Genomic DNA, 72,089 nt, shown 5'->3' on the forward strand with positions numbered 1-72,089 from the left:
ACAAACAGGCGAATCATCCATAACTACATTTGGAAGCTCAGATCCCTGCGATAGTTGGAATCATGTGAGGGAACTAGAACCCAAAGGGTCATCCCATGAGACTGTTCCATGGGAGATTCCAGGTGGATAAACAGAAGTCCTTCTTCATGAAGTGCTTGGTCTTTTCCATAATTGGAAAGGGTAGCTGTGTACACCAGCTACAGGGGGAAGTCTTGCAGCCAACCTACTTGAGGGAACCTGTGGAGAGCTGGATGCCCCCTGCGTGAACTGAGAGCTGGATTGGATGGACCATTGGTCTGATTCAGTGTTACTGTTCTTATGCTCTTACGAACTATGAATGCCTTTGGCTGTAATCCTATACCAAGTTACCCAGAAGTAAGCCTCCTTAATTTCGTTTGGGCTTAAGACATATATAGGACCACACTGTTAGGAAAAGAAAATGAGGAGGAGCATAGGCAGAAAAGCAATTCATAACCATTACTTGCTCAAGATGGCTGGGCCGAGGTGACATTCCTGCAATTCTCTTGCATCTGGTTTGCTCGCTCTGCTTGCTGTGTTTCTCACCCTTTAGCAATTGGATGAACACTGTTACGTTTGCTTCCCTTCCTGAGGTTCAGTTGACGGTTTCAGACATAGCCTCACACCCTATGGGAGGCATCTGATTGAATTGCCACTTAATCATTCATGGAATTCTCATTTATTCATTGTTCCATTACAGATAAAATCATCCTAAGAGGGAACAACCTAAAAACATGGATAGAGCAAAATCCAACTAACTCGGTCTGTGTAATATTGCTTCCTCTGGGGATGCCGTTAAAAGTCAAAGTTAGTTGGTTCATCAGTAGACTCTCTTGAGTTCGGAATTTCTATCTACTCAGAGAACTTCAGCAGCAATCCGACAAAGGGTACTGCTCTTGTTCTCCAAACCGAGGTCAATTCCAAGTTTGTGATGCCTGTATGGTCAGCATCTGGACTCTACCATGTGTTTGCATGTTCCAAAGTTGGTTGGTTTAACCCTTTACTTCCCAAAGTAAATGTAATGTTCTATGCATCTCACTCACTATACTTCTGCTTAAAGAGTTACCCTATTTTGCAGCACTCTCGACTGTTTCCAAATGAACCAGTGGAAAATTTTGGATTGGAAATTCTTTTACCAGCCAGTCACAGTGGAAGGGACAGCCACATTTTGAAAGGGTACCTGAAGAAGTGCATTTCAAAGAGATACCTCTTAGGACAGGGGTCTCAAACTCAACTGACCTGGGGGCCTCTGGAAGTAGAGTCTGGGTGAGGCTGGGCCGCATCAAGGATTCCACCACCATGGTGGTGGTGGGCCGCTCATCCCGCGGCCGGCCCGGGCGCTGCCAGCACTTTGAAGGCCGCAGGGCCCCTCCCCCTTGCCCCACCCGTCCCGGCAATCGGCCCGCGGGGAGCGAGTTTGAGACCCTCGTCTTAAGAGATATAGCTTATTATCTACACCTTGTTTTTATTTAGTTGTGGCTTGATTTCTCATCCAGCTAGTCAACTGGGTTCCTCTTTCTTTCTCTGTCTCTCTCTCTCCCATATTGGACATGGGCCCAGAGTATAGTCTGAAGGCACCTAAGGCATCCTCCATGTTAAAGCCAAGCAGGTCTGGGGCTGGGCTGAGCTTGGGTAGAAAAGGGCCATCCAAACGATCCAGGGGCTGAAGAGCTACCCTATGAGAAAAGACACACTTTTGGTGCTAGTTTGCTCAAAAACAGATGCTTCCAGAGGGACTTGACAGGGGTTTATTAAACTGTGCACGGTGCATGGAAAGTGGCTAGGGAGTAGGGTCTCCCCTTCCAGCTAATACTGCTAGAACCCAGGGCCAAGCAATGATCTAAATGTTGGGGAATTCAGGGGATTTTGGAGGGAACATTTCTTTACACAGCACATAGTTCAACTTGGAAAGTCACTGCCACAAGATAGTGAATTTGATAGTTATTGCTGCCAGGATGAACAGCTTTAAGAAGAGGCTTAGACATTTGCAAAGCATAAGATTATGAACAGCTGCCAGTCATCACTGCTACGTATTACCCCCAGTATCAGGGGAGCTGTGGAAGCAGAAAGCAGATTTGTTTGCTCTATACCTCAGGCTGTTGAACACTGGCAGTCCTCAGCTTGCCTTCTACCCCTCTCACATCACTGTTACTAGGTGAGAGAGGAGGGTGAGCCAAAGTTGGCTGTTGTCTTAGCAGAGCTCAGCCTTCTTTCTCTTCTACTGAAGAAAAGCCCTTGTGAGGGGATGAGGAATGGGGGACTATTTCAATAAAAATAGCTTCTGTTTCAGAAATGTCAGTGCTAACATCAACCCAGGGGTCCATCACTGTGTGGGAGCCATTCAAACTAAATATTGGTCAGGTAAAAATGAAAAACAAGAGCTGCATTCATTGACAATTTCACTACCTGAGAAATAATCTTCTCATGTAAGCAATTATATCTGATAGCTTTTATTTTATTTTTCTTCTCTTCAAGGAGAGAAGAATGTGGAAAGTTTCTCTTCACCAATTAACATGGGTGTATATTTCCAGTAATACTAAACTATGAGTGTATATTTCCAGTACTACTAAGTATGTTATTTATAATGGGATTCTATTTTAGACTTAGTTTTCTGGTGCAGGTTCAGACCAACTAACTGCATATATCCTCAAAATCCTCTCTTTTCGCTTGTAAAAGCATGAAAAACACCCCCTTTCCTCCAATTACTCTATGCTAATCTCTCCCTCAGCCTCCCTCAGTGACCTCTTGTTTTCCAATTAGTTGCATTCTTCAACAACAATTTCCTGGGCATCAATCTATTTCCACCCTTTCAACATTTTATGTCCCTCAGTAAAATATCCCCACAGGGCTCCATTCAGTAGGAACTCACAAGTGCAGTGTAAGGTCAGTTTTCATGTAACTTACAAGGAAGGAAGGAAGGTAAAAAAGCAGTTCTCTATGGGGACGTGACTCACCTAGCAAGATGACATGGAAACAGCTTTCTGAAGGGATTAAGAGATGAGCAGCAACCAATCTTCCTGATATTTAGCCAAGGAAGTTGAGAAAGATGGGCAATAAAGAAGAGTGTGTGAGAAAATGAAGGAATATTGCAGGAGGTCAGTCCCTGCAATATTTGGTACCACTGCTTCTAGCACGGTCCATAACAGTACCTGCTCCACCTCTGGTCCTATTCTGTGCCTGGACTAGATCTTGCACTCCTTGTCAGGGCCACACTGCTTGTGGAGAGAACTGCCCATCCGAAGATATATGAACAGTGGAAGATGGAGGCTCCAATGCCAGTTGGGCTGTGCATTCAGAGCCTATTTGGGGATGGGTTCAACACTATGGACAGCCCCTGTAAAGTTCAGAGTAGAATCCAGAGGGATATACAGCCCAGATGATGTCAGAACCATCAATATTCATTGTGTATGGAATTTCAACAGCATCTTGGTGGGAATACCTAGCAGATGTCTGACCTTACAAGGCATTAACCCTGTGTCTAAACCTCATGGAAGCAGTAGTCTGCATGGGCAAATAGACACCCTTGTCCTTTCCTCCTCCCTGAAGTCCTCTCTTATACTGCAGGGCCCCACCCCCACCCCCAGACCAGATTTGTGAGATGTAAGGGGGCAGCAGGGAAAGGGGAATTCTGTTCCGCCAGCAATGGATGGTGAAATGACACCTTTTGGTCCTGCTCATTATATGTTGATTCAGATTTTTTTGAAGTATTCCACTGAGTACAGCTGAATAATTTTTGGAATTTGTGGTGACAAGATCTGGCAAGAACACCAACAGGGGATGAAATTTTTATGGAGGTCCATCAATGGTGAGTAGACAAGGCTATGGACCAAACTAAAAATTATTTGAAGCACACTTTTTGTGCTGTCCCTATCACCTTTGGCATTGGTGATCAATGGTGATCGCATGGGCAGTTTGTCAGAGGCACATGGGAATAAAGCAAAAGGGTCAAATGAGCATAGACATGTTCAGCCTTGAGAAGAGAAGACTGAGGAGGGACCTGGTATCCCTCTATAAGTACCTCAAAGGCTGTCACAAAGAGGAAGGTCAAGATCTCTTCTTGCTGATGCCGGAGTGTAGGACACTGAATAATCAACTCAAGCTGCAACAGCCCAGATTCAGGCCTGATATGAGGAAAAGCTTCCTCACTGTCAGAGCAATAGGACAGTGGAATCAGCTGCCTGGAGGGGTGGGGGGCTCTCCCACACCAGAGACATTCAGAAAGGAACTGGACAGCCCTCTGAGTGGGATGATGTGACTTGTTGTCCTGCAACAGCAGAGGTTAGACTTGATGGCCTTCACGGCCCCTTCCAACTCTACTATTCCATGATTCTGTGGTCCAGAAGACCAGAATGAACTCAGCAGAGGTGCAGGGAAGGAGGGAGTTTCAAGGAGGTAGGGGCAGAATAGGGAGGTGGAGCTTTTGATGGGGGGAAGGGAAGGGAAAGGAAGGGTTAAGGGAGGAACAGTGGGGAGGTTACAACTCTCCCACCCCCACACCTCTCCCCACCTCTCTTTTTCCTGTTAAAGTTTGCTCTTGAGACTTGACTCAAAAATTTCTTACAATGACTGAAGACTTGACTTGGACTTGAAGTAAAGACTTAAGACTTGAGTCTCCAGTAAATACTTGAGACTGAGAGAACTGGGCATGTTCAGCCTTGAGAAGAGAAGACTGACTGGGACAGGATATCACTCTGTAAGTACCTGAAAGGCTGTCACAAAGAGGAAGGTGAAGATCTCTTCTTGCTGATGCCAGAGTGTAGGACATGGAATAATCAGTTCAAGTTGCAACAATCCAGATTCAGGCTGGACATCAGGAAAAGCTTCCTCACTGTCAGAACAATATGACACTGGAATCAGCTGCCTGGAGAGGTGGTGGGCTCTCCCACACTGGGGACATTCAGAAAGAAACTGGACAGCCCTCTGAGTGGGGTGGTGTGACTCGGTGTCCTGCAACAGCAGGGGGTTGGACTTGATGGCCTTCATGGCCCCTTCCAACTCTACTATTCTATGGGATTACAGCAACACAATACAAAATGAAGAACCTTCCCGACAGGGAGGCATCAGTATGTCCAAGGTGTGTCCCCAGAGGAAGAGCTTTCAGGCCAGGCCCATCGGCATTTCTAAGCTGCATGTGGGGAGCACAACTTGCAGCTTGGATTCCTGATCAGGTCAGAAATCCCATCTTAAATCAAAAGCTGTTCTTACTGTGTCAGGCTTTTCGCAGCCATCTTATGTCAGAACGTTTTGATCATTTTGTCCTGAGATTAGTCCAACTGTTTTAATTGAACAATATTCCAGCTAAGGAGTGATTGAATAGCCCCAGGCCAGCCAAGCTGGGATGGCTAAGCAAGTTCAGTGGCTCACCTGCCTTCCACACCTGGCAGTGTGTGACATCAGTAGCAGAGCATTAAAATATCTCCTCCTTCCTTCTCCTTTCCAAAGACTTCAGTTTTCTAAATGAATGGGACATTTTTTGTTTTTGTTTTTCTCTCTTTCTTGTTACTGCCTTTGCAATACCTTGGGTGCTAGAAACACATTTATACAAATATAAAACACACAGATCTATTTGAAATGTGTTATGGCAGTAGAAGTGAGGTGCTAGAAATGTGTGTCGCATGATGCACTGTTAAAGCATCGGTTATTCTGCCCCTTGTGATGTTCCAGTTGTTTTATCAGTTTGGGATACTTTTAATAGAAATGGTTAGGGGGGTGGGGAAACCACTGGTCCCCACATGGCAAGCAATCAGACCCAAACGCCTGACAAAGCAGCACCTGGTCCAACCAGAACCTTGTGTAGATGGATGCATTGAGTTCTCCAGCCCAGGGGTGGCAAGAAAAATGCAGCTTTCTAAACTAATTCTCAAAGGCGGAAATGTCCCTCCCAGGGTTAAGTCAAAGGCTTTAAGCTGCAGTTGTGAGCAAGTTCCCCCCTCCCTCCTTTTTTAATCCAACAGCCTCAGACAGGGCTTCAGAAGTGCAGGGCTTTTATTAAAGCGTAACAGGTTACAAAACAGTATCGCTCGACGTAGCATGCCCTTTGAAGTGTGGGCCAAGCGCCCGACCATACAAGGCATGGGATTGATGCTGAAACTTGTCCTTCTTCCTTTCAGCAAAGCTCCCAACTCCACCAGGCCTCTGTTGCCTGAGGGCTGGATGTCAGGAAAGACTGGCGCTCCCTAACTGGTCTACTCGTGTGGCAGCATCTCCTAAGAGTGTCAGAGACCTTCCCCGTCATCTCCCCATCCCCTCATGTTCATAAATGCCTCCCTCTCACCCTCTCTCTGTGAAGCTTCACTAGCTAACCTGGACCTCACCAGGCTGCCTGTCCAGCTCTGCCTTTCCAGCTTCCTCAAAATGGGGTAAATGCATCTGAGTCAACTGTAATTAATGTGCAAGAATTAGGCCCCCTTTATACAGCTACGGTATGCTGGGATCGGGGCAGGGGGCAAAATACTTGCTGGCCTTGCTCTGTTTTGCTTTTGCGCTTTTCCACCTGAGGAATACCGCCCCCAAAGCTTCTCCAAATGGACTTGAGCACCATGTGCTGTGCATGCATGCTCAGATGAGATTCCCAGGTGTGTACGAGAGCTGGAGGGCTTAGGTGGGAAAGGTGGCTCAGACTCGGAGGGGGGGGCGGACAGCTGACCGAGCCGTGGCTCAGAGTTCCCACTCCGATGTTGGAGTGGTCGAGACTAGCGAGGCCCCGGCTGCCCAAACCCTCCCGGTGAGCCTGCCTGAGCCAGCTCTGGATCAAAGCACTTCAAGGACAGCCACTGACCCCCCCACCCCCCCATTGTGGGAACAGGCTGGGGAGGGGTTCTTGGGAGGAGAACGTGACACCCCAGGAGACGTGGATGCAAGGGCTCATCAACGCACCCGCCAGCTGGACCAATTAGGGGCTCAAGGGGAAGAACGTCAGCCTGCCCGCTTCCATAGTGCGCCCCCCTCCAGAGACCAGCCCCGGAGGGTTCACAAGCAAGGGTTTGGGTAAAGGGGGGCAGAGCGAGGGGTCAGCATTCCACCTGGTGTGCATGTTTCGAGGCTTGTGAATACATCGTTTCTGTATAGAATAAAGACTCTTCCAATAATTGCTGAAGTGCCTGTCTCGTTTGGCAGGGGATGCCTAGCTCACAACACCATGGTTGAAAGAGTTCCTGCTCCCCCTTTCTTACAGCAAAAGCACTCCTTACAATGAATTTCTTTTGACTTTTCCAGCTGGTGTGAGAGAATAAGTTGCTCCTAGTCTATTGAGGAATAGTTCCTTCTGCCCACTCTCCCTGTGGTTCCATCATCCATCAAGCCCTTCCAACAGCTGAAAGAAACACCTGAGGATGTGTGGACCGCAGGTCTCCCAGCTGCCATCTAACTGGACCCTCCAACCATGATCTGGGGTGTGCCTCTGATTTCCATCTCCCACTGGTGGGTACAAGAAGGGCCTTTTTGGTGGTGTCCCTTCCCCTAATTATGGAATAACCTCCTCTCTAAGGCCCACATGGCCCACCTCTAATATCTCTCCATCACCAGGCTAGGGCTATCCCCTATGACAAGGCATTTAACCACTCTCATATTATTCGGGGGCATTACTTCAACTGCAATTTAATTTGTGCAATGCATTTTAGCTTTTAAGGTTTGGTTTTAAATTTGGCTTTTGACGTTTGTATTGCAATATGTGTAATATTTTATTGTAATTTGTATTTTATATTGTATTTCATTGTGTTCTATGTACTGTTGTAAAACACTTGGAGAATTTCAGCTATTGGGTAGTATCGACACATCTAATACTAGTATTAATAATATGGGATGAGGGCAGGTAACAGATCCACAGAGAGAATGGATGAGAAGAGACCCAGCTCTCTCCCTCCCTCCCTCCCTCCCTCCCTCCCTCAGTTGGAGATTTAGAACGGTTCTTTCTTTGCTTGTTTGATATCACCTGCTTGCCACCTGCTGTGGTGACTGGAAGATTAGAAGATTGTTCTCCTCTGTAGCCAGGGTGGGATCTGGTCCTATAGACTCCTTGGGAGGGACTCTTTATTTATAAGATTTGTATCCCGCCCCATTAACCACAAGGGGCCCTTATGACTACAATAAGTATGTAAGACTAGGGCTCACTGGCCGAGGAAGAGCACAAATTACTCAGAGGACCTTCTCAGTCTGCTCGCTCTTCCTTGACCCACCTTTCAGGACATTTCCATGGGGAAATGCCACATGGAAGGTCCTTTGGGCTATAGCTTTGTGGCCCTCTAGAAAGGGTTGCTACCAGGGTCCCATCACAGCCTGTTACTGCAAGTTTTGAGGAAGGCCCCGAAGACTCCTTTTCCCCAGTCTTTCCCTGATTGTGCAATCTATGTGTTTAGCTGCGGCTGTGTTTGCAAGCGCAGCCTCAGCTAGGCTTTATGTTTAATTCCTGCTATTTGTGCTTTTGCTGCTTTTGTCATTGCAAATTGGGTGTGTTCATTGTGGGAGGTGCCATTTGATAAACTATTCTGGGAAGGCTGTTACCCTGAAAGGAGGGTTAAACTCTTTTAAATAAATAATAATGCTTTGCCTGAAGATGTTCCCAGGTACATTCCTTGGCCCTGGAGCAGGTATTGAGGATTTGAGAAGACGGATCGTTGACCCAACATGAATAGAAGTAAGAGCAAAAACACTTTCAACTGTATGCCAGAATGTGATGAAACTTGATTTTTGGGGATAGCTCAGAAGTGTACAAGAGGCTGATTTTTGAAAAGTATTCAGCACAATTCACAGAGTCCTGCACAATCAGGAAAAAAAGAGCTCAGCATGTTTGTTTTTTGTTTAATGAATGTGGGAAAAGCAAAAAGTGACAGATTTGTCTTTCTAGACCCAGGACATGGCATTTTTAGCTATGAAAAGTCTGCATTTGAATGCCTCTGTATTCCAGTATGTAATGCTTAATTTAAATTAGCATATCATCATTTACTTTTCCCCTTACACTGTCCTCATTTTTAAAAGCTATTGGACAGACAATAAACTTGTGGTTTTTACTGTAAATTGCTGTACCTATTGAATTCGACTTGTGTGTAGATGGTTGAGCTCTCCCTTCCTTCCTTCCTTTGCAAAGTTTTAATAATTGAGAAAATTGAGATTTTTTTTTCCTTCTCAAAGATTGAATGTGGGTGAAAACAAAATTAATACATTTGCCTCTACGCACACAGATTCGAGGAGTGGTCTCTTTTTGCTGCCTTCCAAATTCCAGCAACTGAGGAAATAGCTGGTTCACCATGGAAGGGATCTACAACTTCATCTCCACTTAAGAGCAACGTACTATAGATGATGTGAGTATCCTTTGTGTAAGGAACAGAAAGTCTCCTTCCAGTGCCAGGTAATGCTCATAAACAGGATTGTGTGGGTCTCATAAGGAGGTGAAAATCCATTGTTTTCTCTTGACTCAGCTCCACAGATTTTATTCCATCTGTTCTGACCTGAGAACCAAAACAGAATGAGTTGGAGGGGTACTGTTTGCCTTTTGCAAAAATTCTCAAAATATTTGAGCAAATTTGTAGCCAAGAACTGTGCTTCATCAACTCTGAACTGACGCCAACTTGATCTGCCGTGAGTCAGGTTCACATGCAGACTTCTGGTGTGAAAATGAACCGTGATTTGCATTTCGTAAGTGAAACAAAACAAAGCAAAATGAAATGGGCACATTTGTACACATTATGTAAATGGCGTGAATATGCACAAACTGGCTGAAGCTTGCACAGATGTGAAATGAGACCATAGTAATAATAAGGAAGAAAATTCATGGGGGGCATAATGAAATTAATTAGAAATTAGAGTCAGTGTGGTGCAGTGGTGAAGAGCACGGGACTGGGACTCAGATGATCTGGGTTCTAGTCCCCACTCAGTCATGGAGCCAACTGGGTGACTTTGGGCCAGTCACAGACTCTCAGCCCACCCTACCGCACAGGGTTGTTGTTGTGAGGATAAGATGGAGGAGGAGATGTAAGCTGCCCTGAGCCCTTTGTAGGAAAAAGGCAGGATATAAATTGAAAATCGAATGAAATGTGTGCATATGCAGTGTGAAAATAATGGCTTGGTACTTCTCATGTGAAATGTTATACCACAAACAAGGCAGGGAACAACAAAATAGCATTAATCTAATGAATCACCCCAGAACTGCATCCTCTGCAAACCTAATTTCATTTTCTTGACTCCCAGTCTGTGCAAGGAGTTTCGGCAATTTCATGCAAGCTGTCTCCACCCAGCTTGCTTTGAGCCTTCAGAGTAGGAAGGTGTTGAACATCTATTAGACTCAAACAGAAAAAGTTTTCTAGTAGTGTACATTTCTATGCATAAATGACTCAGCTTGCTTTTTCTAGTCTATCATTTTTATCTTCCTTTTCTTCTAGGATCTGCATTGTCTTATAAATCCAGTGCACTTTCTGCATCTTCTGCTCCTGTTTCACAACTTTAGAGTTCACATGTCACAACAGGCAACGCTGTGTGCTCAGCACAGTTTGTACTTTTTTACTAGACAGATGATCTAGGATTAGGTTTCTAGGATCAGTTTCTAAGCTAGCATGACTGTCGTCCTCTGGGCCCAAACCCCCATCGTGGGCATCTATCCCATCAGCTTCCAGGCCTGCAATTCAATCTCAAGACCACCACTCCCTGCCCACATCACGGGTGTCTTCTACAGTGTTCTTCACAGCTCCCTGGTTTCCTCCTCCTCCTCCTCCTCCTCCTCCTCGACATTCCTCAGTCAAAGCTGCCTGTTCATGAATGGATCTGCCTATGGAAAGCACTCTTTTCTGCCAGTCTTCTTCTACATCAAAGCATTTTACCCACATCTCTTCCCATCACACCCAACTTCTCTCACTCCAAATCTAGCAAGCCTTGACTTGGTTCAGGTGCATATAGGTGCTTCCACCCATGGATATATATCTACAGAGAGCATGTCTTTGGACAAGCTCTGGCCTCCATCTCTTCCACATGGTCATAGCCAGTGTCTTGTCTTCCCTTCTCCACTTCACCACTGTGCAAAATGCCATCTCCCAGCTCCCTTTCCAATTTACTTACTTACTTACTTACTTATTTAACGCTTTTGTATACCGTCCAACTACCACAGTCTTAGGGTGGTCTTACAATAAAAACTGAATAAAATGCAGCATAAGGTAAAGGCAAAGGTAAAGGTTTCCCCTTGACGTTACATCCAGCCATGCCTGACTCCAGGGGGCGGTGCTCATCTCCGTTTCCTGGCCGAGGGAGCCAGCGTTTGTCCGCAGACAGTCTCCGTGGTCATGTGGCCGGCATGACTAAACACCGAGGTGCAGGAACGCTGTTACCTGCCCACCGAAGGGGTACCTTTTCATCCACTTGCATTTGCATGCTTTCGAACTGTCAGGTTGGCAGGAGCTGGGATGGAGCAACGGGAACTCACCCCATTGTGCAGATTCAAACCGGCGACCTTTCGATCAACCAGCCCAGCAGCACAGCAGTTTAAACCACTGCGCCACCTGCAGTCCCTAAATAAAGCATAGCATACAATAAATAAAACCCATATTAAAACCTAATCAGATTTTAAAATAATGGGTGAATAAAAAGGTTTTTGTCCAGCATCAAAAGGAATACAGAGTCGGTGCCAGGCAAACTTCTCTGGAGAGAGCATTCCATAGCCAGGGCACCACTGCTGAGAAGGCCCTTCTCTGGGTAGCCCCCCTCCTAATCTCCTTCAAGGAGGCCCCCAGAGAAGGACCTCCACGCCAGATCTTAAGGGGTGGGCAGGCACACAGGGAAGGAGATGCCCCTTCAGATATCAGGCACAGAAGCTGGCCTTGCTTGCAGCCCACCCGGCAGCCCCTTCTCCATGCCCTGCTCCAACACCCTTTGCCTGCCTTCACCCTGTGCATTCCATCTCCCTCCCTCCCTCTTTCCCTCCTTCCCTCATGCTTTGGAACTTACCCACACCCACACAGGGTACCTCTGATCCCATCTGCTTGAAAACCAGCTGTCCCCATTCCTTTCTCCGAGCTCCATTTTGGGCACAAACATGTCCTGGCTGAACATCCTCCCTCTTGCAAGTCTGCCCTTTCTCACTGATATGGGAATTTGCCTTCTTTTCCAGGCCACTCCCCAGTTTCCATTTCTTCTCCAGTGACTGCAGCTCAACCTCCTCCACTGCCACCAGCCTACACTCCAGCTTTCTGGCCTTGCTCCACTCATGTCCTCCCCCATCTAGGGATGTGTGTGGACTCTGCTTTGAGGGTGGGAATCCCTTGGGTTCCTGGGCTCAGCTCCCTGCACTCCACCCTGATTTCTCATGGTCAGGAGTCTGCCTTCCTGGCAAGCATGCCATGCATTTGTGGAGCCCTCCCCAGGAATCATGCTCCACAAGGCTGCTGCACAAGGAGCAACCCTCTTCTGCACCCGGGCCTTGCAGCCACAGGTACAGCTGCTCATGAGTGGTGTTTGCAGGCAGAGATGAGTGCATGGCCTTCAATTGTTCCCAGCATCAGGCTCTTCTGCAGGGAGTCCTTCCTTCTCATTAGGTGGCCAAAGCATTTGAGTTTCATCTTCAGTAGCTGGCCTTCTAAAGAGCAAGAAGAAAAGGATGGCAGAGAATGAGGTGGCTGGATGGAGTCACTGGGGCAGCTGGTGTGAGCTTGAGTGGACTCCAGGGGATGGTGGAGGACAGGGAGGCCTGGAGGAATGTTGTCCATGGAGTCGTGATGGGTCAGATGCGACTTCGCAACTGACAAGAAAAACAAATGAGTGCATGGCATGGCCAGTTCCAGAGTTGCTGTTCCATTTAGCAACTCTGTTCCGGGATGCTTCTCTGCTGCTAGGAAACAACAAGAGCAGATGAACATCTGAAGGAAAGTTGAAGAACCTGGGGACCGGCCATGGGAGGGGAGAGCAGCCTGTAGGAGCGAAGTGGACAGTGATGCATCTGTTGCTAGGTGGGGTGGGGCTGCAGAGGCTGGATGGCTGGAACAGCTCCTCAGCTGGCCAATCTTCCCGAGGGTTTGCCTTGCCAAATGGGCTGCGGATGAGTTCTTTGGGCGCCACCACATCCTAAGAAGAGGTACTCCTTTTCCACTTTCTCCACAGTATTTCTGGCATTTCAAGCACTGGCCAGTTCCCCATTCCAACAAGTTTCTGTTTCTTCTTGACAATGCCCCACAGAACCTTCCTTATCCTAAGAGATAGATCCGAAGCAGCTTGGGTGATTTCTCAAGCAGTACTATTTAAGTTGCAAGACTGTTTGGAGCCAAATCCCAATCCTTGCCATGGCGAAGGCAATTTAGGGGAATGCTATTAGGATCTCATTTCAAGTGTCTAATTAGAAAGGAGGAAGAAGAAATTAAAATACTCCAGGGCTAATGGGGAGCTAGCAAGTTATGCTGATGCAGCCTCTGTAATTCATATCCTCCTCTGATGCTTATAAAAAGTGAACTTGCAATGCTTGTTAATTTTTTTTTTGTAAATGCACTATAAAATTATATCTCCTCCAATATTTTATGCCTTTTATTTATGTTTTATGACAACAAATAAATGCTTGTGAAAGTGTTACAGGAAACCAGATTTTATGGATCTAGCAAAGGTACCCCCTGCTGACTGAAACACCTGCTAAGAAACGTGTTCAAAAGGACTGTGATATAGAAATGCCCGATTAGAAGATTAGGCAGAACCGCTGTTTCAGGAGATCAGCAAGTCTTCACTTGATCCAGATCCACACTGCTTCACATGGGCCAAAATTCCTCAGCTCCTAATTTCTTCCCCAAATCTTTTGGCATTCTGAATTAACAGGTGGTGCTTACAAAGTGAAACATGATGAACACTCCTTTGTTTTACCCCCCCCCCCCCCGCTAAAGTTCATGTGAAGTACCTGCTTCCACTCCTGTGGTTCTTTCATTAGGAATATTTATTTTTTCAGTTTGTGAATCATGTAAATTTGCCCCATTTGCAGCCCCAAATGTGGCAAAGAACATTTGCTGAAAAATGCCCACGCAGCCCCAGACTTCTGGGCATGCTAAAAGAGGTTGTTTTGATTCACTGAAGCTGTTGAAAATGTAAGCAGACACACAATACACATTTTCATGTGTTTGTTCATGCCAAGTATTATTGAGCTGGATAAATTGGAGGGCAACTAAAATGATCAAGGGGTTGGAGTCCTATGAGGAACTGCTACAATAGTTGTGATAGTTTAGCTTAGGAAAAAAGTGAGCAAAGGGAAACATATTAGAGTTGTTTAGAATTATGCATGGAGAGGGGAAAGTGCCCTCTTCACCCTCTTCCACCCTCTTCCATAAAATTAGAACCCAGAGTCACCCTGGGTTGGTAAGATATTTAGAGCAGATAAAATACTTCTGCACATATTACATAGTTATATTATGGAATTCAGGCTGCCACAAGAAGTACTGATGACCGTCAGTTTGGATAGCTTGAAAACATACGCTTTCCTCATTTGAATATCCTTCCAAATATGCCACAAAGAAATACACAAATGAGCTGAACTGAACTTCAAAGTGAAGTTCAGAGACATTTGGTGAACTGAAATATCCCTGCATTCTTTTATCTCTAACCTTTCTGCCTGTTCTCATTTCTTCATTAGTGATGCATTGGAAAAATGTGCCTTAAACCATAGACTTGAGCTCCCAGACTTCAGTGACTTCCCAGTTTTCTGGTTCAGCAGACAGGTAGATCTAGTCTGCATGATACTTTAAGGATGTCCTCTCCTCAGCAAGAGGGTGAAGATAGGAAATATCCATTTGCTAAAGCCTGGAGGGAGAGGGACTACATCTCTATTTACAAGAATATTGTTTCTGTTCAGAAAAAAAATACTTGAAATCTTAAGAGTGAACACAGTAACTTTTTTCCAAGGAAAGCTAGCAGATTCTTGAGTTTGTGATTGTGCCCATGAACTTTGTAATTTTTTGGGGTAGGGGGAATGCAATTTGTATGATAAAAATACAAATGTCAAGAAACACATCTTAACATCTTAATCAACAAGTGGAAAATATTGCCAAACTGTGCAGTGTTCCTGTTTAAAGAGCCACTCACTCAGCAGTGATAAAGCATCGAGGTAAAAAAAGAAGAATCTTGATGAGCTCAGATCTTGTTCATTCACTCATTCCTAGTCTCTGTCAAAAAAATGCCTCCTTCTTTGTGATCTGTCCATGGTTCTGAAAGTGTTGTCTCCAGATAGCCAGATCTTTTCTATGTGCATGCATAGCCATGTTTAATGTTTCATATCTAAGCTAATTTACAACATACTGCACAGTTATTGTAATGGACCATCAGGTCATCTCCAACTTATGCCATCTCTATGAATGGAAGCAGCCCAAAAGCTCCTATCCAGGACATTTTATTTATTTATTTATTTATTTTCCGATTTATATCCTGCCTTTTTCTTACAAAGGGCTCAAGGCAGCTTACATCTCCTCCTCCATCTTATCCTCACAACAACAACCCTGTGAGGTAGGTTGGGCTGGGAGTCTGTGACTGGCCCAGAGTCCCCCAGTTGGCTCCATGGCTGAGCGGGGACTAGAACCCAGATCCTCTGAGTCCCAGTCCCGTGCTCTTCACCACTGCACCACACTGGCTCCACACATCTCTGCTTAGCCATTCTAAATTCAAGACTGTGCCTTCCCTTATGGGGTCAATCCATCTCTTACTTGGTCTTCCCTCTCTCCTTCTGCCATCCACTTCCCCTAGCATGATTGTCTTCTCCAGGGAGTCTTCCCTTCTCGTGATGTGAAAGTAGAACACATCAGTTTTGCTTCTAGGGAAAGCTCTGGCTTGATTGGATCTAGGACCCCCCTTTGTGTCCAGGGTATTTACAAAGCTCTCCTCCAGAACCTCCAGCGCCCCTACCTGGAGTACGACTGCCTGGCGACAGTGACACACGCGCTGGTGACTTCCCGCCTAGACTTCTGTAACGCGCTTTACGTGGGGCTTCCCCTGAAGACAGTCCGAACACTTCAATTGGTGCAAAATAGAGCTGCCAGGTTGCTGACGGGGACGGGGCGTTATGCTCACATGACTCCAGTCCTCCGTCAGCTCCACTGGCTTCCCATTGAAGCCCGGGCCCAATTCAAGGTGTTGATTATGACCTACAAAGCCCTAAACGGCTTGGGTCCTGGCTACCTGAACGAGCGCTTACGTCCGTATATGCCCGACCGCCCTTTGAGATCTGCGGGAGAGTCCCTTCTCCGGGAACCCTCCATGAAAGAAATTAGGAGAGTAAGTACCCGGAGGAGGGCTTTCTCTGCGGTGGCGCCCAACCTATGGAATTCACTCCCCAAAGAGGTCCGCCTGGCACCGTCGTTACTGGTTTTTCGGCGCCAGGTAAAGACCTTTTTATTTAAACATCATTTCAATTGTTAAAACATATGATCTGGCCAGGGCAACTTCTTCTTCCTTCTCTTTCTCCTCCTATAATTTTATTTTATACTGATAATTTTAATTTTGTATTTGTAAATCAATGTATTTTTTGTATTGTTATATTTAATGGTAATTTATTATGTACTATTGTATTTCAATGTATTTTATCATGTTGTAAGCCGCCCCGAGGTTTCGGCAAGGGGCGGCATAGAAATACTATAATAATAATAATAATAATAATAATAATAATAATAATAATAATAATAATAACCATGTTTCAAACACATCAGTTGCCTTCCGGGCAGCCTTCTTCACAGCCCAGCTTTCACACCCATATATAGTGATGGGGAATACAGTGGTCTAAATGATCTTAGCCTTGGTGCCCAGTGTAATGTCTTCTCACTTGAATACTGGACAGTATTGCAATTATTTTCAGCATGCACATCCAATGGTTGGATCTTCCGACTTCCTGCCCATGTGCATGATCTTCCTTCCCAAGGATTTCCCATCAGGCAACAACTTTTAGCTCCCTTGCTCTGCTCCCTGAAACTCAAGCTTAAATTGAACTGAGACCATCATGAGACCTTGCTGGGAAGCATTTCCTCCTTAGCTTTGAAATGAAATATTAAAGGACCCTTGGAGATGTTTTATAAGTGATTGGCTTCCTCCATTTTACTGATAAGGAACTAAGAGGAAGTTGAAGCATGTTGATGACCTAAGTTTGAACAGCATCCTTTCTTTCTGGATGGTTGGTATGAGGGCTGTAAAAGAGCTTGAACTAAAATAGATAAATAAATAAATCCCTTTTGAAAAAATAAGACAAACCCAACCACTCTTTCCTCTGATCTTCTGAAAGAAATATTAGCCACATTCCACTAAATATCCATTTGATTGACAGGATAGGAAAGGGCAGCCCTTTTAAGTGCAAATGTGATCACAAAAGCACTTCAGAAAGAATACATTATGGGTCAAAAGAAGGCGGCCTGTCTCTTTGCCTGTGTTTTGTGTTGTACTTATGAAGTCTGAGAATATTTAATACCTGCTTTTCCTGCACACAGTCCAAGCTGGCTGAAGAATGTGTGAGAAGATTTGATGGCTTGTGTTCACTGCTAAAGCATGAGTCTTCCCTACACTCTTCTTGAAAATCGATTCACAAGGCTTTCTCAGTGGAGAGAAGAAAAGAAAAAAAAAAATCAGATGAATTGCTGTCAGAACAAAAGCTGTCTGTACAAAATGTTCTTACTGATTAGGGCTGGATTAATATGTCCATGCTCACTGTAAGCTGATGACTGTGGAATTGGGAAGCCTATAAGGATATAAATAGAGCGAGTGATTGGGGCAGTTCCCAGAAAACAGAGGTGGTGTCTGGTGGAAGCAGACAGCTGAAGCAAATGAGCGATATCTCTCAGGGTAAGGCAGAGAAATTCGGCATATCCTGTTCACAGGTATACCCCAGAAACGTGGTCCGAACAGGAACCTCTTGGCAACCTGCACACGTCCATTTGCTTCATTAAAAACTGACTGGAATGACATTGTTCAGTCGTTCATTTGTATTTCCAATGATTTCTATTGATTGCTTAGGCTGCCTGTAACTCCCTTGCTTTTCATCCAGATAGAGTGAAATCTTCTTGTCCTCCTGTAGTATTTCAGACAGTAGAGACATCGGTTGTGTGGGCCTTTTATAAGCAAGTGAAGGCAGAAGAATTTTTATCCATTTCCTTGTTATGTATTTGAATCCCAATTCAGTGATTCTTATAATGACAGCTGAACAAATGAAACTTATTGATTAATCTTCCTGTATTCTTTGAAATGTATGTACACACTGCTATTTCCACTGTTCCAGTATCTTCTCAAATTGTGGACATGTGCAAATATTGGATTCTAGGCATAAAAGTATAATAAAAAGGGATCCATTCATTGGCATTTTAATATCAAGGCCTAGCACTTCAATATTGCCCATATTAAGACATCAGCATGCTAAAGCAGGGGTAGGCAACCCCAGAACTATGGACCAAAACTACCCTCTGCCATTCTCCCTGCCATCTGGGAGGAATAGGATGCCACCCACATTTTCCCTTTTGGAAAAGGGCACTGATTTGGCATAGCTACTAGAGGCACCAGGAGAACAATGCATGTCAGAGCTGCAGTCCTGCTATGGTGGATCAGGCCCAATGCTAGGGCAAACCAAGGTGCAATCCCTTGGCAAGTCAGTAGGCTTGGCCCACATTCCCAGCCCTTCCCTCCCAGTTTTGCTTCACACTCTGATTCCTACTCCTCTGAAGTCCAGTCAGTAGACCCTAAGATGGGATGTCCCAAGCCGTGTTTCTCACTCCCAACACAGTCCAGCGAGAGAGCAGTCCCAGGCAGGGGAAATCAGTAAACAGACAACGGCGGAAGACAGCTTTGGCAGACACAAGAGGGAGTTTCAAGGAAGAATCCTGAGGAGCAGTCAAAGTCCAAACAAAGGTAATCATCCAGATACAAAACGTAATCCAAGAAGCAGGGTCAAGCCGAAATCCGTGGGTCAGTTGCATGAAGGCTCAAGCAAAGAGCAAGATCGAAGGGGCAAGACAGCAAGTCATTAAAAGTGGTGAAAGACTTTTCTTTGGAAATAGTGGCATGGAAGGATTTCATAGGCTCAGTTCCCATTGCCCAACCCAAATCCTGGTTTCAGCCCCTCAGGCAAAAATCCTACTCATGAGGAGCACCTTGCTTATGACAAGGTCTTTACTCTTCTTTACTCTCTTTCAGCAAGTGGGCACTCCTTTGTCCAACTTGGGTCTGTGCTTGTGCCTCCTGGTGCACTTAGGCTTGGCAGTTATGAGACTTATTCCTCGGACACGTGGGTGCGACTTCTCCTTCCAGGTCATGTGTGTGGGTTCCTCAGGGTCCAGCAGTGTTGAAGGACCCTGTGAAGCTCCCCTACACATGCTGGAATGGCCTATGGAGACTCCAGCATCCCGGTTTCCAGGTGTTCTGCAGGTTCTCAGGCTCTTCATCTGAACAATCATTCACACCTGGATCAGGTACAGTGGATGCTGAGGCATCTGGAGGAATTCAGCCCCCCTCCTGCCCCCAAATCCTAATGTTCTAATGGTTGCCTCTGAACGGATTGTAAGTGACCACCTCATTCTATCTGTTTACTTTAACAGTGGAATATTTTGTGTTTGGCATATCTATTCATATCATGTTTATGTATTATTACTACTTCCTGGTTCTTTCATTTCTCTTTTTTGTTGAAGTAGACAAGCTCGGAGAGAGGAAAGTCTTGCAGCACCTTAAACAGAAATGCACAAACACTTGACTGTTGCTAAAAGCACTACGATAATAATAGTGTCACATTATCTTTTTTGAAAGAAGCCACTTGGAAGACAACATCAACCTTAAAGAAGCTCCTTGTTTCTTTCAGGTTCCATTTTCAATAAGAGCTTGATGTATAGAAAAGAGAGGAAAAAAGATGCATTTATCTTATCTCCTGGGAGAGAAATAAATAGGAAGAAAGATGAAGAGAAATATTATCTCTGTCTTGGTTGTAATGACATCGCCAAAGCCTACCAAAATGTGGTTGGCAAGCTGAGAGAGAGTAAAATCATTTCTGCAGTAATTTTCCAACTGTGTTCATGGATAAACGATCAGGTCTCCCATTCCTAAGTGAGATAGGGTATGACCAATTAAGTTTCAAAGGAGGACATTTCAGTGAAAATGTCAGATGCGGAGTGCAGGTTTTTCTCACAGTTCCCTTAGGGTGTAATCCAATTAGGAGGCCCATAAGTCACTGGAATTTTTCATAGTGGAAAACTGATCACTGGAATTTGATCACTCTTTTTCAAAATTTGGAGTCATCAGAATTTTGAAGAGCAATTGATGGATGTTTTGCATAATGGCTGGAAAGTGTGAGATTAGGCATGGGGTAGAAAACATATCTAGATGAGAATAGTGGATAACAAAGGGCAGGAAAACAGATTTTAAAGACTAACATCTTTTGTTGGACAGTGAAACGGAATGTCCTAAGAGCAGTGACCTAACAGAAATAGTAGTTTGCTTGTCAGGATCCAAATTCTGCTGACCAATCTTGGATGAAACCCCCTGCTATTCTGAGGAAAATGCAGAGGAATGATGGAGGCATTTTCGCATCTTAATCCGACTTGGTGCTGTTTTGAACTAGCTGGTCCTCTTTGCTCATCCGGAAAGATGGGCAGGAATAAAGAGGCTTGGGAATTCCAGACAGAAGGGAAGTACATCTTCACATCGCACATAGTTAAGCTATGGAATTTGCTTCCAAGGATGCAGGGAAGGCCAGCAATTTGGGTGGCTTCAAAAAGAAATGGGGCAAATCCTTGTAGAGAAAGCTATCAAGGGTGACTGGTCCTGATGGTGATAGACAACCCCCAGCATCAGAAGCAAAATGCTCCAGTATCCACCAGTGACTGTGGAACATAGGCAGGAAGGTGCTGTTGCACTCATGTCTTCCTTGCGGGGTTCCTATGGACACCTGGTTGGCTGCTAAGTGGAAAAAGTTCTGGTCCTAATGGACCCTTGGTCCCAATTAACATGGCTCTTCTATTGCTTGTATGGTCTATCCCTGCCCATTTGCATCTCCAGTTCCCCTCTTATGCACTCATCTGGGATCACAACAGAGACAATCTGACAAATTTGTGATCACAGCCAAATCCACGGCTCCTTAAACAATTTCTAGGGTTCAGGGAAATGCCTTTGATCTTGTAGGGCCCTTTCTCAGTTTTATGCTAGAAAATATAACTTGGGTCAAACTCCTTGAATGTAGTCCTCAAGCAAAGATCCATGCATCAAACATTTGGGTGCCTTATATTTCCACTTTCAAGGAAGTGTATTTGGATCAGCATAAACATAACTACATAGGGTCAACCAATATTGTAGAGATATTCCCATTCATCCGTGTCCAACCTTCCTTGTTCTGCCAGATCTCATCTGGAGAAGGTTTCCAAAAGACATACCAGGAAAAAAATGTCTTGCATCATTTCAGAGGATTAATATAGTTCTGTTTCAGTTCATAAAAATTCAACCCTTTCGATGCCTAGAATTCAGCATATAATAGCCTGGCAAAAAAGGGTTATTTTCAAGTATGCATATGATTTACTTCCCATAAGATTGACTCAGTTAGATGATGACCTCTAACAGCACCAAGGAGTGTCATTCATTCTTTTGAATGAATTGTAGCCTTTCATTATCCCAGTGTAAAATATGTTCAGTAGCAGAAGGGCTGATACAAATCAGCCATTGTTTCAAATAATGCTCCTATGAAACCCCATTCATGAGCTGATGGCTTTAGGGATGGCCAAGTTATTTTAGACAGCAACCAAAATTTTTGGCAAAAGAATCCTTGATCAATCCTACTATTAAAATTTGACAAACAAAAGCTATACGATAGAGATTAGAGGAAAGTGAACAAGCACCCACTGCTGATGAAAGGCAGGATTTCCACTGCTCAGGAAACATCCATCTCAAATGATATTTACATAAATGCAAATAGATGAGAGTGCTGCTGAATTTTGCATTACGTTAAAATCTGAGGTAGAATTCTGCCCAGAGGATCTGGGCTCTGACAACAGCCTGATAATTTTCCACTTGACTCACAGTTTTAGACTGGGGACAAGTCACAGTACTGGAAAGTTTCATTTCATTCTTTCAACTGCCTATTTTTTGGGATAAGCACCAACCACAAAATTCAATTTATCTGGTTTATTTTTATCGTATCTTTTTTCTCTCCTGCAAGGAAATTTAGGTGGGTTATGTAGTCATCTTCCTCTCTATTTCATCCTCACAACAACCCTGTGAGATCTTTGCAGTCCTACTCTGAAGACCTAACCACTAGTCACCCCAGTGGAATTCTGAGACTGTCAGATTTGACTTTGGTGCCATATTCAGATCTCCATTTGCTTCATAATGGTCTGCCCCATTGGAAATTCAGAAACATCTATGCATATTTTTATATATTTATTAATTTACAATTTTTGCATGCTTAAGTTTGAACAAAAAAATCAGTCTTGCTAGACTGTTTTCAGCCAATGAAGCTTAAGAAATAGATTCAGGGTGTCTGTGAAAAGTGCATTGATAAGTTAATATGGAATTACCAGTGACCTGAGAGCCAGTGTGATGTTGTGGTGGACTGTGATTCGAACACATGAGTTCAGGTCCCACTCAGCCATGAAATTCACTGGGTGACTTTGGGCCAATCACAGACTCTCAGCCCAACCTTCCTTGCAGGGCTGTTCTTGTGAGGATAAAATGGAGAGGACAACCTTCTAAGGCTGCCTTGGGTCTCTTGCAAGTGGAAGAAAGCCAGGGCATTAGTGAAATGCAATTATACAAACTGTGTTTTATTCCTTGGCAGATGTGATTGACATAAATGGCCATAACTGGTTTTCTGAGGGCAGTGTGCTTGACAAGTTTCCGATGAGCCCATGCAGAACTTTACCTCTAAAATTTGCAATTTGTGTCCCTCTGTGTGTGTGTTTAAACACCACCCTTGTTTGCTTAGCCAGAAGTGTGGCTTCTAGATCGAGAGAGGTATTACTACCACTCTATATGACTCCGGTGCACCTGAAACTGGAGTATTGTGCTCAGTTTTGGGCCCTTCATTACAGAAAGGATATAGCCAGGTTGGAGTCAGTGCAGCGTAGGGCCACAAGGTTGGTGGCCGGTTTGCAGGGGATGCCGTATGAGGCGAGACTGAGGGAACTGGGTCTCTTCAGCCTGGAGGAGACTCAGAGAAGATCTGTTGGTGACGTACAGGTATGTGAGGGATGTCACATGGAGACGGGTAGAGACCTGTTCTCCCCTGCAGAGGAAGGCAGGATGCACTCCAGTGGAGCAAAACTCAGGAATCCAAGGTTCAAGTTGGATGCCAGGAAGCACTTCCTGGCAGTTAGGACCCCAAGTATGTGGAATGGGCTTCCATGTGAGGTCCTTGAGACCCCATCGGTGAGGGTGTTCAAGGAGAGGCTGGACATGCACATGGTGGGCATGTCATGAGCGGAGCCAGCTGAAGCCAGGGGTCAGACTAGATGGCCCGAGAGACCCCTTCTGACTCACTCTGTTTCTATGCCTTTTGTGAACAGTATTTACTATCCTAAATTTGACTGTGTCCTTGAATGACTAGATTAATTTTGTGCAAAGTACAGATCTGAGCTAAGTGTGTTACCCCAACATGAATTAAATTTGGTTCAACATGCAAATTTAGCCTATTTTGAGAGATGAAGGAAGGGGGTGAGCAATTCTAGCAAGCAGGCAGAATCAGTGAGGGGGAGAGAGAGGCTGAAAAGCAGCCGTGAGTGGGGAGCAAGAGATCAGTATACTTGCTATCTCCAAGAAGTGACTCTCTTCCAAATTTAGACCTGCAGAAATGACCAAAGTTCTTTTGCCTCATATGTGTCTTGGCCTATTCTATGCAGGGACCATGGTTTCCTACCCTTTAAGCAAATGTCCATGTCTCAAGTTTTGCCACTGAAATACTAAAACATCCCCCTTACAGAGTTTTCACCTTGATTCTTAGTGGGTGGGTTTGCACAAGCTGCCAAGGCATGTGGTTTCTTGCGCGGGATGGTCTTTGCTGTCATTCAAGCCCTGTCATGGTATTTCAGTGTGGTACTTTTTATCTTGGACTTTAATGAGTTAGAATTTTGAAGTTTCTGATACAGAGATTCCTCTGTGGACTGGCTTTTACCAAGTCAAAAAGACCTGCAAACTGGTAGACGTATTTTTTAAGCTTGATTGATTTTGTTGCAAGTTTACTCATTAAAAAATACATAAACTAGAACAACACTATATATTTTTCCCTCAAGCTAAATGATAAAAATATGCATTTTCAAGGATTTACATATCTGGGGGCATTTATGCATGTTTAAGAGTGTGGATTTGTGAAATTCCAAATTGGTACAAAAACATAGATTTTTTTTTTTTTTTTTGCAAAATCTGATTCTATCAATGAGCAGAGCAGGGAGACATCTGACACTCTGCAGAACTTTGATGTAACAGGTTTTATAGAATCTGTATATCTCTCCTCCGGACACATCTGGCACCTGGGAAATAGATTTTTTCCAGGGCCTTTGGGAAATTTTCACTTCCTAGGAGCTACTTGGACAGATAATATGAAGATTACCAGACACTGGGGAAGTAATACCCCTGCCCACCCTTCCTGTCCCTGAAGTTCTTCCATGACTCCGAAGAAGTGGACTGGGAGGAGACAAGGTATCAGATTTGTTGGGAGGAGGGATTGTCAATGGGGAAAGGCTGGTTAAGAGGGGAATTCTTCCCTAGCTCACAATAAACATTTCATATTTGAGGCATTATGGGCCCTAGAAACTTATACTTCCACAAATGCTGGTCTTGGTGACATCATGACCTGGCCACACAAGCTTTAGGCCTCCGGGCCAAGCAGATGTGTCCAAATTAAGCAGTGAGTGCAGCTTGAGTGGAGTGAAACTCAAAGGTGGAACATCTGCTTCCCGTTGGGTGTGGCGGCAGGAGGGGAAGTGTCTGGTTATTCCAGGTTGGTCCAGCCTCCCCAGTCCATGCCCACAAATCCATCCTTCCTCATCCAGCCACTGCATCACAGGCAAGTTAAAAGCAGCCTATGCAAGCTGGAGGCAAATATGGAAAATGCCTACCTGAAATATAACATTGACATTAATTAATTTATTTAAAGTTTTCTATGCTGTGCCATTCCTGAAAGTCTCTGGATGGCTTACAAAGATCAAAAACCAAAGAACGAAGAAACCATAAAAACAACAACACACTGCATCTGATAAATAATGATAAAAACAAGGATAAAGCCAATTGACTGTTAAAATATTGGGAGAATCAAAGATCTTTGCCTGATGAGAAAAAGAATAAAGCAATGATGCCAGGGAAACCTCCCTGGGAAGCATGTTCCATCGCCCCTACAATCAGGGTGCCACCGCTAAGAAGGCCCTTCTCCTGATTTCCTTCAAGGAGGGCTCCCGAAGAAGGACCTCTGCCTCCAGTCTCACGGGGTGGGCCAGCACATAGAGAAGACGGTGCTCCTGGACCCAACTGTATCTTGTTCTTCAAGGGATTACTCAGCTTCCCTGTTTTGGTCTCATATTTCATCTTGAACTCATTATTGGTGGATCCTCATTTATTGGCAGAGTTTTAAGGAACTTAATCAGTTACGAACCTAATCAATTAATGTCATGACATTTGACAAAAACAATAGCATGCTAAGTCTAAAGATTTTGGGTTGATTAAGCCTTCTCACTCCCAGCCATGAGGAAAATGAATCAGGAATCATAGAGGGAGAAATCACAAACCTTTCCAAGATTGATGGACTCTTTCAGAGAATAGGGAGAGAAGAGCACAAATTTTAATTATTCCCCATATCAGTGAGATGGTATGGCAAGAAAGAGAGAAATGACCATAGAAAGGATATAATTTTTCCCAGAAAAAATATTCACACAGAGAGACACATCAGAGTGGGAATATTTCCGAGGGGACTTTGACCAAAGAAGAGCTATCATCTCATTCAGTAGCTGTAGAAAAGAGAAAACAGAAAAGGGAAACTTGGTGGGCCATTCTTTTCCTTTGGTCCCACTGGAACACATTCTGGTGTTTGCAGATCTTTTATGTCCATATGGCTGGAAGGCAAGAAGGCATTCCTGTACTGTTGCTACAGAGGTGGCAGCAGGAAAAGTTGCTTTATTTCCCTTTGAAAGCTTTTCCTTTCAAAAAGCTTTGGAAACTGCAGCTCCCTGCCCCTTAATCCCATCCAGTTCCACAGCCTTTCTGTCTAATCCCAGGAAATCTCCTTCCCAATATGAGCCAAAATTTCAAACCTTTGAACATTATGTAGGTGGGACAAAGATGTGAAAAAGCAGTGGGCATAACAGAAAGGGGGGGGGGCTGTTTTCATCACTTGCGTGCCTGTACAAAAGTGTATTAGTTTCTTTTTTCCCCAGGAAATGGAGGGGAGTCCTTCAAGTTCAGCACTTTAGAATGGTGGTCCCCTGTCTCAGATGCATCCTCAATGAAGTCCAATTAGGGTTGCTTCAAGAGAGTGAATTTTGGATTCCAGTCTTAATGCCTGGATTTCTGCAGGTAGAGGGACAAAGAGGGATCTTGGGCAGGCATTAAATGTGCTCCTCCAGTATCCAGGACCCAAGCCTTATCACCAGCATCTTTAATTGGGCCTGGACTTCAATTGGCAGCCAGTGAAGATGATCTAGGACCGGCATGATGTGGGAGTATCTGCCGGTCCCTGTTAATAACCTGGCAGCTGTGTTCTGAATTGAAGTATCTGCACCATCTTCAAGGGCAGCCCCATGTAGAGTGCATTGCAATAGTCCAAATGGGAGGTTACCAGAGCATGGGTCACCATTGCCAGGCACTGCTCATCCAGGTAAGGACACAGCTGATGTATCAGTCAAAGCTGAAGGAAAGTGCTCCTCACCACTGCCAGTACCTGATGCTCCGGGGACAGGTCAGGGTCGAGGGGCACTCCCAAGCCATGTACCCTGTCCTTTAGGGGGAGTACAACCCCATCCAGAACAGGGCAAAAATCACTCACCTGGAAGGCTGAAGACATGAACAGGAGCAAACCAGACCAAGGTTTGGAGTGTCGATGGACTTGAGCATCCCTGTTTCGTACATCCCTTGGTGTACCAAGTGAAATCCATCCAACTAGAGTGGACAGCACAGTGATTTAGCTGGCTGAGCTGATTCAGCTGCTGGGACAATGGATAATAAGTCTTGGCAGAAGCAAAAGATCTTGTTCTGGAAATATCTTGCAAGCTTGTCACATCTGATGGGCGTATGAGGGTGCCAGGGCTTCCTTGGGGCAGTGTGTCATAGCCTCAAGCAACCTAAAAACACCACTGGATGGTATAGAGAAGAGGCAATGGAGGCAGGGAAGAAATTTTCCGAAAGCTTCACCACCTCTGAAAAAGCTCCAGCATGATCACACACAAGTGTTTGATCGTATTCATTGTGAGTCCTCTTTCATCTTTGCTCACCTTGTATCCTGAGCGAACCTACATGGCCCTCATGGTGCCAATATGCACACTCTTGAAAGCAACTTCCCCAATATAATGCATTTTAGCAATCTTTCCTCAATGATATGTGTATTTGTGTTTGCTTTCCTCTAATCACAAGAATACTTAGATTTTCTATTTTTGTCTGCACTTATTAGAGATCTTTCTTCAAAATTCAAAGAAATGCACATTCCAAAGGCTAATGTTTGAAAGTGAGAAAATGGGTATGTTTTCATTAAAATACAAATTGAATAAATTTCTTCCCTGTCTCTATCCAGATCTTACATACTCTCCAATAGAACACAATGGCTCCTTCCTCAGAGTCCAGTGTTCCAGATACTGTTTTGTTTAGTCACAGATGTGCCTGACCCTTCGTGAGTCCATGGACCACATTCCTCCAGGCTCTCCTGTCCTCCACCATCCCTCAGAGTCCACCCAAGCTCACACCCACTGCCCCAGTGACTCCATCTAGCCACTTCAACCTCTTCATCCCCTTCTCCTTTTGCCATCAATTATTCCCTGCATCAGGGTCTTCTCCAGGGAATCCTTCCTTCTCATTAGGTGGCCAAAATATTTGAGTTTCTTCTTCAGTATCTTCTAGATACTTTAGATTGAGGCAGAGCATCCTAAATTGTTCTGGATTGTTAAATGATTGGTTTCTGCTTTGCTCTATCCTAACCATGACTTCACCAGCTGCACCATTTCAGGTCAAGCTGTATATTCCTGCACTATAAAGTGTGGCAGTTGCAGGTCCATAGTAATTGGAGCTGACATTTCAAAAGCAGTCCTCAAACGTCGTAAACAAGCTGTTGATCTCTTAGTTTGCTGCAGATGACATTTATTTAAAAGTCGTGCTTTGACTGTCCAGAATTCTGTCTTTCCAGATCTTTTTATTTATTTTCAGAAAGTACAATTAAAAAGAAGAAAGTATATAAGAAAGAAGGTGCCAAGCGTTATTCCAGAAATCTGACATGTAACGTTTATAATAAACAAAAATCTCTATCAGCCACCTTCCCATCCAGACCATTCAGTCAGAAATTTATCTAGTCTATAAAATTAGTTCTAAACTGGGGCATTGCTTTGCTTTAGAATGGCAATCATCAACATCTGTAAAAATTATATTTTCTTTAACAATTATATAAATTGCTCAAAATGGACCTTCCAGCTTTGAGTAAATTCTTTAACTGGTCTTCTGTTGGTATATTTAGTTAACTTTTCCATTGTTGCATATTCAGGAAGCTTATTTAACTGTCCAGAATTCTGGAGGTACAGCACTAATGGAAAAGTTGGGCCTACACACCCTTGCTTGCCTTAGCAAATGTGTTAGTCTTTCATTTGTTTCGAAAAAGATACAAAATGTAAACTGAGGGACAAAAAAAATGAGAGTTAAACCTACTGTGTCATGGAAACAAGGAATTAAAACTCTGCTTTTCAGACACCATGTCAACATGTCAACAGGTACTAAAGAATCTTGAAATGTGCAATTCTGAGCGAGGTATGTGGTTCCTTTTTTTGTGGCATGCATGTTTGTGTTTACTTTTCTACACATTTTTCTCAATATAAGCATCCATTTTGCCTATCTTTCAAGAGTATCACATTTCCGTACACTTCCCACAAATCACATTCAAGTGCAGAAATGTATGGAGGCTGAGCACAGTTGGTGTTCACATATGAGGTTGCTTCCCAAAGCTGTGCAATGAGTAAATTCTGGTCAAAAACAAGGAAGTCCTTGGGGAATGCTCACCTGACAATGATCCAAGACGATGGGGCCAAGGCAGTCCATGAAGATGGTGTACGGATTTGTCCCACTGTTCCTACCAAACAACCTCCACGTCATGCAGAAACAGCGTCTGACTCAGAGCAGGAGTAAGGGACCCGATCTATCACTGAATGGCAAGGGCAGTGGATCCAGAGAGAAGTCTGATGGCCACTGGAGATCACGGTTACATTTATAGTGGTTCAATTTACTAGCATGCTGATGTGGAGGGAAGGACCTAGACCCAGTAACCATACGCACAGCTTCAGATTAAGGGGACAGCCCAGCCAAGAAGCAGCAGATGCTCCAAGGGACTGGCCCTTAAGCAGGATCTACCTCCAAGGCATGGTTTGCTCATTTTAGTTTGGAAGGGAGGAGAGGTGTCCAGTCTGGAATCAACCTCTCACTAAGCCACTTTTCCCTAATGGGCATTATGCTAACTTTGCTTGTTCCTATGGTTATGGTCTACTGAAATAGCTTTCACTTGCTCCTTAAAGCCAGCCTTAGCGAACAGTATTAACAAAGAATCTTAGAAACAGTCAGAAGGGGCCTCATGGGATATCTAGTCTGCCCCTGGCTCCATCCGGCTCTGCTCATGACATGCCTACCATATGCATGTCCAAACTATCCCTGAACACCCTCACCAATGGGGCTACAACCACCTTCTGTGGAAGCCCATTCCATATCCTAGGAGCCCTAACCGTCAGGAAGTACTTCCTGGCATCCACCCTGAATCTTGGTTCCCTGAGCTTTGCTCCATTGGAACACATCCTGCCCTCCACTGCAGGGGGAAAAAGGTCATGACCCACCTCTGGGTGGCATCCCCTCACTTACTATATGTTGCTAACAGGTCCCCTCTGAGTCTCTGCCTCTCAAGGCTGAAAAGACCCAGCTCCCTCAGTCTCTGCTCATATGGCTTCCTCTGCAAACCAGCCGCCATCCTAGTGGTCCTTCGCTGCACTGATTCCAACCTTGCTATAGCCCTCTTGTAATGAGGGGCCCAGAACTGAACACAATACTCCAGCTGCGGGCGCACCAGAGATGTATAGAGTGGCAGCAATACCTGTCTCAGTCTAGAAACCACGCTTCTGGCGCTCCATCCAAGGGTGGCGTTCACTCTTTTGGCTGCCGTGTCACACTGCTGGCTCATGTTTAACCTGCAGTTGGCCAGTGCCCCGAGATCCTTTTCACAAGTGGCAACCTTAGTTATGGTCTGCTTGCAAGAAAAAGAAGGATGACTGTAACAGATCATCAAAGAAACTCAGAAAACAGCAGTGGTCTTTGATGTCACATTGCATATGACGCAGAGCTGGGAGACTGGAGTCGGGGTTTGGATGCCATGGAGAAGAAGATGGCAGCATGGCCTACTTCTTTGCAAACTCAGAGAAAGCATCATGCCAGAGGCAAAGGAGATGAACCTCCTAGGATTTAAAGCTATGAGGCAAGGGATCACAACCTGGCATATCATAGCACACTTGCTTCATACTTGCTTGCTTCATGGTCCAAATAGTTTCTACAAACACAGATCCACTGAAATGGGTAGGTTTAAAAGAAATAAAACAAAGAAAAATGATTAAATTCTTCATAGGGTTGCTAAGAGAGGTCTGCCTGGCACCGTTATTATTTGCTTTTTCGGTGCCAGGTGAAGACCTTTTTATTTAGTAGTTATTTTAACTGTTAATTTATTATTATTGTATTTATAGATTTTAATATATAGCAAAGATGGTACCAGTTTTTAAATTATTGATTGTATTTTTATGGATGTTGTGAGCCGCCCTGAGGCGTTGTTGCAATGGGGGCGGCATAGAAATGTTTTAAATAAATAAAATAAATAAATAAATACTGCCAAAAGTAGGAAGGCCCAATCATAGAACCCAAGAGCACAAGTGATGCGAAAGCAGCCCTAGCAGTGTGGGGCAGCTCACACCCTATAGATCAGTTCCAGTTCAGGAAAACAGGGTGAGGATCGGCAACTGAGCCGTGCCTGTGACTCTCTCATGCCTCATCTTTTGCCGCCCAGCTCCTGCTTGCGGTTCTGATCTCTGCTAGCTTGGCATAAGCTGAACAGACTGGGAGATTTGTCCATCTTCTCACTGTATACTAAACTGGGGCTGATTCAGTCTGTTTACACAAATTATGACATCTAAATTTATGTAAAATATGACATCTGTGCAAACATCAAACATGTGTTCAACGAGTTGCCAGTATTTTCTGTGCTCTGTTTTGGAACTCTGACCTGGGAGTGGTTGCATGTTTTGCAAGGAAAGGTGAAATGCTCATACATTGCTAGGACGGGGATCCTGAACCAACCAAGAGGAAGCTGCAGAGATTTCCAGTGCTGCATCCTCTCCACTGGAATAGCCCCAACTATGAAGCATTTCACCATTATGCTTGGACTTTCCCCTTCAAACTGACCACCTGCATCACAGGACCAAATCCCAGAGACCCCAGTTGGGCAGATCTCAAGGAGTGGGTTGTAAGCTTAAATACATGTACAATTTTAGAGCTTTCACTGAACATATGAGTTGAGATTATTATCAGAGAGATGGCAGTGTAAATAGTGCAAGAGATGCCTTAATAAGCAAGAGAACTTTCCATGAACACTAGAGCACAGGAGCATGAAAATCATGTCTGCACTTCTTCTACTTTTCCTGTAGTAAACAATGGTTCCTTCTATGCTATTACATTTTCCTTGTATCGCACCTTATACTTTATGGTTCTCATAAAGCCATTTCCTTCTCCATTGTATTTGTAAAAAAACCAGGTTAAAATATATCACTACCAAACCATATGTCTGCTTCTAGAAATAAAAGCGCTTTATCGGAATGTGTTCTTTTTTTCCACAGTGAATTACTTATAAGAATAAAGGCACACATTTCCATGCTAATTCCAATGGCATTTGTTGGCAAGTTTTATTAAAGTCTAAGCTCTGGGGGAGTTCAAGATGGTACTTTTTAAATTAAGGTATCTGGAAAGTATGATGACTTAAAATAATTTTCTATCCATTTAAATAGCCCATATCATTTCCGTAGGGTGTTCCTCAGCATTTCCGTAGGGTGTTCCTCAGCATAATACAGAGGTCCTCAGAGATAAGGACCTCTGTATTATGCACCTAGTCGCTCTTATATTTTAGGTAATGTTTCATCATTGTGATATTTAGCTAAGCAGTTATGGCAGAATGTTGGATGATCTGTTCATCCTTGATTGATTCCTAGAGTAGTTTCTTTTTTGTGTACACAGTTCCTTCCACCAGCTCAAATTAGGGATTGCAAGAGCTATATTTGCAACATTTTCAATCATTTGGTTACTTTTCAATGTGTGTGTACATCTGCGTGCATGTGTGCATGTGCAATGTACACACACACAAACACAGCTTTCTAATAATTCTACAGAAACTTCAAAAGCTTAGCTCAGATAGTCTAATATATCCATTTCAGAGTGCTGTGTATATGCTACCCATTCAAAAAGTGTTTCAAGGTCCTCAATCCATTGCCTTATGGGAGATGAGCATTTATCCTTCTAATGCTGTAGTATCAGACTGTCATCTGTCAAAAGGACAAGTAGGATACATTCATGTCGACTATTGTAAATTTCAGAGAAGCAGGTAGGTAACTTACAAAGCACATCCAATAACAAGAAATAAATAGCGTTCTACTGCAAACATTATCCATATAATAGCCTCCTCGCCAAACTACTAAAGAAACTACTAAACTTCTTAAAAGAAATATTAGCTGCATTCAATTAAATAATTCTCATAAAAGAGCAAATCTTAATTAATAAAATATGTATTGTATTGTCCAGTGAAATTTTTTTTTCTGAATACGACTCAGCCTAAGATCTGAGACACGGCATGTGTAGGCACCAAAGTGGTGATCCATCGATTAGGTAAAGCAAGGTAATCCAGTTCTGCATTCTTTTACTGATTAAAATCATACATCATACTTAATGCTGAATCTATTGTCCAACAACAAGAATGTATAGACATGGGTTGCTTTTCCTGACTAGCATCAATACATTCTTTCAATACTCTTAGGAGGATGTGAAGTTAGGAGATCCAGTTAATGCCACAGAGGACGCAATAGGGATGGGCAAAACTGAGAAACTCAGCCCACTTACACTTGACAGATTTTTGGCACCTCACCAGCTCAAGAGCCAGAAGTAATCTTAGAAATGGTTGAGTGCGCAGGAGGGGTCATTGTTTCATTGTTTAATATGGACCACAATTTACATGAAAATGAGCAGGTAAATTTCTGTAAGTTCCAGTTGCCACATGTATGAATCGTGTGAATTGCAGATATAACTTTTGGACAATTTATGCAAATTTCCATGCCTTAAAAAAAAGAAAAACAGAAAACCAAAAACAGCCACTTTAAAAGTGGATTAGAATATCAAACTAACATCAGAGTGAGTTGGCACCAGCCTGGCTAATCTGCTAGATTCCAGATTCCTTGCTTACCCCTAACAGAAGTTGAAGATTCAAAATGATCTAGATAGGTAGGAATGCTGGGTCAAATCCAACAAGGTGCGAATAAGCAAAGCTGAATCCAAAGTCTTGCATGTAGGTACTAAACCCCTCTCACACAAGAACTGGATGGGGATGATGTGGCTTGGTAACAGGGTGTGCATTGGGGTGCTTGGGCTTGCCGACATTGCCCCAACTTCACCTCCAAGTTCATTTTGGCTCCCTCCCGTTCTCATCTGTGACCTCTTTTTCTAGTGTGATTGAACAGGACATGTGCACATTCAAAAGTTTGTTCTCTTTCTGCCCTTGACTTTTGGCTGGGACAAGTCCTGTTGGAATTAGTCCCTCCAAACTCTTGTGCTCAGAACCATCTTCCAAAGCCAGCCAAGCTAAGAGAATCTGGTGACTCCCCACTTGAACAGCCAACTCCCTTCTTCCTCATCAGCTGCGGCTACACATGGGTTTCAGTTCCTTGTGACATGCTTGAAAGAACAGGACATCCTCACCATGAAGTCAGACTCTGGGCCACTGCAAAAGAGGCTGGGGGTCTGAGCTCAGGGAATCTGACTGATGGATTCCCCATACATCCCGAACTGGTGACGTGATTTTTTAAAGTGTGCATTTTTACAACCATCCAGTTCTTAATTCATTGCTGATGTCTTAGCCGTCCCTGTTCTGCATCACACGCAGCAGCCAACCTTCCTTCGCATTTCTTCTGCCACTGGGGACACACAGGGAAACGGAGAGCAGCAGGCGGGCAGGCCATCCACCATTCCCATGCAATATATGATGCTCAGGTTCTAGGGACTGCCCTACAAAACCCAGCAGGTTTGCTCTCCAAGCATTCAGACTCTGGATGGCTGCAAAGTGGACCCAAATCTGGAGAGTCAAAACCCAGTGGTTTTTCCAGCCAGAGTGGATACCTCACACACCCCTACCTGAGACCTGGTGCACTATAGCCTTCCTTCAGCTTCAGCTGATCCATCAGCTGCGTCCCTTCCTGGAAGGCGACTGCCTAGTGACAGTGACACATGCATTGGTTACTTCCTGATTGGACTACTGTAACGCGCTCTACGTGGGGCTGCCCTTGAAGTCAGCCCTTGAGTGTAGCTTACCATGTCTGAACCCAGCCACTCTCCTCATACGAAGGCATTGCGAAAACTGTGCCATTTCTACGCGGCCCCGCCTAGTTTCCCAGATTTTATGAAGATTTTGTGAAAATGCCTCAGCCAAACTCAGCCACTTCTAGAAGAGCTTTAAGCTAAAATAAATGCTCTACGTGGGGCTGCCCTTGAAGACAGTCCGGCTACTTCAGATGGTGCAAAACAGAGCAGCCAGGTTGCTGACGAGGATTGGGCATTATTCTCACATAACCCCAGTCCTCTACCAGCTTCACTGGCTCCCCATCGAAGTCCGGGCTCAATTCAAGGTGCTGGTTATCACCTACAAAGCCCTTAATGGCTTGGGACCTGGATACCTAAAGGAACGCCTGCTTCCTTATTTGCCCTCCTGCCCCTTGAGATTGGCAGCAGGGGCTCTCCTCCGGGAGCCCTCCGTGAGAGACATCAGGAAGCAAAGTACCCGGAGGAGGGCCTTCTCTGTGGTGGCGCCCCATCTGTGGAATGCGCTCCCCAGGGAGGTCCGCCTGGTGCCGTCATTATTTGTTTTTCGGTGCCAGGCTGAGACCTTTTTATTTAAAAAATATTTTAATAATTTTTAATATCTATAGGTTTTAATTGTGCAGCCAGGGTGTTTCTGGATTTTAATTGTATTTTGTACCATGTTTATTTATTTATGTAAGCCGTCCTGAGGCTGTAAGCGATGGGACAGCATACAAAAACTCTAAATAAATAAACAAACAAACAAACAAATAAACAAATAACACCTTAGTCTGCTATCACCACTGCAGCTGTTCTCCAAGCTAATGGAGAGCAGGAGGGTGAGGCTAATTCAGCTTGAATGGTGTAGTAAGTTTATTGCATGTAGCCATTGGCCATTACAAATATACAAACCAAAACAATGAAATAACAAGTAAAACCATAAATCAGGTGTAGCAAGATATAATACTTTAAAAAAAAGACCAGCCATAAATAAATAAATAAAAATAAAATAAAATAAAATAAAATAAAATAAAATAAAATAAAATAAAAGACCAGCTGCCAGAGCAAAAAGATAAACTCTATAAGGCACAGGAACACTAACATCTCAGAATCAGAATAAGCATTAAAGGTGGATAGCATGGTAGCCAAAAAGTTTTTTTCTGGATTCACAGTATAAAAAAATAGTGAAAGATATAATGCTAGGAGTTCTCCGCTGCCAGTGATCCACAGATACAGACATGCTGCTCCATTGGAATATGAGAATAAGGGCCAGAGAAGAGGGATGTATCAGTTTAGAAATAAAGGGCTGTAAAGGCTGCCCTAAGGATATAATTAGGGATGTATGGGGTCGAAATGATCTCAGCCTATTCTCAGCTCGAACTGAGTCCTGTTGCCTGCTCTTAGTTCCTGCTTTAATCAATCAAGCTGGGGCACTGCACAGTGGGAGCTGTGGTATCAGAGCAATGAGATGAAGAGAAAACAAGAGTAAAAGAGAGAATTTTGGGGGCCTGGTTCTCATTTTGTCAATAATTCTTATTGGCATTTGATTGGCGCCTTAGGGTTAGTTCTCCTAAATGCGCCTTGGTTGTATCACTTCAAATTGATGGATGGCATCAACTGGATGGTCTGGTTTCACAAAAGAAAAGGTAAAGAATGAATGCCAGCAAGTGAGAAAGCTCATTTCACATCACAAGGCTCACAAGATTAAAAAGATTATCCTAACATGTTCGTTTCCCATGTGCAAGGATTTCTAAAATTATTATTAACATTATTACTATTCTGATTATTCTTTGAATAGAAGTGCATTCAGTCACAAGAGAGCCCACCTATAATGGGAAATGGTAGGCATGAGCTGCCTAGCGAAGCACTTGGATCAAAATATGTGATTATATTATCAAGCCAGTGCCAGGATTCTCTGCAGAAGAGGGAAAGGGAGAAGGGAACATCAAAGAGATGTCCTGTGTTTTGACATTCACCCATTACTTACTGGTTCAGTAATTTGCCCTCTTCTTCCTAAGCTGTTTCTTCTGCTTCTAGCAAGAGACAGCTGCTGGGAAAGAAGGTAATGGCAGCTTGGGATGAAGTGCTAGCTGAATGTTTCTTTGCCCACTGGCTTTTGAGGAGGTGCAATCTCCCAGCTCAGCCTAGAAGGCAAAATTAAGAAGGTCAAGAGAAGTCACAGCATCCACAGACCTCAACAGGGGTGACTAGGAGGCATAGCAAGGCTCATGATATTTGATAAGATCCTAAGGAAAGATATCAGAAAAATCAAAACATACTGTAGGTGGAAGAGAGAAAAGGCCGTCTACTGTAAAGCATAGTCCAACCCCTTCTTGAGAATTTGGAAGGTTCCGAACAGGAAAGAAGGTTGGGAAAGGCCATTTGTTTTATCCCACTTTTTCCTGGACTTCCCAAAGCAGCTCAGAGCATTCACAAAATGCACTTACAATTAGAACAACTTAAAAAAATCACACACAGAGAGAGATTAAAAAAATAATGCAATAATCATAGAATCCCAGAACAGTAGAGTTGGAAGGGATCAAGGCGGTCATCAGGTCCAACCACCTCCTGTCGCAGGACACCAGTTTACATCGTCCACTCAGGCAACTGTCCAGTTTTGCCTTGAATGTCTCCAGTGTGGGAGCGCCCATGACCTAGTTCTGCTGTTGTATTGCTCTGACAGTGTAGAAACTTTTCCTGATATCTAGGCTGGATATGGGTTGCCACAACTTGGCTTGATTATTCAAGTCAAACTTAGTGGAACAGAATTTCAGAACTTGAGATGGTGTAGAAATGTGAGTGAGTTTGGGTTCCTGTGAATCAGACCTGTGAATTGTTTGGCAGAAAAGCTTTTTCTAAATCATCTGGGTTCTCTGGACTTGCAGACCATTTTTTAAAAACTTGGAGCCAGGATTTGTCTAAATTTGCACTTGTGAATTAGTCTGAATGTGGTTTTGCAGAAATGGGGCATAATTCTCATGCAACCGTAAAAAGAAGCTGATCTGATTGAATAGAGGATGGAACAAAAGATGCCTAATGATCCATGAAACACTGATAGAATGGATTTAGCAAAAAATCACACATCTTTATCCACACCTATGCAATAATTGTGTCAGATATACAAAATATACACAATCCAGTCATTTCACAGATGTGTTGAATTTTCAATATCAGATTACTATCAAATAAGAATGGCAATGCCTTCTCTGCAGAACTTCTCTGTAGATGGATCTAATATGATAGGAGTGATTTCTTTTCCTGCCGCAAAACAATTTTGTGTTATGTGAATTGCTGTGAGTTGCCCAGAGAGCTCCAGCTGTTGGTTGGTATAGAAACGGAATAACTAAATACATAATATAGGTCAGATTCAATGGACCAATGATGGACCCATTTGGAGTGAGAGTAACTCTGCTCATAAAATTGGAAAGGGAGAGAAATGGCATGCAGAGCAACATGGGTGAGAAAGGATACATGCCATTGACAAGATTATTCTTGCCCAGGATGGTTGAGAACCAAGTTCCATCTTCAGGGGGTCTAAGCTCCTCACATACACTGGGAAGGGAAGATCTTTCGGCTTTCTCATATAGCTTGTCTCCCATCTATATCTGGGGACTGTGTTGTGTAAATCTGTACTCCAACACTTCATGGCACATGGTGGATCTGGAGCAAGAGCAGGACCCACGGGACTACCTGTATCTTCTTATCACTTTCTATTTGGAGATAGCACTGTCCCCAATCACTACTCTGCACTAAGAGGCAAGAAAAAAGATCCCTCTAAATTGCAAATTGCACACCTCAGTCTGATCAAAACTGGGCTCCTCTGGAGCTTCTGGACACACAACTTCCCATTAAAACAAAGTGTGTGCTTCCCATGTGCCTCAAAGCAAAAATGTACTTGCTTCTTCCTACTTTACTGAGACCAAAATTCAGTGGTGAGGAGGTTGTGTTCCCAAGATGGTTTCCAGGGGTGGTGGAGAAGGACCTGTGGACCTTTGAACATTGCCCTACAACACCACCATTTACAAGAATGACCCCTACATATATCATTAAATTATGGCTAGTATCTGCAGGATACTGCTCCATACAAATCAGAGAACTGGTGTTTCCTGGGGACACCCTCTCGAACATAGATGACTTGCTTAGGGTTTCCCAGAGTCAGCCTAGTGGTCATCTTTGAAAACAGTCCCTGGAAGGCAGACTTTGGCTGGACCAAAGATGCAGCTCTCCTCTTCTGAACAATGCCTGAGGAGAGAGCAAATATTATACTTGCATGCAATTAGAGATGTTATGCAATACAATATTAAAATTCAAACAGCCCTAAGCCTCACAAGGGTTGGGAACCCCTGCTGTTGATTAAGAGCATTCCTTGATGGAGCTATAAATATGGAACATTACTCTGATTAATTTTCCAGGCTGCTATTGCAGAACTGTGTTCAGGAGTGAATTGATACCCTTGCTTGACATTGTGTGAGAAGGAAGCATGCCGTGTGAAGATGGCTGTAGCTAAAGGGGCAGCGGTAATATTCATTGGAACAGACCTCTCAGATAATCTAATGGTCCTCCTTGATACATGGCATTCAGACTTTTTGGCAAGTGCACCTCAATTTGAGTCCTCCATCTAAATTCTAGTACATTCAGGAGCCTAAGATGGTTTTGGCTAAGGTGGTCATAGAACACTGTGTGTGGGTGTGCATGCACATGTGTGTGATGAATCTGGGCTTGCAGCATTTTATGTATCTTCTGTTTTTAGGAGAAGAACTTGGGCTCCATAACATAAGCCCCAGGCAACCAAAGTCCACACTACAACTGATCATTTTACAGTGGCAGATGCTGGCCCATCTCTAAAGACATAATTAGGGGGATGCCAGATACAACAGGGCAGGCCAAGGATCTCTGATCCATTTCTGGCACAGATGATTTTATAATCTACTGATCTGTCTAACCATCCATCCCATCCATTAGACAAGTTGTCCTAGATTGTCTTTTGTCCCTAAGAAGGGTTGTCGAAGTAGATTACAATATAAACAGAAGCAAGCAAGAAAGAAAGATCACCAAAATAATATTAACAAACCTAAAGACAGTTTAATATCATGATTTAACACTGCTGAAGGCCAGATGAAATATAAACATTCTTCCTGCTTGTTAAAAAACATCTCACCTCTTTGGCGAGGAAATTCCACCCTCCGGATGCTGCTGCAGAAAAGGCTCTTGCTGAGATTTCCTTTGAAAAAGCAACAATGGCAACAACAACACAGGACAATAAATAAAAAAACCTATTCCACATGAACCAGACAGTTTAGAAGCCAATATAAAACTCAACAATTTGAGTTTTATATTGTAAAAGTCAATGTAAAAGTCAACAATGTATAATGTAAAAGTCAACAATTTAAATGGTGGGAAAATTAAAATTAAATTTAAAAAATAAAAAAAAAGTTTTATCCAGGTGCTGGAACGTATATAGCCTCAGCACCAGGAAAGCAGGGTTCAATTTGGATGCCAGGAAGCACTTCCTGACAGTTAGGACCCCGGGGGTATAGAATGGGAGGTGGCTGAGGCCCCACACATGCGGGTGTTCAAGGATAGGCTGGACGTGCACGTGGTGGGCATGTCGTGAGCGGAGCCAGCTGGAGCCGGGGGTCAGACTAGATGGCCCGGGAGATCCCTTCTGACTTGCTCTGTTTCTCTGTTTCTATATTTCCTTGGGGAGCTGATTCTGCAAGCGGGGTGCATAGCCTAGAAGGACCTCTCCCTGTAGTCACCCTCTTCACGCAAAGGTCCTCTGTAGATGATCTAAGGGTTCAGGTAGGTGTATATGAGAAAAGAAACTCCTTTAGTTATCCAGTAACTAAAGCAATAGGATTCCATGCATTAGCATAAGCGTCTTAAAGTGGGCCCAGACCTCAACTGGTAGCCAGTGCAGGTGAAATAGCCCTGGGCTGATATGTTTGAATCTACTCATCCCAGTCAGGAGATGAGCTGCCCTACTCTGTACCAGCTGAAGTTTTTGAACTGTTTTCCAGGGGAGCCCCACAGAGAGCACATTGCAGTAGTCTAAACATGAGGATATCAGTGCATGGATTACCATTGCTAGCTTCTGCCTGTCCAGATAGGAATGCTGCTGGTAAATCAACTGAAGCCGATGGAAAGCCATAGATGTCACCTGAGACTCCAGGGACAATTCTTGGGCCAGGAGCACCCCCTGCTCTATCCTTTAAGGGAAGGGCAACCCCATCCAGGACGGGGAGGAGAGCATCCCTCTGCATCAGGGTTGCTCCTACCAATAGTTCTTTTTTCTTGTCTGGATTAAGGATCGATTTTTAACCCCTCACCTAGTCCATCACTCTGGACAGGCACTGGTTCAAGATCTTGACTGCCACATCTGGATCAGATGTAAATGAGAGGCCGAGCTGAGTCTCATCAGCGTACTGATGGTACTTCAACCCAAACCTCCAGATGACCTCTCCCAGCAATTGCATGAAGATGCTGCACAGCATGGGGGATAGGATGAAGCCCTGTCCATAGAAGCCATGAGGCTAAGGAACGATCCTCCGGCTGCACCTTCGGAAATCAGCCAGTCAGGTAGGAGCAGAACCACTGCAAAGCTGTGTCTCCAACTCCCAACCCAACCAATCTATACAGAAGGATACCATGGCCAATGATATCGAAAGCTGCTGCGAGGTCTACGTGAACCAACGGGGATGCACTCCCATCGTCCCAGCAGAGGCCATCCCACAGGGTGACCAAGAAGTTTCGGTCCCAGACTGAGACCTGGAATTGGACCAATATGGATGCAGATGATCCGTTTCCTCCAAGAGGTTCTGGAGCTGCCCAGCTACCGCCTGCTTGAGCACCTTGCCCAAGAAGGAAATGTTGGCCACTGGCCTATATTTGTCAATATTTTCCGGGTCCAATCTTGCTTTCTTCGGGGGGCATCTGAGCACCACCTTTTTTAACGGAGACGGGACTAGCCCCTCCTTCGGAGAGGCATTGACAACCGCCTGGACTCACATTCGCATTCCCTCCTTGGCTTGGGTGTACACTCATGTGGGCCAAGGGCACTGTGGGGGATCCAAAATTAGCATCATACCACGAATAGAGCTTGATGCTATTTCGATTCCACAGAGTGCCAATCGAGATGATATAGACATATGTAGTTATTGTCCAAAAATCTAAATAGAAAGCAGTTGTGGGGTCTGTTAAAAAAAATCATGCAATCAAATGAACAAAATACACCCACTGTCTCCCTCAAAAAATCCCACACTTTGGAGCCCGAAGAAAATGGTGGTGGAGGGCAGCACATTAATTTGAAGTATTCCAGACAGCTGGTTAAAAATAACAAGAAAACCCTTAAGAAGGAAAATAAAAATAAGGAGAGGCAGGGAGTCTTGCGGGCACCAGGTAGGTATCAACACGCATATTAGCACCAACAAACACCATACTGGGAACGCCAAAAGCAGACTGGGGATGTTACTGGGGTGGGGGAGGGGCTTCAGTGAGCATTTATTTATTTACTTGCTTTTTAGCCAGGCAGACGTTGAGCCTGCTCTTCCTCTATTCAGATTTCAATCATAAAAACGGATGTGAACATTTGGAGCGGTCCCAGCAGGGGAAGGGCTGCTGTGCAGCCAACTTTTTCTATTAGTAGGAAAATGGTTTCTCAATGCATTCAATGAATCTTCTTTAATATTACAGGCTTGTAGAGTTCATTTCTTCTTCTTCTCCTCCTTCTCTGCATCACTGTCCACTCTGCAAGATATTTAAAATGAAACTTCAGCCTTACAGGTAATTTTGCCAGCAGATACGTATACCCATGGAAAGCCATTCACTGCTTGAGTTATACATAAGCATTAGACATCTAATAACTCCGAATCAGCATTTCCCCCTTAGGTTAATGAATATATATCTTTGAGTAGAATGGGTTGCATGCAGGCGTTGAAGGCGGCGTGGCTGGAATTTCTGCTTCTCTGTCAGCTGCTGTAAGCAATCTACAAAATTACCTGCTCTCCCTGCTCACCTCCATCTGCTGTGGTTAGTGCATTATCGAAAATACACGTATGCCTATTCAAAAAGCTTGGCAAGGTTGTGGACGCTGTGGGCCACCTCTATAGTCCGCATTGCCTCCGAAGGCATGTGCCTTTGCGGGGTTTAATTGGGTCTTTTGCATGTGCAATTTTTTTCCTCTGTTTTCTGGGCTTAAAATGTTTGTAGCCAAGTTTTACGATGTTTTAATGTATTTTAATCAGTATATTTTATATAGTTTTTAAGTGTGCTGGTGGGAAACGCCCAGAGAGTTTCAGCTGTTAGACAATATAGAAAACAGATAGATAGATTATATGGAGTGTATTATAGATTAGATTATATGGAGTGTGCGTGTGTGTGTGTGTGTGTGTGCGTGTGTGTGTGTACAGAGAGAGAGAGAGAGAGAGAGAGAGAGAGAGAGAGAGAGAGAAATAGAGAGAGAGAGAGATGAAGACAGAGATAGAGATACATAGAAAGAGATTAGATCAATCAATAGATCGATAGATGATGGATGGAAAGATGTGTACCCCTACACATTTCATTACTGCAGAAGTTTAGCTCTAGATATTCTTCTTGTGCAGAGAAAGATTGGTCTGTTGGTTGGTAGCATGTATTAAACTCCTAAGTGCATGAAGCCTGCATGGTTATTGGAGCAGCTTTATCATTTTCACTATTCAAAGAGAGATTGATTATGCCCTGATATCTGTTTTCTGTGTGAGCATGAGCTTCATGGCTACGCATAGAAGCGCCCTCCACCTCTGCAAATGCCCTGTGCAGATGGTTGGCGGACCCTTTGCTTCCTGACAGAAAAGCTGGTGTCCCATTTTGTTATGGCCATCCTGGTAGCTCAACACCAATGTCGCCCATTTCCTCAGTTTCTTCCTTGACCGCTTATACACTTGGTTCATCCCATTCCATCTTAAGCCTGGTTTAAAGATCTCACACAAGACCTTCTGCTATTCCTTTGTTTAGATCTTCTTGTTAATTTTGTAAACCACCCAGAGAGCCTTTGGGCTATTGGGCAGCATAAAAATGAAATAAACAATTAAATAAGCAGCATTTTGTAACCCCACCCCCAATTTCTCCTAATACATGCATCTGTAATATACACATGTTTGGCAAGCGTTTTTTCTTGGAATCTAATGCATTTTGATGCTACTTCCACACATGTCTGCATACTCCCTACCCTTTTTGAGTGGAGAACTCCATTACACAATTAGGTGAAACATGCATCCTGAATAATAACTGAATTGTGATTTACATGTTGGTGCAACGCATGAAAATGCATATGTTTGCATTAGAAAGAGAACTGGAGAAATTTCTTTCTCATCCCCACTTAGCAGGATTTCCAAGTTGTTGCTAGTCGCTAAGTCGTGTCCGACCCATCACAACCCCATGGACAACATTCCTCCAGGCCTTCCTGTCCTCCACCATCCCCTGGAGTCCACCTAAACTCACACCAACTGCTTCAGTGACTCCATCTAGCCACCTCATCCTCCTCCGTCCCCTTTTCCTTTTGCCATCAATCGTTCCCAGCATTAGGCTCTTCTCCAGGGAGTCCTTCCTTCTTATTAGGTGGCCAAAGTATTTGAGTTTCATCTTCAGGATCTGGCCTTCTAAAGAGCAGTCAGGGTTGATCTCCTCTAGGACTGACTGGCCTGATCTCATTGCAGTCCAAGGGACTCACAGGAGTATTCCCAATTAGGCATCCATGGAGCTTCATGAGCAGCTTGGCTTTCCAACCTTACATGGTCGGTGGTCAATGTTCAGCTTGGTGATCATTAATTCTGCACCTGACACTTTATTTCTCTAATTGTCATAATTTCAGTTAAAATTCACCAGCTTCGTTTGGTTCCACACACACACACACACACACACACACACACACACTTCTTTTAAAATCACTCTGCTATCTCCTTTCTTTGCAGAAATATTTTAGCTCACAAATTATAGGCATAGACAAAGATGAGACAAGTTTTCTAACTATTAATATTCTCCAGCAGCCAGAGCACAGGACAGCAACATCCACACTCATCTTTATAACTGTGCAACCATAAATATCTCAACGTATGCTACTGCAAGTTGTATATTAGTGTGCTTCTTTATCACAATGTATGATCATTCTTTTTTCACCCAGTTTTTCTGTGAAAAAGGCAATATGTATCCAGTTCTTCTGGCATCCTGCCTTGGTTCCATGGGAAATGAACATTAATGGGTTTGAGTATATTTTTTATTATTATTTCTGGAAAAAAGCAATATCTTGCTGTGATTTATTATGAGTGTGCTCGTTTGCATATCCATAGTTTTGCAAGCAGGGATAAAACAGCAAAGTGTGGTTGGAACAGGGTGGCCATGAAAATTATAATGGGAATATCAGAGATCATTTCAAGTTTCATGAGACTTCTCCCAGGTCAGGCTGCCTAAGAGATTTTCATAATCATGAAAGGAAAGAAATAAATTAAAATATACTCCAATACCAGCAAGCTGCATAAACTGAGCCGTCGGTCTCCATGAAGTAATGTGGGTGAGCATTTGTTTAGCAGAAAGCAGGAACAAACGCAGCTCATTTGGGGCTTTGTTCATGCATTCTGCAAGGGATGGACGGGGTGCAATGTGCTCCCTCCGTAAGGCAGAATGACGACAGATTTGGAGGTGTTAACAAGACCGTAGCTCAGTAGTAGACACCAACCTGGCATGCAGACGATCTCCAGTTGGGATCCCAGCATCTCCAAGCAGAGCTGTGGAATATTTCCATCCAAAAATCTGGACAGCCTCGGCCAGTGTTGACCATGTTGGGCTAGATAGACTGATGATCTGGTGCAAGAGAAGACAGTCAGATGTTCCCAGGAATGTCTTTAGACAGGGACATTTTAAACTATGCTGCCACTAGTTATGGCAATGGCCACCAAAACAGATGGTTTTACAAGGAAACTAGTAAAGTGAGTGTTGGATAAACTCTATCAGAATCCCTTCCTGCAAGTATTCAGAGGCTTCCTCTTGGGCTCAGCCCGTGCTCCAAAGGCAACTGAGATAAGAGGAAGTCCACATATGCTTGTGGAACTCCAGCTCCCCAACCTTTTCCTGGGTCAGCTGCAGCAGTCTGAGACCCTCAAAGCCAAGTGACCCCCAACTATCCTTGTGCACCGCCAGCAGCAAAAGGGAACGACTGCCTGGACTGATTCTACCTTCTGTCCCCATCTGGCTGGTTGAAACCACTTGGACAAAGCATGGGGCCATACAGAAGCAAGTGGGAGGCAACCTCAAGTGTTCGCTTGCTTGCTTTTATCCCAAATGCTCGGACAAAATAGAGATCTTTGTGGATTTTGCTGAATTCTTATAAACAACTACCTGAAACAAAGTTGTCTCCCACCCCTTGAAACAGCTTCTGCAGGGAGTATTGGAGAAGGGCCTTTCCCCATCGCTTGCATGGGAGAAGAAATATCAGCCCAGCTATTTGCTATGTTTAGCCACAAGGACGATTGTCTCAGCTCATTGTGGCTCAGTGACTTTAACATCCCACTCAGCCTTCCAACCTTTTTATTTAAACAACATTTTAATTGTTAACAATATTTACTTATTTATCTGGCCAGGGTGACTTCTTTTCTTTTCTTTTCTTTTCTTTTCTTTTCTTTTCTTTTCTTTTCTTTTCTTTGAACTTCTTTTATATCATTTATATCTAAATATATTTATTTATTTTATATTATTAATTTTAATTTTATATTGTTATTTTTATATTGTATTGTATTGTGTTGTAAGCCGCCCCAAGGCTTTGGCAAGGGGCAGCATAGAAATGTTCTAATAATAATAATAATAATAATAATAATAATAATAATAATAATAACCTTCCTGATTCTTCTGAATCCCAACCAGTGGTCCCTAAGAATGATTGCTCAAAGTGGCCATCCTTCTCACTCCCTGATGTTTACGGAGCCCTCACCGGGTGCTGAGTCCCACTCCTCTTCCACGTCAGGTTCTGCTAGTGTGAGCAGCAGCAGGTGGGGAAGGAGGCTGGCCACTTGCCATGGGGCATTGCCCGCCTGCTTGCAGTGCCCCTCTTCCTCACGCACCAGTGGCGTGGGGGCGGTGGAGGTCCGGGAAGAAGGTGGGTCACTGGGAATGGCTGGTGCCCCTCTCCCATGCCCACCACCACTGCCAGGAGCAGCAGTAGGTAAATCCTCTTCCTCACCATCGGGCAAAGTCAGGAGGTCATGGGATGGGATGCTTAATCCATTCCTTTCCTCCATTTAATTCTATTCATCTTTAATTCCCTGGCCATTTAATTTGATTTCTTTCGCAGGGAACTCTCTCTTCCCTTCCTCCTAGCAGAAATCTGTACAGCAACCATGAGTTTTCTCAGCCTATAAAAATCAATAGAATGCTCCACTCATCTATTCGACCTGCTCTGTAGACTGATTCTACCATAAAGCACCAGGACAGCAAAGCAGGCTTCCAGGGGTCCCACCTTCCTCCTCACTCCCAGCTGGGACCTGCCTTCATATTGTCCAATTGGCCCATAGTGCACCCATGTTCTACCAGCATCTTTTAAACCATCTGGTGAAATTAGCCTGTGAGATAGGACTTGGCCTCATGCTCCTTTCAAGGGCAGAAGAAATACAGTGTCTTCTGTGTTGCTAAGGTGCAGGGTGACTTCTCTGCATTGTTTATTGCTAATTGTCTCCACTGTGTTTGGTTTGACTAGTGTTCCTTATCAGTAGGAAGCAACTTGGTGTAATTGTATTTATTTCACTAATCCTCCTGCGGTTGGAACTATGCAACAAAGGCCCTTATGTGAAGGAACAATGGGTGTTGCTTCTGGTACAGCGAAACAAATTAATTAATGTTCTACATGTCACGTGCATTGCAGCTCCAAATAGTGTTTTTTTCCTATTTTGTAGTATGCAACACGTTTTATGGTTGTTTTTATTAGATTATATCTTGCTTTTAGGGACTCTTGTAAACTGTCCACAGAGCTTTGGTTATTGGTTGCAGAAATTCAATTAATAAATAAAATAAACCAGAGGAACCCAAAGTAGTGGCTGCTAAAATCTCCTGGAACCCCAGAAAAGTCCCAGAAAATGTTAATGGCAAAGCATGGATTTAAAGATTTTAGTAGAAGTAGGTCTATGGAATGAAGGACTCATCGAACACTATTTCATTGAGGTCATCTGATTTTAACCTCCACACTTAATTTGCATTGTTCCCATTCCACTTGTGAGCTTTTTTCCATGTTCTAACGGGAAAAGTGTGCACTTGGGTGCATGTTTAAGTATGTACCCAAATGTTTACTTCCGCGTCACTAACTGAAGCATGAACATTTCTTAAAGACTTCATACTCCCAATTCACACAGTTATTTTTCAAATGCGAAGCAGACTTGGGAATGAATGTAGTTTCCACAAAATTGTGCTCACGTTTGCATTTAGCAGTTGCATGGATCAGGTCATTAAAATGATAAATTAAGATAAATTTTGACTTTGCAAGACTTTTTTATTATAATTGGTGAATTTGTGGCAAATTCTAGTCCCAATGGAATCAGGTCAAAATTCTCATAGAATTCCATCAGAATCCTTCATGGCTACTCAAGCAGGTCTAGCTTGGGGAGGGGGGAAGAGAATGAGAGAGAGAGAGAGAGAGAGAGAGAGAGAGAGAGAGAGAGAGAGAGAGAGAGAGAGAACGAGAACATTCTGAGTAAAACCTTGGTTAAAACTGTTCCAGGTTTTGCTATGCTAGAACTATGAGAATACCATAAAATGGGCCATGAAACTTCGCAGTGGCCAGATAATTACTTTTATTTATTCCATTTGATTCCATGGTCATTTAATACCTATATTTATACTCATAGCTATGTCTAGGCATGGATTTCAGAACTGCATGTAGGATTCGGACTGCATACAAAAATGGTCAGAGAATCTGCAAGCTTGCGTATCAAGACTTAAAAATAGACTGGGGGCTGTTATACCTCCAGGGTCAGTTCATCTAACAGCCTCTTCCTGGAGGAGGAGGAGGAGGAGGAGGAGGAGGAGGAGGAGACCTTAAAGGGTCAGGCCCTGGCTTGGGGGAACAGCAGTTGTCTTTTCTTAGGATTCACTCCAAGTACATGGCTGGGTTAACATGAAGATGGAGGTCCCTGGTCCATTGTGGTTTGACTCATAGAGGTGTGGGGCCTAGGCAGTGATGGCTGGTGCATCCACTCTGAGGCTTTGTCTGTATTTTTAAGGAGAGATCCCTGGTGTGGAATCCTATCCTCCATAACAGGGTTCAGCACAATGGATAGCTCCTTTGACATTTAGGTCGAAACCTGGGGTGGATGCACTACCCCACTAACATTGGCTCACCAGCTACTGGCGTAGGTTCTGGAGGTCCCATCTAGGGCCTCACACTAAAAAGCCCTTGTCCAGTCATAATTCTGCAGCACAGGCATTGCTTTAGCACCCTGCTGCTGGGACAGCCCCTTTGTACAAGGTTGTTGCTCAGGCTCCTTCTCAGAGACCTGATCCCTGTCTGTAAGTTCCTTGGCCAGAGGCAGCTGGTAGCTCCAATCTCATTAGGGTCTTGAAGCAACCACAGGTTGTAGCTTGAACTTCTAAGCAGCCAGTCATCATGTTCAACTGACTTTGGTCATTGGAGGGTAAAGATCAGCACTGCAGACAGCTCCTTAACAGCTCGGGCCTAAACTCAGAATGTATACAGCACCCCAGTGAAACTGGTGCCACCAATGCCCCCCCACTACTAACCTTGAGTGAAGGACTGGTCCATAGACCTCCTGACTCTTACTAAGGGGCAAATATATATTTAGAAGCAAAATGGGGGCTGGACATGGGGAGACTTGATCTGGGGCAGGGAGAGTATCCTGCAAATGCCAAGGCCTGGTTCTTTCCACATTTAAGAAGGAGCAAAGAGTGAGTCAAGGTTCCTAAAACAGAAAGGGAAGGGGCTCCACTGTTGAGTATCTGCATCATCACTCTTGTATTAGTGGGCAAGCTCTTCTAGACTACACCATTTTAGCAGAACGGTGGTGGTGCCTCACCTGATGGAATGCCAAGAGATACACTTAAAGAAGTAAGAAATGTTTTTCGATTTGTCCACAAAAGCAGCATGTCGAGGTGCCTGGCCCGATCACATGCATCTTTAAAATGCACAAGAGAGATAATAGACTTCCCCTGCTAAGCTCCACTGGAGTTGTTGACAAAGGTTTCTTCTGCATTTTCCATTGTATGATCATAAGAAGGGAATAAAAATTCTACTTCTGTCTTCTAATCTCAGGCAACCTCCCCCCAAAAAAAAGAATGGGGGAGAAAAAAAAGCAATTGACAATAGTTAAGTTAATGAGGATGTGATTAATGGATGTGCAGATGAAATGCATTTTCTATTTCAATGGAAACATCCTTAATTGAGACAGATTTAAGTGCTAGACATTAGTTAGCAGCAATTGGAAACAGGAACAACAAAGCCCTCAGAAGGGGAAATGTGGCTTCCATACTTCTCAGCGAATAATTTGATTTAATCCTTGACAATCACAGGTGTAAGCGAAAGTCTGCATAGAATCAGAACCAGGAGACTCACAGATTATGTTCATCAACAAATACTAGGAAATTGTGTGCCTTTCTCTCTTTCTCCCTTTCTGTGTGGGCCAAGTTGAGCATTAGGGGGCTGTGTTTCTTTGTTTATGTCCCTGCAAGTCACCCAGAAAGCATAGGTGGAGTTCATTTTTGCTTGGTTGCTTTTTACATTGCAAAAGGCATGCAGCTAAAAGCCTCTCTCTGCGTGCCATGTTTTAAGGGGGGAAAAATGTCATTTTCTTGAAACTGCATGGTGGCAAATCTCCACGTTTTCTTGTACTCATTCTGTTGCTCAGGGTAGCACAGCGTTGACAGTGCTGGAATACTGTTGGATAACACTTTTATTGTAAGCCGTCCCAAGGATCTAGTGGGGGACAGGGTAGAAAGGTTTTAAATAATAATAACAACAACAACAACAACAACAATAATACCCACATTTTAAATGCTTCTCCAACCATCTAGGAGGAAATACCATTGCTGAGTGGAGGAAACCTTTTCTCTGATATCCATGAAATAGGAAATTACAAGACTCTTGGTATAATGGTTGTTCCGGGTATATTGCTTAGAAGTATTAATAGAGATAAAATTAGTCAGCATAATGAAGGACAAGCCCTGCTGAGAAATATTGATCGTGGCTTCTGCAAATCTAAGTCCTGCCTCACTGTTTAGAGTTCTCGGAGTCTGTCAATAGATGCATAGACAGGGGTGATCCAGAGGACATGGGACTTTTAAAGGTCTTTTGACAAATTCCTTCAGCAGTGGATTCCTGAGTGAGCTTAGCAGTCTTGGAATATAAGGTTGAAGAACAAAAATCGGAGAGAGGCATAAATGGTAAATTTTACCAATGCAGGAGTCTAAACAGTACAATCATGCAGGGATTGCATTGGAGCCAATACCTTTCAACTTATTCATAAATGATCAGGAGTTAGGAGTGAGAAGTGAACTGGCCAAGTTTGCTGATGGCATCAAATTATTTAGGGTGATGGAATGAAAAAAGGATTGAGAGGTACTCCAAAGGGATCTTTTAAAACTGGGAGAAAGGACATCAAAATGGCAACTGCAGGTGCACAATTGTACATTGTGCATTGTACAATTTATTCCAATTGTACATTGGAATAAAATACCTGACTTCAGCTTAAGCTGATGAGATCTGACGTTGCTGTGAATGACCCAGGAAGAGTTTCTAGGGTCGTAGCTGACAATGAGATGAAAATATCGACCAAGGGCACAGCTGCCATGTAGAAGGTAAACCTCATCTTAAGCTGCCCTGCAACAGCATTTTTGGCTGAAAATTCAGCAGAGGCAGTGATGAATGAGAACACAAGGGGCTGCTTATGGCCCATAAGGCTTTGCCTCCAATCCATGAAAATGTTTTGCAGAAGAAATTGCCATTGAAAACACAAGAAGAGTAATGGCTACCTGTGTTTCCCACCTCCTCACCCTTGCCACCATTCAGTTAGCCACCCTTAAAGTATACGCACATTTACAGTTTTCAACCTCAGCATAGCCTTTGGAACGTTACAGTGATCAATAAGTGGACCGAGCTTGCATGTCTTCCCAAGCAGTGCGCCCCCTGCTGGCTGCTTGTGGGTGTTCCATGAGCGGCGCTCTTGAGAAACACTTGCCACCCCATGAAGCATCTTCCAAGAGGTCTTACCAGATACAGATTATGCTGACATTTAAAAGCTCTTTTGAGCATGACACTGCTCTCACTTCATTATTGAGCCAAGGATCCAAAGCATATTAACTACACTTATTACGAAGACCCTTAGGTGTGATGTTTGCATTCTGTGGTCCTCCTGAGCTGAGTACAGAACTGGCATTATTAATAATCACCAAATCAGAGATGTATGAAAATGCTGCCTTTGATCATGGAACATGAGCATGTGCCCTCCTCAAAGACCCAAATGTTATTAGGAGCGTGTGTTTGCTGCTTGTGGCCAGCTTGTGCGATTCTTTCAGTTCAGTTACACAACGTTTCTTATGTGTGCAACTTTGCCCCACACATCGAATCACCCTGCCTTTGTCTACACAGGAAAGCTGCATGAATTTCATATTCGACGGTAGCTCAATGTGCACAAATTTTCCCTTTTGTGCAGAGTGAGCAGAAATCCAACATGTGAACAAGGACTGGACATGAGATTTGCTCCAAGATGATGACTGGAAGATTCTAGGAATCTCAAGCTATCATTTGTTCAGTCGTCTTTCCACCGGATCTCTTTCCAAGTTGGGAAAAGTTTATCTTAGTTCATCCCCTTCCTAAGACAAGCTCAGAGGGGTCTTGAGTCTGTGAAATAGCATCTTTCAAATCTTGGCTGGTCCCATCTATCAGTCCAGAGGGTGCACATATTTTCCCTCTCTTTGCTCTCCCATCCCTTCATTCACGCAGGGACTTCATAACCCACCTATCCGTATCCCTATCCCTAACCCCTAACCCCGTCCGAATACTCACATGGGCTGCCCCTGTGCAGGATTGTTCCCCCGCACCATTTCAGCCAGTTGTCACTGCACGTGGAGAGAATAATTCTTCCCTTGTGTGAAAATTGTTCAATTGGGAAGACAGGTTTTACTTTAGCCCTTCCTCTGATGTGCTGATTTCCTACATACAGCTTGCAGTTGTTAGCCTTCTGCAGCATATCAACTATCCATACATGGTGTGCGTGTGTATGTGTATCCATTCCTATATTTAGAAAATGTTTCAACACCTGGAATTGTTTAGCTTAGAAAAAAGGAGAGTAAGGGAGACACAATATAGGTTCAGAATTATGCATGGTATACAGAATGGGAGAGGGAGGGAGAGAGACAGAGAGATTTCCTCTCTTCCAGGATGTTAGAGTGAAAAGGGGCCGTCCTACGAAGGTGATCGGTGTGAGATCCAGGATGGATAAAAGGAGGATGCAAAGTTAAACTACAGAATTCAGGAATTCCACTTCAGGTATCAGAGATGGCCACCCATTTGGACATTTTAAAAGGGGATTGGACAGAGTCATGGAGGGGGAGGCTCCCAGTGGCTACTAGCCTTGCTGACTTTGTGCTTCCTCCTTGACCAGAGGTGGCCTGCCTGCATGCACCAGCCGCTGAGGAGCTTGGGCAGGATCCTGTGGGCAGTTGGGTTGCCACTGTGTGGATGGAGGGCTGGACTAGATGGACCACTGGTCTGATCCAGCACGGCTGCTCTTAGAAACGGGGAGCTCCAACACTGGCATTCTGAAGCGCTGCGATGGACAGGGAGCAGTAGTGCGGTCTGAAGTGCCAGTGCTATCATCTCCGCCCTTGCTGCCTGTGACTGCGCCACAGTGGAATCCACAAATTCAGGCAGCCGCCTTGATGTGCATCACCAGGCAGATCCTGGTCATCTTACCCAGGGCCGTCTCAACGCGTGGGCCTGATGGGTGCTTGCCTGCGGGCCCCATACTAATCTGTGTATGTTAACCCTTGGAAAAATGGGAAAACTTCCAAAATTAACAGTGGTTGGAATTATCGTAGGGGCCCCGGTACACTGCTTTGCCTGGGGCCCGTAATGCTGTTAAGATGGCCCTGATTTTACCCTTACCAGGACTAGGTCTTTTCACAAGCAGATGGGCCTTTAATTATCCATTCAAATCCAAGATGCCACAAAATGCGTTGTGTTGCAACAGGGAGCAAGATCATGCAGCTGGGGAAATGGAGCTCCCCAGTTACTGTGAGCAATCCAGCACAGCTCAAAGGCAGAAGACGATGGCAGCATCCCTGCTAACAAAAGAAGTGCCAGGATTGCATCCCTGTGAGCCTTGGATCTACTTCACTGATGCTGGGGAAGTTACTCTTTCAGATTTCGGAGTCATTGCTGGAGGTGTCATGAGGACCTGGCACGCCTTCACAGCAAGGTAAGGCTGCCAAGTTTACCTGGAAGTGAATGCTATGCAAGACAGCAGGGCTTACTGCTGAGCTGATATGGATGGGATTGTGCTGTAAGATGGTCTCTCTCCCAATCCATGGATTTCAGGTAGGGGTATATTGGTCCTACCCATTCCAGGAGACCCGGGCAATTAAGGAGGCCACCAGAAAGGCAGGAACAAGCCCTCCTCTTCTTCCTTGACAGGGATAATGAGGTGAAGCAGTTTACAGTTTCATTGTCATGGCTTACAGAATCCTAAAATCAGGAGGGCCACTAAAGGTCAAATAGCCCAGTCCTCTTCTGGTATTTGCATTGACTACAGCAAGTGCTTTTTGTATGGGAAGGCATCAAGAGCAGTCAGTGCTGGTGAGTCAGCAGAGGAAAAAGAGGAAAACAGACCAATTCAGGTCAGTTCTGATAAGAAATTCTCAAAAAGCATGATTCCTTTTATATTCAAGGTTAATATAAATCAAGCAGTTTTTTAAATGAATGTGGGGGAAACCAAAAATGGCAGGCATTTCCCCAAGGCACTGCGTACTCAGCTCTTCAATGTCTTTGCTTGAATCTCCATGCACTTGAACAAGTTTGCGCTGAGCTATGTTGCCACCTTGCTTTTGTGACAGCCTCATCCAACATGGCTCTCTTCCTGCTGAGGATCGAAGCAGCGAAGGAATTTGGCCAGTGCAAATGGTTGAAAAAAATGTTAGCATGATTTTGATATGCCTCACCACAGAATAACTGTTTGCATAGCCGAGGTGGAAAGAACTTGACTTCAAATGAAGGAGAAACCAAAACTGGCAGGTGTTTCTCTTTCTGCCAGTGGGGACCCTGAAGCACTGGGATGGAGAAAAGATTACTAAATCACCCATGCTAACCTTTTGGCCTGAACCTACCCAGCTGGAGTGGGAAGGAGGGTTCCATCTCCACGTTTTGGTGTGCCCTTTCAGAAGGCCCACAGTGGGGTCATTCTCACCACCATCATCGCCAGCTGCTTCTGCTCCCCTCTTCCTTCTCCTCGTGGCTTCCACTTGCTTGGCAGGCAGAGAGTCAGCAAGCACAAGGCACTGATGTCCGGCTCCTCTTTCTCATCACCGCCACTGCAGGAGGATGAGCAAGCATGTTTCCACGGGGAAGAGAACAGGGTAGTCCTGGGGTGTGGGTCCTCCCTCTGTTGTTGCTGCTAGTCGTGAAGTCCTGTCCGACCCATCGCAACCCCATGGACAATATTCCTCCAGGCCTTCCTGTCCACCATCCCCCGGAGTCCACTGAAGCTCACACTGACTGCTTCAGTGACTCCATCCAGCCACCTCATCCTCTGCCGTCCCCTTCTTCTTTTGCCATCTATTTTCCCAGCATTAGGCTCTTCCCCAGGGAGTCCTTCCTTCTCATTAGGTGGCCAAGTATTTGAGTTTCATCTTCAGGATCTGGCCTTCTAAAGAGCAGTCAGGGTTGATCTCCTCAAGGACTGACCGCTTTGATCGCCTTGCAGTCCAAGGGACTCGCAGGCGTCTCCTCCAGCACCACAATCCAAAGGCCTCAATCCTTCGGCGCTCAGCCTTCCGTATGGTCCAGCTTCCCCCGTCTAGCTGTGCCTAAGTATGGCGGTGGCCCTTGGAAGAAGCCATCAGGAGCTGCTTTGGCACACTATGCTCACTACGCAGACAACAGAGCTCACGGATCAGTCGCTGCAAAGGGATTAGAGTGGCAAGGGTTACGCAGCATTTTCTCCATACATGCACTTTTCTTCTGGCCAGAATCAGCTCTCCCTAACTGCTGGGGAATTGGGGAAAAATGCAAAAGAAAGAATCATCAGACGTCTTTGCGTAATGGATGGGATGAGCCTGGGAATGCTTTTTTTCATGTGGAATGCCACCTAAATAAATGCATTTTTCACAAACACACAGAAGAACAGCAAGGGGAGAAAATGCAGGGTGATTTTGTTATTGACTGTTCAGATAACAATTCCTAGCAAGCCAAAACAAAATGAATATTTGAAATATAAACTAACACTCATCATGTCAAACAGGGAAAGTGCATCTGCATTGAATATGCAAGTGGTCTGGGAGGGAATATTTTTATTCTTAATAGATTGTAGACCTCTAGATAGACTTGTTTGGCTTTCGATTTTGACAAAATATTTCCTTGGGGAAACAGAAACTAGCTCCTGGTTTTTTGTAGAGTGCATGATTTTTTTAAAAAATCCATTAACTCCCCGAAGGCCCGGCACTCCAATTGGCGTGCTGCTCATGATTCCATTTATGTTTGTGCCTGGTGAGAACAAACCTCTGGAGAGCTGCTGCTGCAACAGTGTTGCCCTTCCTTTCCTCCGGTGTAATTGGGTTCGTCTGGGGCTACAACAGTGTCGCGGGGAAATGATTGTTCTCCATTCACCGTCTTTGCTCCAAAACCAGCTCAGGGAAATCCAGCCCGGGAAGCCAGAGTGAGGCTCTGGAATGAGATCTGGGAAGGCTGCAGTGGCCTAATACTTACGGGTGCTGGACCGGGGCTCAAGACATCTGGGTTCTAGTCCTTACTCAGCCATGAAGCCCACCAGGTAACTTTGGGTAGTCATTGTCTCACAACCTAACCTACCTCAAGCGCTGTCGTGAGAACAACACGGAGAGGCGGATGGCTTAATAATCAGCTTTGCAAGATGAAGAAAGGTGGGATATAAATGCAGTGTAGTAGTACTGCAAGTAGTAATTGCAAGGATTTGCAAGGTGACCCAGGCTGCCTTCTCTACCATGCCACCAGGGGGAGCAGCATTGCTCTACAGCTCATGGGATGCTCTCATTCAGAGTGCAGGGAAAGGGCAGTTGTAAACCACCAAATTGTTTTCGGGGTGCATGCTTATTTTCTTCCATAAATGCTTGTCACAGGCAACCAGCTGAATTCCATATACATTTCATAACATATAGACATAGTTATAGTTTTATTTTTGCTCTGTCTTTTCTGTTCCTCTTGATGTTCACAGTGCGTGCTCTCTCTCTCTCTCTCTCTCTGTGCAGGAGCATGTCTTCTTCAAGTCAAGCAATATTGCCTGCTTGACATGTTGTTGTGAATTCCCTTCTCACTTATTTGCCTCCGTGTTCCTTTCGATATCTTGGGGTTCTGCAACTTCAACACAAACTGGCTCAGATGACTACGGTAAAATCAAAGGGCAGGTTGTCATCGTCATCACCATCACCTAGAATAACGTGGCAGTAGGAGCAAATAGGCAGCACAAAATCACGCAAGAGGGACCCCATAAGGGGAAAATGCCCCTAACACGATATCCATGGGGTCAGTGATACAGCCATCTTCATGGTGACACATCCATTGTGGAATTCACTTTTTAATGACACCAAGCTGCTCAGCTGTTGATGGCGTCTTGCTGACAGGATGAAACTGTACACCACCTTCTGCAGAAGCGCTTTCCTGATGGGAATTGGAATTTATTTTAAAGCTGAATTGGTTTTGGCTATCCAGCATGTCTCCTTTTGGCCAGACTAGTAGCTGCGTATTGGTAAAGGTATTATTGCTGTAAGCTTGTGTTTTAATTGCAGCTAACTGGAAGTAAGTTTCTCTGAAACTAATTGGACTTTCCTGCAAGCACAATGTGTTTCCACATTCACGGTTAGTTTTCTGACCCTCCAATTGCCCATTTGTAGGTGTTGATGATTGGTATTTTGACCAATTGCAGCAGCTGCTGACACATTAACAGCTGTCTTAGCCTGGCTTGGAGCATCAGCCCTTCACATGGAGCATTCCTTACTCCAGGTGTGCAGAACCTATCCCAGCCTGGCAGCCATGGCCCACGTGGGAGAAACTCTCAGTGCCCTCTGTCTAGCATAGAAACACAGAAACAGAATGAGTCAGAAGGGGCCTCCCAAGCCATCTAGTCTGACCTCTGGCACCAGCCGGCTCCACTCACGACATGCCCACCATGTGCATGTTCCGCCAATCTTTGAATACCTTCACCAATGGGGCCTCAACGACCTCTCATGGAAGCATGAGAGTGGTGAAGGAAATAGGACTAAGGCCAAGATACCAACACATCTGAGTTTAAATCTCTTACTTTCAGTAAGCAAGTCCTGGCATGTGGGAGGATCAAGAACAAGACAACGCTAACAAAAGCTTCTTCTGATAGCAAAAGCTTCACCCTTTACTTTGGGTGAAGGGAACCAGTTGTGTATGCACTGCAAATCCTAAATATGTCAGACCCAATGTGCTGCCTTCATCTGCTTCTGAGGTCTAAAGTACATGATTGTATGAATTCAGTGTTTGTTTGTTTGTTTGTTTTTATATGCTGTCCAATACTAAAAGTCTCTAGACAGCTTACAAAAAACAAGAAACAAAAAACAAAGCAACCATATACGACAATGAACACACGACACACAGCATCCGATATATGATGATTAAAAACAAGGATAAAACCAATTAATTTTTAAAATGTTGGGAAAACAAAAAGGTCTTCACCTGATGCTGAAGGTCTTCACCGCCAGCACCAGGTGAACCTCCCTGGGGAGCGTGTACCACAATTGGGGTGCCACCACCGAAAAGGCCCTTCTTTGTGTAGCTACCCTCCTAGTTTCCTTCAACAAGGGCTCCCAGGGAAGGCCCTCTGCCTCAGATCTCAAGGGGCAGGCAGGCATATAGTGACATAGTGTTAGTTATCATGCTTTCTTGTATCTGTATTTTGATGGATACATCAGTATGTGCCGTGAAAATTTTTCTACTACCTCTTGATGCAAATACATAAATACATTTTCTTAACACGTTCAGAAGGAACTGACCAAGACATTACGATGATATAAACCAAAATAAGAATTGGTATGAATTCACTCTAGGCAGGAATTCAAATATTATCAGACGTGTTCCAATTTACATTCCAATGTTTCCAGTGGGAGATAAGTCAAGGTGCTTTTGACTAACAATAGGAATATGAAAGAAATTTATTTCAGTTCATTTTAGATCTGGATTTCTCTAGTCTACACCTTCTAGGATGAACACAGACTGAGATGCAACCTTTGGTTGTTCCCCACACAATTCTGTACTTGAAAAATCATGCATGGGCCACAAAAATATATAGTAATCTGTAGAAATGAAAATGAATAGTTTGGAAAAATACACACAAAGACACTTTAATGAAAGACTCTAGATCTTCATTTTCTGTCCTTTCAGAATCCTCTTCAGATGTCCTAAGAGTCTGAGAAGGAACATACAGAAAGAGACCCTCTTTTAGAAATGCTGGGTCTAAGCTATTAAGGGCTTCAAATATCAAAACTGAGAACTGATGGCCTTCAGATACCAGTCACAGCAAACCCCTGACCACTTCCTGGAGATAATGATGTTGAGACAATTTTCTGCAGAGAGAAGTCCTATTCTCTTCCCTGATTCTATAATTCAGGGGAGCACCAACATAACCCTTAGCTTGTTGCTTTCCATGCTTTGGGCTTTCCCTGTGGTTTACGTATACCAGTTGCTGAGGATCATAGGTTGGAGGATGCAGTGGCAATCATGTCCTGCTCGTGGGTTTCTGTGGGCAGCTGCCTGCTCACTGTGTAAACAGAATGCGGGGTGGTTGACTCAGAATGAGGAGTGCATCAAGGTTTGTTGAACATCTGGATCTCCTGAGTCATTCATTCATTCATCACTTTTGTATACCTTCACAATTGTCACATGGCTCTCTGGGTGGTTCCCACAGAAAAACTATCAGCAAAACATAAAGCGGCATAATAACCAATTCAATAATAAAACATCAATGCCGGTAAAACATCAATTCCACAGCAGAAGCACCAACCATGTTGACATCACACATTAACAGATTAGACATTAAAAATAACAATTATAATAGTAAAATACAATAATTAAAATAGCAACCTAAAATAAAGATTAAGTTAAAGTTAGCACTACCAACAACAGAAATACTCTGAGATTTTTTTTTAAGTCTTAGTCTGGCACCAAAATGTATACAAAGGAGGCACCTGGTGCACATCTCTGGGGAGCCGATTCCACGGATGGGGTGCCACAACTGGAAAGGCCCTACCCCAGATTATATAATCCAGATTATATTCAGTAAGCAGGATGGTACTTCTCACTCAAATGCTTTCATGACTTGTCGATTATCCTTGAATCTCATGTGCAGTGTTTTGACTGGACTGTGCCCAAGCAATTCATAATCCAGAGATGGTTCTAATATCTCAGCCCAGATCACTTCACAAAGTAAGCTAATACAACTATTTCCTGGCCGCTGAGGCCATTTTGGGCTCAAGTGACAGCGATGGATGTTGGAGCAACCCCGGTGGGGGCACCTGTTTTTTTCAAGGCCAATGCAGCCCCCTTCAGACGAGGTTGAGTAACACTTAGCCAGGTGACCCTCCATTGGCTACAGCCCCTCCGTCTTGCCTGGAATGACTGCCACTTTGCTGGCCATCGCCCACTCCATTACCCTGCAAAGATGGACACCAGTTTAGGATATCCTTTTCCTGCCCTAGGATAGATTAAAAGGGCATGTGCCTGTAGAGAGTGGAGCCATCTCTCACATGTTACACACTGTTCAGATAGATTTGTCTGATGATGATGAGGAGGAGGAGGAGGAGCATCTGGAGCTGAAGCTGGGGTGGGACAGGACTTTGAGGTTTTGGGGTTTCCTAGTGCAGGTTCTCAGTTTCTCAGGTTTTCAGATAGAGCATGAGAATCAGCCTGCTTTGGAAGGGGTAGGAAGCTTTTCAGGGTAGGAGGGGGAGCAGATGTGAGACCCAGTCCTTGACCAGCGAGGAGGTGATGGGAGAAACATGCTGCCCACTCTGAGGGTCTCTGGCATTCCCATTCTCTAGCCTTCAAAGATTAGGGTTAGGAGCTAGAGCCCCCTGAGGCTGGAGTCAGAAGCTTGACTGAAAGGGAAGGACAGAGGGGAAGTTTCAGTTTAGATGCCAGGAAGCACTTCCTGATGGTTAGGACCCTGAGGGTATGGAATGGGCTTCCAAGGGAAGAGGCTGAGGCCCCATCAGTGAGAGTGTTTAAGGATAGGCTGGACGTGCACATGATAGGCATGTCATGAGCGGAGCCAGCTGGAGCCAGGGGTCAGACTAGGTGGCCCAGGAGGTCCCTTCTTACTCGCTCTGTTTCTATATTTCCAGTTTGGATTCAGCTCTTTGCATGAACAGATGCTTCTCTCTCAACCCTGATGGAAGGCTATTTGGAGCACATGAATTTCTGTAATCTGCGAGTTTCCATAAAAGGATTGCACTTCAAATAGGCTTGAGCTGTAGGATGTCTTGAGGGTGTCAAGATTGTCTTGAGTTTGATAACCAGAAAGAAAGAGGGAAGGTACCAGCACATGACAGCAAAGAGGACTACAGTGTGGATTCAGTCTGGTTTCCAGTTTAGCCAGAAGATCTATAGAACCATTTCTGGTCACATCAAACTCCATTCAGCAACCTGACCTATTCTGATTTAAACCTCCTTCCTCAGCTTTGATTCCTTTCTTTTATTTTCTTTCTTGGAGTATGATTCCAACTGTTTCTTACAGTGCTTCCTTTGCAGGCCTTCTCAGAAGTAATTCCCAATGAGTTGAATGACATTTATTCCTAACTGAGTATCTATAGGACTTCAATCTTAATCTCCAGCCAGCTTGTCGCCTGATGACAGTACAACACATTTTCATGCAGACTTCCAAAAATTATTAACAATTGCACAAATGAGACAGAGAGAAGTTGAGCTTGCAAGGACATAATTTTTATAGAATGTGATGTAGGCAGATGGATGGCCGAAGACTTCAGTGCAGCAAGATAAAAATTGCAGGACTAAATCTACAAATGTAGTTTGATCCCCTGCTCCCTTGAATCCAGAAGGCAGAGAGTTATATACTCAAACTTAGTTTTAATTGACGCAGATGAATTGGAGCCATTAAGGAAAAGACCAGTGGGTCAAAATGCTCTCAGTAAACGCTATCGGACTGCATCTCTAATAATGCTCTGCGTTGAATAAACTAACTGTGTGTTATTCATGTCTGCTAAAACAAATCAAGCTGGTGATATTTCTTGCAATGATTGATAAAGCAATGGATTATATATGAGTGACAACACATTTGTCACTGATTGATTTGGGAAACAGGGTGATGAGCATATAGTATTGATTCTGACCCCTTGCACCGGTTGTTCATACATTTCCAAGCCCATTCTAAGGAGCTGGTTTTAACTTCCAAAGCTTGGGACTTTAAAGGTTGGGACCCTTTTCACATATGAACCCACCTGCAGACTTCAATTAACATCCAAGGACTTCCTTCAGGTGCGGAGGACAGTTAAAAGGAGAGGGACCTTTTTGGTAGTGGCTTCCCAATTGTAAAAACTCTGTGCATTTTGGTTCCTGGCTGTATTCTTTTTGGTGTTAGCGTAAGGTTTTCCTTTATTCCCAGGCATTCGATGACTAATATGGTCTCTTTAAATGCATCAGTGCCAGTAAAGTCTCTGAGTTTTATAGGTAGTGCCTTTCCAGTGGATAATTGCTTTTAGCTATTGTAAATGCTATATGTTTTCATTCATCTTTCCTTAAGTCACCTTGAGTCTTTGGGGGGAAAAAAATCTAAGAAAGCACGCAGAAGCAAAGAATCAGAGAAGAGCAGAGTTGGAAGGGGCCACACAGTAACTAGGTCCACCCTCCGCCCCCACTCGGTGCAGGACTCCAAGCAAAACCATCGCTCTCTGCTACAAAATACATAATGGTTCATAAGTACTATGCTACCATGATTATGCACATTATTTCTATTGTTATACATGATCATATATAATAATAAGCCCTGGTAAATAGTAACTACTTTATTTTATGGTGTTGTTAATACCATCTGGTTTTTTATTTGACTTAGCTACATTCACAGTGAAATCATTCTTATTGCTATTATTAGCACTATTAATCAACTCTGACTGTGAGGAAGCTTTTCCTGATGTCCAGCCTGAATCTGGGTTGTTGCAACTTGAACTGATTATTCCGTGTCCTGCACTCTGGCATTAGCCAGAAGAGAGCTTGACCTTCTCCTTTGGGACAGCCTTTGAGGGACTTCTAGAGGGATATCATGTTCTTCCTGGGTCTTCTCTTCAGAAGGCATAACATGTCCAGTTCACTCAGTCTCTCCCCACAGGGCAATGTTTCCAAACCCTGGATCATTTTTGTTGTCCTCTGCTGAATCCTTTCTAATTTACCTGCATCTTTCTTAAATCTAGGTCTTAAATCTTAAATCAGATACACCGTGAAATGATGGAATTGAACTAAGAGGATGGGTTGCTTTGAAAATTATGGGAGAGCTTTTGCTGGACCAATTTATGCCCACTGAAAAGTAAATCAGCACTCCTTAACTTCTGACCTGGTCTCAGCATGGGCAGGATTGGTGCTGCAGCCCATCTCAGCTGGAGGCCATGAAATTAGGAGGAACTGGGTTAGAATGCCAGGGAAGAACTGGGAAAGTGAGGTTCAAGCCACTAGGTGGCCCTCACCAGTTACTCTTCCTCAGCCTTACCTACCTCACAGAGCTGTTGGGAAGTTCACATGTGTGGATGGGACAACCCCATATGCCACTCTGAGCTCTGGAGGGGAAGGGTGAGAGTAAAACAACTCCACAGATGCACAGGTAACAAAAGCAAAAGGGATTTTTTCTGGAATCATTCTTAGGATGTTGTTTTGGTTAGGAAGCAATAAAGACAAGAAGTCGTAGGACAGTACTCTTTCATGGCCATGTGAATGGATGCATCAATGAAATGGTTGTCCCAAAGTGGGTTTTAGATAGACTTTATGGCAGTAGGAGCTGCAGATCTGCCAAGTAAATAAACACATATTTTAGTGCGAGGAATATTTAGTCAGAAGAAAAAGATTCAATAATCAGTCCTTTTTTATCCTGCTCCCTATCACTTTATTGTCACTCTCGATGGAACCATAAAGTTCTTATAAAAATAACTCCAAACTAAAGCACATTCCACGAACCAGTTTCAGAATATTATGGGTTATGAAAATGAAAAGTCTGGAGAAGCCTTGTAGAAAGGTGAAAAATCTCTGTCTCTCTCTCTCTCTCTCTCTCTCTCTCTCTCTCTCTCTCTCTCTCTCACACACACACACACACACACACACACACACACACACACACACGCAGAGTTGCTGTGCAGTCCATGGGATCAGCTGTAAATCAGCTGTAAAACAACCATTTTTCAGAAATGCAAAAATCAGGCTCCTCATCACATCGTCATAAAAAACGCAGAACAGACAGCAGACAACCAGAGCTACAGACACCTCTGTCCAATTTCCCCTCCCAACACAGACATCTTACGAGTGAGTTAAAGGACATTCTCACTGCTTGATCTTACCAGGGAAAAGCATTCGAAAAGTATCGTACTGGTCATTTCTATCTGCTTCATACCATTGTGAATATTCTCCCTGCCGCCCTACCCGCATTGCAATCATATATACTAGGTCATATAGAAATAAAAAACAAGGGAGAAAGATCTAAGGGTCATGCCCATGTGCAAGGGCAAGTGGAACATTCTAGAGCCGAGACAGAATTTTACTTGCTGCACAGTTTAGATCCCTGAACTTCCAGGGTTCACCATTTTAAAGAGAGCCTCCTTGAGTAGAAAGATGTAGAGTTCATTCCCCAACACATGGTTGGGGAATGGACCATGGACCAAGGGATGTGGAAGAGGAGACCGGGCCAATAGTTTCACCCCAATCTTCCCTCTCCCATGACACTGTTTGCATAAGGTGGGGACCTCCTTCACGGAGGGCTCCCAGAGCAGGACCTCCACCTCAGATCTTAAGGGGCAGGAGGGCACATAGGGAAGAAGGTGCTCCTTTCGGTATCCCAGACCCAAGTTGTTCAGGGCTTTATAGGTCAACACCAGCACCTTAAATTGGGCCCGGACTTCAATTGGCAGCCAGTGTCAGCGATAGAGGACCGGTGTTATATGTGAATACCTGCCAGTCCCTGTTAATATCCTGGCAGCTCTATTCTAAACTAATCGAAGAATTTGGATACTTGTACCCTAATTGTATTCAGTCCCTTGACCCCCCCCCCCCCCCCCCCCACAATATGCATCATCTGCTCTGGGCTCCACAAGCAAGTTGATCCGTGCCACAGTCGGAGTTCCTTCTTTGTCACTGTATTTTTTCCAACGATCTGTTGCTTGCTTGTTTGAAGGTGGCCCTTTCTGGGGTGGAAAGCCACCTATTCATAAAAAAACTAACACATATACACAGACACATATACAAAGTGATACTAGGAAAGCAATCTGGCTGTACTTCTTGGTTCTTTCTGCAGCTGTTGCCTCATAGTCTAGTGTTAGACCTTGGCCATCAGACAAACTGTGTGTCTAAGCCTTCAGGGCTCTTCTGCTGGAATTAGATGCTATGTGTTGCATGGGGCAAATGCGTTAATTACCCCATATATCTTCTACCCTTGTCAGTAGATAAAGAGGTAACAGGCTCTCTCAACTGCTTAGCAAGTATATCAGCTTCCTTGGATAAAAGTAATCTAGATCAGTCATCTCTGCCCCCTCTTTTCCCCAAATAAATGATGCATTTAAACATTTTCTGGACAGCAGAGAGGCATGGATAGTACCCATGCAAAGGTTGTATTGGCTTTCAACTTGTGACCAAGAATAGACAGATGCCCAGACAACTCTGTGCTGCAGGGTAAAGTCCATTGCATAAGGAAGCCTTGGAATCAAAAGAGACCTGTGTGAAAGTCTTGCTGTGCTGGCTTAGTGATACTCCTAATCCATATTCAATCAATATATTAGTAGTCAATAAAGTATTTAGCACATGCAACACAAGTGGCTTGCTTCTCCTTGGCTATCTTTGGATCTAAGGGTTGCTGAGATAAATCACGGACTTTACAAACATGTTTAAGACTGAAGAAATTTTCCAAGTTGAAGATTAATTAAATATAAGATTGGATGAATGAGGAATAGAGAGGAATGGAGGATAAAACATGACCTCCATGGTGTAGTAGGACAAAACATGTGACCACCCTTCCTCCATTTTATTAGTTGTCTCTTGTAGAAACTTAGAGTGCAGTGAAATGAAATCATGGCCAGACGCTACCAGAGAATGGAAGAATTAAGCAGCAGTCCTGTGTCTCACTCTTTTCGAGTTCCAGTCTCAGTCTTCTGGATAACTGTAATACGTACGTACGTACGTACGTACATACGTACGTACATACGAACCTGTAGGCCAGGATTTATTCTCTCTCTCTCTTTCCTTATAAGAGAAAGAATTGAATTGACCTGCTTTGGTAAATTCCTAATGTAGTGTGGAAATAGGTTTACTGCCCATTGACGGTGTCACTTGGTTACCTGCCAAGAAATGTTAAGTCTCTCTGGAAATCCCATTCAGTGTCAATTTGGAAATCCCACCGATGCTAAATGGCTGTTAAATGGAAGGGTCAAAGAAGTGAGGATCATCTGCTGGATTTGAGCAATTTTCATTGCTATCTGTGAGAGCCATTCAGCTGGCTTTTGTCCACTAATCCCAGTTGATTCTATTGCCGCTCTTCTTCTTAATGGAACGGATGGTTAGCAGCATGCAAAGTCTTTCATCTCTCCAGTGCATAGTCACACTGGCTCTGCTGACTGGCTACTGAGCTCCAATGAGAGCATCAGCTTGTCCTGTTAAGTAGGGTGGGGGAGGGGAGGGGGAGAAGAACCAGCCTCAATACTAGAGCAGCTGCCAACCATGATAACTGGAAACCATTCTTCTGTCATGGAGGACTAGGAAATTTGGGGCCCGGTGGCTCAGCTAGGGTTTGACCAGTGTCCCGTAGGGACCTACAACCCAAAGGGCTACCCAAAGAGTAGCAGGTGTTCAGGCATCGGCTCTGCAGAAGCAAAGACTGCAGAACTGTGGTCACGCTCTGAGCATCTTTGCTGGGTGACCTCCAAACAGCAAAATCTCCTGCCCCTCCTTTCCCTCCAAATAATCTATTTGAAGAGATTGTCACCTGGGAGAGGTGGGCCTCTCTCTGCAGCCACAAGACGTAAATAGAAAATGTCCTTCCTGAAAAATACACATGGGTAGAAAGACTGGCAAAAGACGTGCCGCACAACCACAACTAATCAACAAACCAGCTGCCACACACCCCATATTTGAAAGCAAAGTAAGCAACACCCACACACAGTCCCACTTAGGGCGAAACCATCCCTTTCTTCCCACAATCCATTTAAGCCTGCTAGAATAGGACCGACTTTGCCTCAGCTTGCATGTCTTTCGAGGCAACAGATCTGTGCTTCAGCCATCCACCATTTTTGCCTGTGCAGAAGGTCTCCGCGTCTCTCATGAGGCCCAGATGCAGGAAGCATTCCTGAAAATAAAGATGGTGCGACACAAGAGGGGGAAGCTGTGCTTTACAGCATTCTGGCCTCTCTGATGGGCTTTTTTAAAATGATTAAAAGCAAACAAACATTGACATCTAATATTTTGTTTCACTTAGTTTTTAATTGAGAGATGCAGGGATTCTGCCAACCATTAAGAGAAATGTCCATGGACACATTGTTCTCCATGAGTAGCAGAATGAGGATTCCCCATTAATTGCGATTCTCCCTAGGATTTGTTATGGACCAGTTTACTCAAGGATGTTAAAAATAATAAAATCAATTTTTAACAATCTGGCAGTGTGTCACGTGCATTATGAAAAGATTGCCTATCAGAATAATAAGGTAATTATCACATTTGCATCAATAGCATTGCTGGAATTAATTATGCATATTAGCCAGCAAGTGATTCCACTTGTGCTTGTGGAAAACCGGCACTGGCTTCTCCTCTCTTATACCGTTGCCAAAGGAGAGGTATCCTTTACTCAGAAGTTTACCAGGCCCAGTCAGATTCCATCTTTCAGAGGAATCTCTTCCTCTTCATGTCATTTCTGCAAGATCCATCTGGACCAGCTTCTGAATTTGAAACATTAGCAGCATGTCAACTTGAATTATGTTTGGTCAAATATTAATAAAATATCCTTTTCCACCTTATTTGCCACTGTTGGGAATTGGAGAAATTCACAGTGTGATGACACTGTAATCACATGGGTTTCTTTATCTGTGATTGAGCTGATGGAGAGCTTCAAAGCATTTTAGGGATTGGTTTCATATATCCTGTTCCTAGACTTTTAGGGTGCAATCTTGTGGGGAGGTCCCAAATGCTTCAACTCAGAGCATCCTATGGAAGGTATAAGAATGAAGGCAGAAGTTGCTTCCACCATTCTTTCACTCTCCAAAGCACTTTGACGGCCAAGGGCAACTTTGGACCACAAGGGAAGGAGGCCGAGGTGCCACTCAGACACCTTGCTTCATAATGTTGATACTCACTTCCCTTCCCCACCCCCAGAACTTTCTGCAAAGCCCTTCTCCAAGGTTTCTCTAATGAACTCAGAGAAGCATCCCAGGTGGTCCTTTGGATGCTGGTTGTGAGGGACGTGGATCCAAGTGTGGATTCCCAATGAAGACTCCAGAATGACTTTCCATTCTTGTAGCCAGGAATCTAAAAAAATTCTATCGCCATCTAGATGCCACCTAGAGACATGTGAAGCATTTGAACTCACTGTTAGATGCCTTTCTCTGGAAGCCTATGATATCAGAGACTAGATTATCTTTTCTGTGATGCCACTACAAGTTTACAATGTTCTCCCAGGGGCTGTCCACTTAACATATAGTAGAATTATACCAGGTTGAAGTGTTGGTGGTTGTTTTCTCAGTCTTGTTTCCTCTTATGCTACCTCTCATGATTGTTCATGGATGGTAGAGGCTATTGTGTTTTAATAGCTGTTGAAGGTCTTTTTTTAAATGAGGCTGTAATTCTCTGAATCCACTTTCAGTTTTGTCATAGCACTGAAGTCCATGCTCTGTACATAACACCCTTCCTTTCCTATTTTTCCATGATATAACCTCTAGGTGGAACTGTCCTATAATGGAATAGTTCTTGCACAAGGAAAAACAGGAGCGTTTCCCCATTCTAAAATAATACCCTAGTTTCTCCATTTGGAAAACAAAGCAAAGATAAACAGGAAAGGTGAGTTTACAAAAACTAAAACAAAGGAGAATTATGATCTCCTGTACAGAGTTGTAAACAACTATGAGTAAGGAACTAAGAGCGCACAATAAATTGCCTGTAGAAAAGCTAAACGTTGAGTTTCTCCTAGCAATCATTATAAGCTGCTTTGAGAATTGGGTGAGCTGTAGTTAAATAAATACATGTCTCCATTCCTAGTGTTTTTGGCATGAGACATTGCATACTTCTTTCATAAGACTGAAGCGAACTTCCCCTAGGAGCTTTCCAGCTCATTTTTCCCTCTTTCCATTTGATCATTTTTTCTTCTCTCCTTCTTCATGATGGAACTGCATTCTGTTGTTGTTGTTTGGGAATACCTATAATTATTTTCCAGAGGTTTCCAAAAGAGATACAGCTTGTCTTCTTCATGTAGACATATACCATTCACTCATCTCCTGAAATCTAATTTTTTGACTAATGTTTTTATACTGGCTATGTAGAAGAAAATGTCATTTTCATGAGATCTCAGAATCTAACTGGAGCTATAATTTGACTGCCAAGGGAACTGGAGAATACATGCTATATCAGGAATAAAATATGAGGTTAAAGATGGTTTATCCTCAGGCTGTTAAAAAAACATAGAAAACGGATTAGGTACCTCTGCTAGTCCCAAAAGCTGGAGAAAACCTCATGACCAATTTATCATCTCGTCCCATTAGAGCTGCTGCTCAGACAGGTACCTTTTCATTTCATGCTAGAATATTTGCTATTTTCCCTATCATAGTCAATGTCCCTTGTTTGGTTCCCACTGGATTTTCTTCTGTTTTCACCTAATGTCCTCACATAATTAGGATGCTAAATCGAAGCTGTAAAATCTCCCTAGGCTTCATTCCATTCCCCCCCCCCCCCCAGTTAGATCCAAGGCTTTCTGTACTAGACTCATAATATGTCTCTACACCAAGAGTAGAGAGAGAGAGGGAGTAGGTGAGCTTCCCATGTTACTCACTGCTGAGTAGTTTTTGAAGCAAAATATGGAGACCACATTCCTGCAGAGGTTTTTGGTATGTTTAGCAACATTTCTCATCAAGATTACAGACACACTGAAGTGATCCTGATCTGCAATGGACTCTACTCTGTTGTGCCACTTCATTTTCTTCCTGACAGACTATTTAACTTTTCCCAGGTAAAGTCATCCAAATCACAAACAATCAATTTGCAGAAAGCTGGATAGCATGTTACAGAGGAATCACTGTCCAGCTGGGCGGAAATTTTATTTCAGTCCATTTTGATATTAATGAACCAAAAGTGACAAACGCTTTCATTTTAAGGTGGCAAAACATAGATGAGATTTAGGAACATGGGAGAAAGCATTGCAGTTTCATCTGTTTGCATCCAGCAAAGGAGAGTTTAAAGGTTTTAAAATGCAGAAAAGGGCAATTAAAATGGTCAAGAGGCTGGTGCTACTCCCTGCTGGAAGAATGAGAACAGTTGGAATTATTTAGCTTAGAAAAAGGTGAGTTCAAGGAGACATGATGGTGATGTACAAAGTTATGGATGGTGTGGAGAAAGGAGGAAGGGAAAGATTTTTCTTCTTCTTCTTCTTTATTACCAGAACCAAAAGGAGTCGTCCCATGAAGCCAATTGATGGGAGATTTAAGTCCTTCACACAATGCATAGTCAGACTAAGGCATTTGCTTCCAGAAGAGAACTTGATCACCACCAACTAGGAGGGCTTTAAAAGGGAATTCATGGAGGACAAATCTATAAATGGCTACTAGTCCTGAGGGCAAGAGGCTGCCTGCAGTATCAGAGGCTGTTGGGCTGCCTCTCCGAGGAACATGGGGAGGAGGGCTGGCCACATGTCCTGTATGTAGCTGTCTCACTGGGCACTGTAGGAACAGAATGATGGTCCAGATGGACCATTACCTGACCCAGCAGGGCTCTTCTTATGTTCTTCTCCAGGTCCATGGCTAAGGATGTGTGGCAAACCCACACTGGGGTGGATTCCCCTGGACTCAGCTCCCCAGACTCTGACCTGCTCCTTCAAAGCCAGGAGGCTGACTTCCTGGTGGGCACACTGTGTCTTTGCACCTCTTCTGTGCGTGTGACTTGCGGCCTTCACTTCTGCTGCTTGTGCTGCAGAAGAAGCTTGCTGGCGGTGAAGCCTGAGCTTCACAGGCATCTTCCAGCTTGGCTCACTTCCTAAGCCCCAGCTGAGCACCAGAAGAAGCCCTGCAAAGAGAAGAGAGGCAGCTTCCAAGGTGGATCAGTGCAGCCTATCCCCATCACTGTGTTCTCAAGCCTCCAAAATCTGTATTAGAATCCCATTGTATGCTTCTGGGGCTGATTCTGGTTTGCCACCTCTCTTTTTGGCATGCACCTCATCCAGAATGCCGACATGATAAACCCAAGATACCTTTTGATTTGGATCGGCACAGAAGGGTAAGCGTTTCAGTTTGGCACATTTTTATAAGAATCTCCCAACCTTTGCAATTTGGTTTTTGAGACCAAGGTTAAGTATTTCAGACTTAAAAGTATTTAAAGTAGTTAAGACTAAAATGAAACATGAAAAACTAGTGCAGGGGGTCTATAAAATTATTCTGGGTTAAGCAGGAACCTGAGGGAAGTATCCAAGTGATTATTGTCCTTTGCAGGGTCCTTTTATGGCATGTTTCTTATCTATTTTAAAATATTCTTCATTTAATTATAATGCTGTTTTGTTTTGTGATTTTTGTATTGCATGTTATTGTTCTGTTTTGTTTCATGAACTGTTGTAAACCACCTGGAGAGTTTTGGCAATGGGGTGGTATAGAAATGAAAAGCATAAATCAGTGAAACATACATTAGATTCATCCCTATGAACTCAGCATCATACAGGAAAGTGATAGGAGAGACATATCTAGGTTAGAATCGGTTCAGTGCAGGA

This window comes from Varanus komodoensis, unplaced genomic scaffold (assembly GCF_004798865.1).
Source record: "Varanus komodoensis strain SLA01 unplaced genomic scaffold, ASM479886v1 scaffold2, whole genome shotgun sequence".
In the NCBI taxonomy this organism is placed as follows: domain Eukaryota; kingdom Metazoa; phylum Chordata; class Lepidosauria; order Squamata; family Varanidae; genus Varanus; species Varanus komodoensis.